Source organism: Mesoplodon mirus, assembly GCF_964341445.2.
Source record: "Mesoplodon mirus genome assembly, contig: SUPER_3_unloc_2, whole genome shotgun sequence".
Lineage (NCBI taxonomy): Eukaryota > Metazoa > Chordata > Mammalia > Artiodactyla > Ziphiidae > Mesoplodon > Mesoplodon mirus.
The window spans coordinates 1,108,721-1,180,134 of record NW_028295808.1 but is presented as its reverse complement, the minus strand read 5'-3'; the positions used below and the strand labels follow the sequence as shown (position 1 = coordinate 1,180,134).

Genomic DNA, 71,414 nt, shown 5'->3' with positions numbered 1-71,414 from the left:
TGATAGGCAGCAGAATATTTTATACCCGTGAGGTTTGCTGACATTATTGATTTGATCCAGAATCTGTATTTTCTCTCTAAAGAAAACAGTATTCTCTCTTTCCTTTCTTTAATTTATAATGTTGATGTCTTAAGATTATTGTCAGAGAGGATGCTTGTAGTTCAAATGATTTGGCTGTATTTCACCAGTATTATTACAAGATAGTCAAACAATGGCTGGGCTCCAGTATAGACCTCGGTCCCTTTGTTCCACTGGGATACGGATGTGAAAGCCACTGTTTCCTTATATTCCAAAGACCAAATAAATAAAACAAATAAATAAACACAAAAAAACAAGTAAATGAAACTACCTTAAAACCAACTCTCTTTTCTTCCTCATCCATGTTAATTCTCTTCTACCTATAATTACTTCCTGGAAGTGATTTTTATGTTTCTTAGAGCCTCTTTATGTACATATCCACACTAATGCATATAAAACTGTTCCTTGTAGATCTTTTACTTTTTCCATTTGAATAATTATTTTCACATGTCATATAGAGTTTATCCATTGTCCTAGATATGCATTTTTCCTGTGTATTTGAGCATCATAGGAAGATAAATTCTACTCTTGAAAATGTTAACTGGTGACTGAGACACAGAAAGCTATTCTTCTTACCATTTTTCAATAGTGAGTAGTAGATTCTGTAGGGGTGGAATTTTAAGATGTAAGTATACTGTTTTTCTACACTCCAATTACGTTCCCCTTATCATAGAAATTGACCAGTGAAGTGTGCTGCTGACTTTTCAGAATCCATGTACATACAGTCCATTAAGTTATTAGATATAACGTTGGTCAGAAAAGCATACTGTGAAATGTTGCTTTTATTTAAACTCCCACTATCTTCACTCCATGGTTTCAAGATTTGACTTCTTTATTGCCCTCTGGTGGTGGGCTCTGTGAACTGCATATTTCCGGGTCTGGAGCACGTATCTTCCCGGAGGTATTCAACTCCTCAGGTACAAGCTAAAGAGTAGATGATAAAGAAGCATTCAGATTTATTAAAACTAATTAAGAATATCAGTAGCCTGACTGTTGTTTCTAAAAATATAAAATATTTATCCTTCTGTTGTCAAACAACCATATTTCATGAAAAGAAGTATAAATCCTTTTTTGCTTGCAATAAAAGAACAATAATTGAAGGTATTCTGCATTTGGACCAAATACCTTCTCTGAAAATATAAGTGAAAATAGGAGTTGAACTTTCCAAAATATTCTTTAGTAAATAAAACTCCACATATAATTTCAAATTATCATTTAATTTTACCTTAAATTTAAATACCTATATTGACTTAAATGCTGTCCTCTGTAATTTCGGATGATTCCCTCCTTTATATCTTCTTCCTCTCTTCAACAAATAAAATACATATGAACACCTAACATGAGGTAGGGTATTCTCTGTGAATTAATGATGTTGGTATACCTGATTTTGACTTAGCAGAGGGGTTGAGCCTCTGTGTTGGTGAATTCTCCCCAGATGGTGCGTGTGGAGAGGGTCAGGCATATCTCTGTGCTCCTGAAGTTTTCTCTGTGAAACTGTCAACCTCCAATATCAGAAATAACTTCCTTCGTGAGAAGGGATTTTCAGACATGAAAAGTTTTCTCTTAAAGTGCAAGTATTTTTAAAATCTATAAAATATAGAGCATTATAAATTTTCTTTAGTTACTACAAGCTGAATTTTAACTGAGAAGACTGGGGACTCCATGTATGTGTACATGCATGCATGCGTGCATGTTTGTGTGCTACACGTGTGTGTGTGTGTGTGTGTGTGTGTAGGTCTACTGAGGATACAGAACATATTCTGGACATGACAGAGCAGTGGTGTATCAGAAGGGAAAAGAGTATAAAGGACCAGCTTCACCTGCTTAATTTGTCCCCTGACCTGGTGTCGTCTTATTTTCCACCATCCTTTGCTGATCTGTATACTGAATACCCAGGGCTCCTGGGTACCTCCAGGTACCTCTGTAAGTTTTACAAGCCTATCAATATCCCATGTACAGTGGATGGAACCTGGACTTTTTGCCCATATAGTTTTCCTTTCCCTCAGAGTTTTCGTCTGAGCTATGTCATGGGGTAGGTACTGTTGTGAAAATTTATGCTCACTTGTTAAATCGAAACTACTCATTGAACTGTTTAAACAAATAAACAGTATCTTGAGTCAATTGCACGGCACCTCCAGTCTCCACAAAGCAGAGTTACTTTGGGACAGGAAGGTCTTTTAGTTTCCCCTTAAATCAAAATACAAAGTTACTGAGCAATTCTAGGACCAACCCTATAGTTGCAAACTTGGGAAGAGATCACAGGATTCTGTAATCGTCTGCTTATCCCCTTACTGGGACAGCAAATAGCTCAATAGTTCTTATACTGAAGTCAAAATGAAGAATAATACCGGAACAAAGTCTGCATTGAAAGTCTGTGTCTTATTTTTATTTTCTCTTGGCACATAGTAGGTAACTGTTAAATGTTCTCTTGATAAATATTAAAAACACACAAGATACTTCATATACTAGGGGTCATAAAATTTCAACTTTTCTTTTGGTGCAGGGGTTGATGATGAAAAGTTTGGAAACTTCTGATCCATGTTAATGTTCCTGCTTTGAGAACTGCAGGGTGCAGCTTTTAGATGGAAAAAGTTGCCAAGAGGACCAGAAGTAGAATAAAGGCATTTATGTAATTCTTCCTTATAATTTCATTTATTGGTTTTCAGCATCTAACTTTGAAAAGTTGCCTGAGGCTGCCTAGGGTCTGCAATAAGGATCACAGCTGTGCTGTCCTACCCCCTCCCCACACGTGGGAACAGAGCCTTCCCAGCAGTGCTAATAGAGGCCCATGGCTTTCCGCCCACCTCGGTACTGCTCAAGGCAGTGGCTTTTTTCTACCAGCCTCAGCCTTCTTCTCCATGTGAATCTTTTTCTTCTTTCCAGTTTTATTGAGATATAATTGACATATAACACTGTATAAGTTTAAGGTGTACAACATCATAATTTGATACATTTGATATATATTGCAAAGTGATTGCCACAATAAGGTTAGTTAACACATCCATGACCTTACACAATTAATTACCTTTTGTGTGTGTGTGTGTGTGCGATGAGAACATGTAAGATCTACTATCTCAGAAACTTTTGAGTATGCAATAGAGTGTTGTTAACTAAAGTCACCATGCTGTACATCAGACTCCCAGGATTTATTCATCTTATAACTGGAAGGTTATACCCTTTGACCAACAACTCCCCATTTCCTCCACTCCCCAGCCCTTGACGGCCACCATTCTACTCGGTTTCTGTGAGAGCAGCGTTTTTAGATTACACGTAAAAGTGAGATTATGCAGTGTTTGTCTTTCTCTCTCTGACGTATTTCACTTAGCATAATGCCCTCAAGGTTCATCCAAGTTGTTGCAAATGGCAAGATTCCCTTATTTTTTAAGGCTGAATAACATTCCATTCTACATATGTGCCATATTTTCTTTATTCATTTGTCTGTCAATGGACACTATAGAAACAGAAACTCAGTTCCTACAAGTGTCCAAGGTAACAATAGACAAAATATGGATGTTGGTGGGTGTAGATCCAGGCAGTAGGTTAGACTACATCCCACAGGCAGGAAGGCCGCTATTTTAGGAGGAGCTGCTTTGAATATGAATCAAATAATAATTGATTTATATATCACCAGTTCAGAACTAACTTATCTGTTTTAGACACCTCACCATAGATATGAAATGAGAATGAGTGGAAAAAGAGGCTTCTGAAGGCACACAGTCATAAAACCCATTATTATTCTGTAAAAAGGAGACTATACAGTCTTACCTTTAGAACCTCAACTCAAACAAAGACATGTAGCAGCCTCAGTAGGATATAATCGCAACAGAAAAAATACAAGCAGAAGGCAGAGGAAAAAGAAGTGCCATTTGGTATGGGAATAAATAGCTCTGTATGTCTCAGAAGCCTCCTATAAACATGTCTGGGTGTCAATATAGTGTAATAATTAATATCCATAAACCCTGAGTCTTAAGAAAAAAGAACTGTATCTTTTGGTTTTTTTTAGAAAGGGACAGAAAGGTAACTATATTTGCTTTAATAAATACAGAGACTTAGTGCACTTAAATATTTGATCAAATAATTTTAAAAATGTTTCTTACAGTATACATCATTTTCTGATGAAACGGGTAAAATAAGTTTCTAGGGAGTGAGGAGGGCATGAGGTATTATACACATTTTCTTTTCCGTCCTTTTGTAGCTGAATATCCTTTTCCAGGCCTAAAGAAGTAGTAAAATTATGCACCTAAGATTGAATAAAAGGTTTCATAGACATATTTTACATATATGCCATTAGATTTCCACAGAGTTATTTCAGGCTGCTGACAGGCTGCTTGCTTGAGCTGAGACCCCTCTAAACAAAGCCCAGGAAGAAACTAACAACTGTGAAAGCCAACTTATTTATTCTGTGAGTAACTTGGCTGCAGAGCAGACTAATTACCCCTTTAACCACACTGTTTGAACTCATTGTACTTATCTGGGAATCATTATTCTGAAAGTAGAGAAGGGGACTAGGGAAGTTAAAAGAGACAAAAGATCTAAATATGGTCTCTTTGCGAATCTCAAAGGTCAGGCAACAGGCTTATTTCTGATGGTTTTAAAAAGAGATGAGCTGTGGTTTAAAGGTCCACTTTGGAATTCAAGTTCTACCTCAGGTGCAGCCTGAATGCTAGTCTCCACCTTGAGTGAATCACTGAAGGATCATTTCTCAGCACATAGTCAGTGTTTGTTAAATTTTCATATTATTTTATCCCAGTGAATAATATTGATGAGGGATTTTGAAACTATTAAATTCCGCCAAAGGACTTGATTTTGTAATGATACCAAACCTTGGAAAATAAAGGAAGTAGAGATTGGTGAATCCTTGACAAATTATTAGAGTTATAACTGATTGTTTCATAAGGAAAGATAGGGAATGGATCATTTAGGAACCTGAATGAATACTTTGAATCTCATCTATTTCTGTTAAAACTACAGGTTAGTTGAGCTCAAAAATTGTAGGTATAAAAATTGTGTTTTTTGGTAATAAAATTTGTTTTAACCCTTCTCTCAATTATGCATTTAAATGTTGACCAATTCACAAGTAACTCTTTACAGTCGATGGATTGGCCAGTGGCTTTGGGATCATTCATTTATAGTCTGGGATTTCCAGTGTGATCTTTATTTTCCCATTTATACTCTATTTCATACATTTTATTAGCAGTAGTAGTAGGAATAGTAGCAGTAGTATCATTATTATTTAGTTAGAGTAGAATTGTTTCTGTAACTTCTTACGGTCAGACATATACTAAGCAACACACATTTTGAAAGCACTGGTGTTGGAGTAAATTGGATGTTGATGAGACTAGTCACTGCCCTTAAAGGAGCTTGTCTTCTAGTTGGAAAGATGTGACATATACAATAATCTGAGGCATTAAGTAAATACATGGGTCTGAGGGCAGAAGATCCTGAAGGAAGCAAGCTACAAAGAACTCATTTTGAATCCTGGCATTAATATTGGCAGATCTCCTCACACCTTTTCAGGACAGTTATAGACAAAGCAAGTAGGACTGGAGAATACACTGCAATGGCCAAAATAAGATTTAAGGTGTCATTTCAGCCTAGGGGATTCTTTCTAGGCTTTGAGTATATGATAATTTAAATGCTACCTAAATAGTAAATTTACTTTAATGCTGACAATGTAGAAAAGATATTTTGCTGCAAAAGTATACACAGTAGTAACAAGTGGATTTTGGAAGAAACTAATATTTTGTCTTATACTGATACTACACTACTGCCCTAGACCTAGCAGCAGCCTTTACTCTTTGTTGTTTTCTTCTAAGACTAAAGAGCCTCTTTATTGTTTGTGCTGATTTTTTTTTCCACCAACAGATCTCAGAGCAATCTGAGTGCACTGGCCAGTTGGGACAAAATTATCATTAGAATTCTTGGCTAGAGAAGAAAGCTCCTAATTTAAGAATGGCTTTTTGCCTTCTGAGAGCTCAGAAGAGCACATTGCAAGCCATCTACATTTATAAAACATGTTTTAGTATGGAAAATTTCAAACATCTACAGAAGTAAAAAGAAAGAAGTAGAAACTTTCCTCAATTGTTCTCATCAAATGTCCATTTCAGGCCAATAGATTTTCTCTACATCCTCTCTTACTACTACCACCATCATCCCCAGCAATTTTAAAGCAAATCCCAGATTTCTTTTTCTCAATGAAAACGTCAGTATACATATTTCTAAAATGCAAGAACTGCCCTTTTTAAGCTCAACTATGTCATTATCACACATCCGCAAATAATAATGATTCCTTAATATCAACAAATAGCCAGTCAGTTCATGTTTCCTTGATTGTCCTATAAATGTATTTTTATTTTAATAACCATTATTTATTTGATTGCTGATCCAAACACAATTTCTTTTAAAGTATAGGTTTAAAAGAACTCAATTTGCTCATTTTTCTTGCAAGTATTTGTCCTTGAATTCAAAGCATTCATCCAGTAGGGTTCCCAACTGTCTGGATTATGCTGATTGCATCCCCTTTCTGCTTATATATTTATCATGCTCCTTTGGCCCATGTATTTACTGTCAGTTGGTAGATAGATCTAGAGCACTGACATAATTCAGGTGTGATTTTTTTGTCAAGTTTACTTCATAGATAATATTGATGAATTCCAAAAGGAACTATAAAGTGTCTGTCTTACTGTGACGTTGCAGCCATTAATGATCAATGTCTAGATCCATTAATTTATTAAGGGTACCAAATGGTGATATTCTACTAACTAGATGATTATTCATTTACTAGCTAGAACATTATTTCATCAACTACTGGTTGCCCTGAGTTACAGTTTAATTAGGAAAGGAAGAATAAATGTTTCTTTTATTTTATTTACCAGTTTTACAAAAAAAGAAAAAACAAGAGAGAGAAAGGTTGACTCTTCCAAAGATGACTAATGAGGTATTTTCTTTCTTTGTTGTTGTTTTCAGTGAGGTTGTTATAAATATCGATGCAGAGATTGTCCCCTCTTAGGTTCACAGATCCTGTTCAAGTTGGCTCCTGAGTCCTTTCCACACAACCACAGTAGTCTTTGAAGTCTTCCCAGCTGTCTTGTATGACAAGATGTAACAAGAACATCTTGTTTGTTTGTTATGCTGGATTTGAAATCAGCTGTTTCTCCAAGGAGACATTATCCACTGTGTTTATTCAAACTTGTGTTCCTTCTAGTTTAACCTTCTCTCAAGACATGATTTTTTTAAACAAATTACTTACTGAATTTTTCACCTTTTCAAATCTTGCTATTCTCCAATCACTTCATTTCTGAATTTTTCTAATTTCTTTTATGTTTTTCTTAAAACCAGTTTCTATTCCTTTGAAAATTTCTTTTACTTTTTCCGCAATATCAGGCAATAAATTTCATTTGTTCTGTGGACGTGTCTTTCTGTCACGTTTTCAGGATTTGCTGGAACTTTCTTTTCACCCTTCTTTTTTCTTTTTTTTCTCACTGATTTTCTGCAGGATGTGAATGGAATACTCTTCTGTCACTCATTTTTAAATGAAATAAGTTTCCACTTTAGGAGGGAAACATAGATCAGAATATAATTTCTAGCTTCAGAACTCCAGGGCTCACTATCTTCTATTATTTTCACAACATAATTTTATTTATTTATTTATTTATTTATTTATTTATTTATTTATTTATTTATTTATTTATTTTTTGCGGTACGCGGGCTTCTCACTGCTGTGACCTCTCCCATTGCGGAGCACAGGCTCCGGATGCGCAGGCTCAGCAGCCATGGCGCAAGGACCCAGCCGCTCCGCGGCATGTGGGATCTTCCCAGACCGGGGCACGAACCCATATCCCCTACATCGGCAGGTGGACTCTCAACCACTGCGCCACCAGGGAAGCCCCACAACATAATTTTAAAAAATGACCTTAAAATTTCTAAAATCTTCCTCCTCGGCCCTCCTATGCCCATTTACCCAGGCCTCCTCTTTCCTGTCCTTGTTGAGTATGGGGATTTGTTCTGGAATGGTGCTTTGGTTTGATAGGTGTCAAGGTTTCACAGACCCCAGAACACTTGGCATCCTCAGAACATTTCAAAGTTCTTGCACTCAGCTGCAAAGTGGAGCCTGCAACATTCACTCCCGGTTTCTGCCGCTGATCTCAGTGAGTTTTTCAATCTCACTGAGTTCTTGAACCATAGTAACCTTTGTCTCTCCTGAAAGAGAGAGAGAGTCCTTCCCTCGTCTTCCTCCCACACACCTTGGGATACACATATGTAGGTCTTTTTCCTGTTGTTGATTTGTTCCTACCTGGCTGTATGTTGCAGTTCATGTGGACACCTTGTTGTAGATGTTGTCTGTGGGTTTTTGATCTTGCTATTCTAGATGCTTTTCTTTCTTCTTTGTGGGGGTGGGGGGTTGTGTATTTAGGGGAGGGGTGGTATATTCAGGGATAAAAATCTTCTCTGTAGCCACCACCATTTCCCCAGAATCCTCTGCCATTAATATTTAAAACAAAATCATAGGAATCATTATCCGGATCCTTAGGATAATAATTACATTGTATCTGTCTTTTTTCCAGGCTTCAAGCTGCCTGTGGCTCGCCACGTTAGTATACTGACATGACTGGGCAATGCCTAATTTGATGGGCTCTTTCTGTACTGCCTTCCTCCTAATCATGACAGTCTTGTACGCTATACATAGTCTTCTTCACTGATAGGGAATTTAGAAAATACAGGAAGCCATGGGTTTAATAGCTGAAAGTGGAATTAATGTGTTCTTTTTCTCAGGTAAAATATCATAAGACTCCTTAGGCCAAAGTTGTAAAATGAAATCGCAACTTTCCTGGAATCATTTTGCAAACGTGAATGCCCACATAAAGTACACTAGGACTTGAATCCAAGGAATAACACATTTTTAGAGCCTCCAAATGTATAAACTTAGTACAATTCTGCATTACTTCTTAAGGCAACTGAAGAAAATAATTTTGTGATCAAATAAATATTGATTTTATTAACCTAGTTATTTTAAGAGTTTACAAAACTTATAAAAAATGTTAAGGCTCTATCAGCCTCATCAGTTGTTATTTCTTTTCTAGAATCTTGGATAAAGGAACAGTCATTTAAGGGGAAACATGGTATAAAATGGGAAGATAATCCAACAGTGAAGATAGTTATATCTCTTCCTGTGTGATGAACTACTCCTAAGCTTGGTGGTTTAAAACAGCAGGCACTTTATCTCCTCACAATTTGTGAATCAGCAGAATGGGCTGGGATCTCCTGGGTGGATCTATCTTGCTTTCACCTGAGGTGACTACTGAGGCTGCCATCATTTGGTTGCTGGACTGGGGCTGGTTGCTTTCACATGTCTGGCCATTGATGCTGGCTGTGGCCTGTGCCTAGTCTCCACTAGGTTAGCCAGGCTTCCTAACATGTCAGGTTTCCATGAGGACAAGCCCTAAAGCACGAGTACTCTCCAAGCTTCAGCTCTTGATATGCCACTGGGCCAAAGCAAGTCACGTGACCAAGCCCAGGTCAAGGTGAACAAAACTACACAGGGTGAGAAAACGGGGGGGAGGGGCATTTGCCCTGGGGGTCAGTAGTCTAACAAACTGCTGCAATAACTATATAAAGAAAAACACCCCGGAGGACAACTGGTAAAAAATAAATGTGTGCGGGGTGGGGTGGGGTTTGGCATGGGGGGGCAAAGGCAGTAAACAGGGGCTACCAAAATCTGAAGATTCTGGAATTTTTGGAAAATCCACTGGGATTAAAGGAGTTACACAAGCATGTTCTGACACCAGAAGAAAGGTGCCAGTTGAGCATCAGGGAAGTCTAGCGCTCTTCCTCCATCGCATCAATTTTCACGTTTCTTTGACTCAGCATATTTATAGAATGAATCATGACTTTCTATAAATTTTTAATTCAGTTTTTCAAAGAAATAGTGACCTCGCTTCTATCTGCTGTGCCACAAAAATGCCGTAGAAAAAAATTCCTTCTGTTAAATCGCTCACTAGGTGAAATTGTATGTGTAACCTAGTACCAAAGAGGTATTAAGAATCGCCACAGCCGAGCCAGCCTTCCGCATCACGCACCCTATAGCAGCCAGTGGGTGAGCCGGGAGTCGAGGAGGTCACCGTGGGAAGGAGGGGCGCGGGCAGCGTGGCAGCCTCCTTCCGTCTCCGTGGAGCCACCTCCAGCCTCCGGTACAGGGAGTCGTCTGCAGCAGCCAGTGGTGGCCAGCCTTGCAGCACTGTGTTCTAGGTCAGTAGCTTCCAAGACTCCAGTTGGATTCATTGGAGTAGGCAACGTGGGGAGTCCAGTGGCAAAAGAGCTCATGAAACGTGGCTAGCCACTCACTGTTGTTGATGTGTTCCCTGATTCATGCAAAGAGCTTCTAGATGCAGATGAACCCGGTAGTGTCTTCTGCAGGGGATGTAGCCAAAAAAGGTGACAGAATTATTACAATGCATCAATGCACTAGAAGCTTATTGTGGAGCAAATGGAATTCGAAAAAAAGTGAAGAAAGACTCACTATTAATGGATTCCAGTACTGTTGATCCTATGGTTTTCAGAGAATTGGCCAAAGAAGTTGAGAAAATGGGAGCGGTTTTCACGGATGCCCCTGTTTCTGGTAGTGTGGGAATGGCTCGATCTGGCCACCTCACACTTAGGATGGGAGGGGTTGAGCTGCTGTGGTGCATGGGCTCCCATGTGGTGCATCGTGGAGCTGTTGGGACTGGCCAGGCTTTGAAGATCTGCAAAAACTTGCTGTTAGCTATTAGTAGGATCGGAACTGCTGAAGCTATGAATCTGGGACTCAGGTTAGGGTTTGACTTAAAACTCTTGGCTAAAATCCTGAATACGAGCTCAGGACAATGTTGGTCAAGTGACACTTATAATCCTGTACCTGGGGTGATGGATGGAGTTCCCTCGGCTAATTACTATCAGGGTGGATTCGGAGCAACACTCATGGCTAAGGATCTGGGATTAGCATGAGACTCTGCTACCAGCACGAAGAGCCCAGTCCTTCTGGGCAGTCAAGCCCATCAGATATGCAGGGATGTTGTGCGTGAAGGGCTACTCAAAATAAAAAAGACTTCTCATCCGTGGTTCAGTTTTTGCAAGAGGAGGAGACATTCTGAGTTTGCCCTCTGGCTGTGAACACTGAAACATTGAAACCAAACTGTGTCTTGGAGCCCCTTATGGCTCACTCCACAGGAAAATGGGCTTAATCAAAGGTCAACTGTCTGCTTTTGAGTGTGTAGGTCAGGGGTTCCCAACCCCTTGGCCTTGGACGGGTACCAGTCCACAGCCTCTTAGGAACCGGGCTGCACAGCAGGAGGTGAGTCGCAAGCAAGCCAACTAAGCTTCATCTGCTGCTCCCTATGGCTCACATTACCGCCTGAACCTCACACACTCCGACCCCCCTCCCTGGAAAAATTTGCTTCCAGGAAACCGGTCCCTGGTTCCAAAAAGGTTAGGGACCTCTGGTCTAGGTCACAATAGATCCTGGGATTTTTCACCCATTCTAAACTGCTTATTCTTTTTATCTATTTAGCAAACATATCATCTGTAATTTTTTTTTCTGCAAGCCACTGATGGTAACTGCTAGCTAGCTAGCTGATTGGCCTTTTTCAAAAGTTTGATTCCTGAGCATCTTCAGCTAAAACGCTGCCTACTTCACTCAGGATATTATTTACTCCACTTTACAAATAAAACTAAAATTGTTTTCAACAGGATAAAATCTATCCTCGAGGAAAGAAAAGAAATTGGTGTGAGAAAAGATATCAGAGAAAGGGGAAGTATAGTGAATTACTACCTGTGTCCCTCAGAAAATTTGTCCTGTTAAATAACCCAGTGGTGATATTCTTGCATTGAGATTACTGGTTTATTTTCTAGGAGTTGTTAAAGCAAGACAACTCCTTGCTGCATGTTATGTAATTTGGACTCTGTTACATTATCTTGTTGTGCCCCTCTTGTAACAACTTCCCATACTCAGCAAACTTGTTTTTTTCATATTTTTGCCTCCTTGTCCATTTTTACTGCATATTTTTTGACTTCAAAAGAATGACATCTTTAGAACTGTTTCAGAGCCAACGATGATATGTGCTTTAGATAATTATTACACTATGCTAAATATAACCATGTTCTTTTGAATTCACATAAATTTCTATGCTGATAAAAAAAGAGAGGCACATTTCATCAATGTTTAAATAGCATCCTTCTTCCTCTAAAACTTAAAATAGGATTCAGTCTGATTCCTAAAGGGTTATTTTCTTCAACAACAAGAGCTGACTTAGGCCATTTCTTGGCAGTGGAATCTGAGCATAGAGGTCCCTGTCTGACTGCCCTTTGTTTCTCACTCACAGTATCCTGGGTGAGTGTAATGGACGGGCGTGCCCTTATGACTTAGCCCACTGCTACTGCTCCTGATGAGGGCTAATGGTGTGGGCCACTTTAAATCTTGCCCAGCAAAGTGCTGACATCTGGGGTTTCCTATCAAGTTTACCAGATATTCCACAGTATTTTCATAATTTACACAACATAAAAACACTGATTTTGAGCTTAGGAAAGCATTTCATTTAAACAGATACAGAACACTACTCTACAAAATGGTTTAAAATTTGTGAGCAATTGCATTAAATAAACTCTAATATAAATTAATCTAATACAAGTAAACTAATAGTTGCAAAGCTACTGGTCGCTTCAGAAGCGGTGGCTACGGATAACTTCAAAGTTGTTTCCTCAATTCATTAAGAGGAGAAACTATTTGCTGTCAGCTTCTTCTTGGGGAAGCTTAGTTTGATGCTGATTCGCGTTATGAATGTATAGGAACCATTACTGGTTCTTCCTTTCCATATTCAGTGCACCATTATACTTCTGTTCTCTTAAGATCTGGATATCTGTTACTGCTACTGTTGGCTGGAGCCTGGGAGGAGGAAAGTTATCAGGAAAAAAGGTCAACAAGTGTTAAAGATTTTTAGCATACCACTGAGACTTTTTATCAACCATAATCATAAGAAATAATATTTGAAATTACTTATAGCCTGGTCAGTGAGACCTTGAGTAACTTGTGGAAGCATCCATGTTTCATACAGTTTCAGGGGATGGATATTTCCTGTTATTAACTCTATATCCTCTTCAACTGGAACAGAGAGACCTTTCTCTGTTGAAGCAGTTTTGTCTTTTTCCTGGGCATTTTCAGTTTTCTCTTAGGAGAGACTTGTAAAGCTTACATATACAAACTTACACATACACGTATAAAGCAAAGAAGGGATAGAGCAGTCTTGAGAGGACACGGTTTTGTAGCAGGCACACAAGACAGAGCTAATACTCCCTGATTGCATTTGCCTCCCTAGCCCCATCTCCTTTGTGGAAAGCATCAGCATTCTGACTGGTCTCTGCACCCCACTAACTGGACAGATCACTGCATTGGCATTCTTAGGGAGCACTGATGGTCCCTGCAGAAACTGTGGTTAGAGCTTGTGCAGCCAAAGTGCACAGGAAAGAATCAAATATACTTCATATGACATGCTTACTCTGTTTTGCTTAATTAGCACTTATTCCCTGTAAGAGGCCGATTTCTGCTTTGACAGGGAGTAATCGAACTCGGTATTCACCCAAACCATAAAATTAAAGTTAACATACCTCAGCTTTTCATCCTACTGGAAGAAATGTATGAAATCTAAAGTTATTTTTTAATTGCTGCTGTTTAGAATGCCTGAAGCCCATTTGCTGAACTTGTTAAAGAGCAGTGTTAATGAGGGTATTTTTTGTTTCTTTCTTTTCCGACCACAGTATGAATTCTCAGCCCAAAGTGTGCCCTGTTTCCCACAATAGAGACAGGGGAAAAAGTGCGAGTCTCTCACCACAAAGCATGAGACAACTACAAATACTTCTCTCCCAGAGTTAACATTGATGAGAGTCTTTGTGGAAAAGAACTTCCTCTTTCTGCGGGAATACAGTAGAAATGCAAGATGTATTCTCCACAATTTCACTACTGGAAAAATAATTTCATAGTCTCTCTCTCTCTCCTCCCTCTCTCTCTCTCTCTCTCTCTCCCTCTCCCTCTCCCTCTCCCTCTCCCTCTCCCTCTCCCTCTCCCTCTCCCTCTCTCTCTCTCTCTCTCTATATATATATATACATTTTTTTTTTTTTTTTGCGGTACACGGGCCTCTCACTACTGTGGCCTCTCCCGTTGTGGAGCACAGGCTCTGCACACGCAGTCTCAGCGGCCCTGGCTCACGGGCCCAGCTGCTCCGTGGCATGTGGGATCTTCCCGGACCGGGGCACGAACCCATATCCCCTGCATCAGCAGGCGGACTCTCAACCACTGCGCCACCAGGGAAGCCCCATAGTCCATATTTTTTATTGGTCTTCTTAAAAACATATACAATGTTTACAATAAGGAGTAAAAGAGAAGATTTTCAATGTGATATTTCAAGGAGCATTTTGTAAAGGCAGGATCCAGTCCCAACTTTGGAAAATTAACACACACCTATGAGATCAAAGAGTCACCTGCAAAAAATTTTATTATGTTTTTCTTTCATACTAGTTTCCTAAAGGTGCATTGTTATTTCTTGGTAATGTAATAGTCAGAAATGACTATATGGTGGCCATTTGAGGAAGAAGTAGCTCTTACATAAGTGTCTAGTGACCTTATCTCTTTTGATACAATACCTCTTGGTTTCAGAGGCTTGCCCAGATTTCCTCTAAATGAATAAACTTAGTAAGATTTTTCTAACTATCAATCTAAAAGTAGATTTAGAAATCTACTTCTGAAGCAGTTTTGTTAAGTAATTATTGGTCAGTTCTCTTTCTGATTGGTACTTCTTTCTGCAAAACAAATCCCTGTACTTAGAACAATTAATACCACCATCCCTGGCTCCTTGATTATTACACAGTGATGTTTCTTGAGAAAAAAGCTTACCCTTTTTTGGGGGAAACTTCAGTCCATGAAGTAAAACTTCATTAAAACTAGATCTGCTTCTAATGCCAGTGTGATGCAAATCAGTATCCCCTTTCTTTTGACTTTCCAGGATGTGTGAAGAGAATGGTATGGTTTGGTTTAGGAAGGGTTGTAGCTTAAGAGGATTGCATTATGTTTCTGTGCCACTTTGGGGGATTTTATTTCAATATTATATCCTGTTCTGTAAAAACACCCTAGTCATTCTCTTACTTATTATTAAATAATTAAACGCTGCCCTTTGTTTACTTTCCCCTTCTGATCAGAAGACTCCTCTCCACTCTAGGCCTTGATCTGAGTTCCAATTCATCAGCTTGTAGTAGCTACACTTCTGGTTTCTGAAGTCAGACAGATATGGGTCCCATTTCTGTCTTCATCAGTTATAATTTGGCCTCTGATATATGCATACCAGAGCTGGCAGTGACAAACATTTTGCTTCTCCTTATTTTCCCAGGGTTCTGTGCATTTTAATAGAGGATCACAATATTTTAAGTAGAGCTGGGATGGGGTGGAACGAAGGAGCAGGAAAACATGCTTTTAGGAAGGTCTGATATACAAATCACATGGAGGTAACTACTTGAGAGAAAACCACCCCTACCTGAGTATTGTCAATAAAGTAGCACAGGGAGGCAAACGAATCAATTGTTCACTAAAAATATTCTTCTTTAGAAGAATAAAATTCACAAGAAAGCCTCATTGCAAATAAAATATATTTGTTTTCCTAAAGGAAGATATTTGGAAAGTCGTAGTAACTACCTCCTTTGACCTTCTGTGTCCCTAGTGTTCTATCTCCACTAAGTTTTATGAACACTACATAGAGGAGGAGGCTGAGTCTCAAAGACCATAAGTAAGAGATGGATTTCAGAGCCTTTGCAAGGTCCATTATGCCCCATGACTTCCCATTGCTTGTGCTTTTCATCCAGATAGGTGCTTAGGATACCAGAATGAATACATCTCTTTCGAGAGGTTTTTAACAGACATTAGATCCTAAACAAGTACAACACCTAACAAATAGAACAGAATGCTTTATTTAAAGCAGAAACAGAATAAATGCTCACCTCGTATCATTTAAATCCCCATTAAATAATTTTTTGAATCAACATGTTTATATTTGAGGGTATTTTCTTATTTTTTCCTAGTTCCCTTTACTTGCACCTCCTTTCTTTTTCACTTTTCCCAACTGAAATGTTTATGGTTTCAAAAGTAATTGCTTCTTGAAGAAAGTTTTCATGTATACTAAGTGCTACCTAATGGAAGCCATAAGCATAGAGTCTGCTAGCATTTAGAGTGGTATAATACATAGCCAGGTTGAATCAAGTGGGAGAGAAGGTTAATCATTCTTTTAAACTGGCAGTGTTGCCAGAGGTGGATTAATATGCTTTTTGAATCTCTTATGTGCTGTAAGTCTCCTTGATCACAATCACTACGTTAATGGTTGAGGTTTTGAATTAGAGGTGTCTCCTGGGCTCAGCTGGGCCAAGTCCCTTCACCTCTCTGGCCATATTAGGTGATAGTTTTCTCATTTCAATACATGATCTATGTTAGAGGGAGTGTTGACTATACCAGACTTTTAACGTGGGCACCCAGAAAGTGGAAGAATCTCTCTACTGGTGATGAATCATAACTCTTTTCACTGTGAATATAGTCCTTCCCTTAGGTAAGGTAGGAAGACCATGAAAAATAGAAAGTTCTCGGGTGTCTGTGGAAGTTGGAGTGCTCTCGACCTGTCAGCTCACTGCCAGAGCAGGCTTCGTCCAGACACTAGAGAACAAAATGTGAAATTGGCACCAGCCAGCCTCTCCATTGCACAGGATATCCCTATTTAAATTTGACAATCGGGATATTTTACAATTTGAAATTCTTGTCATCTGGTTTTCTTTAGTTTTTTCTTTGGGTTGAAAAGACTGAGAAGCTTGTTAAAAAATCTGGAATTCTGATGGTGAGGCTTAACCAGATCTATTGAGTCATCAATCAGCAAACATTGACCAATGCTTACCATTCCCCCAGTTACTATACTAAGGACCCAGACACGTCTCAGATAGTGGCCTTGCTCATTCACTGTATTTACAGTACTTTTTTCTAAATGTAACCAGAGCTCAGGTAAAGACAAGACATTGATTTGAGTCTGAAGTAAACAAAGCTGACTGGTCTGCCGCCTTCAGTTTCCAGAATTCTTTTGTTTCAGGTAGTAATTTTCCCAGACCAATAGAACAAAGTCCTATCGTCTATTTATTTAATATTTTATCACAATAGTCCTTGCCCCTTTGACCTCTAGTGAGGAAACTTGCATAAGAAACTGAAATATGCTTAGGTTCTATGGGTAAGTGAAGATAATGATATGAATGAAATTGAAAATGAAAGCGAAAGGTAGAAAAGCCAGTTCTGAATAGATGAAGTAAGACAGAGGTATTTGAAAAATCAAGTAGAAAAGATACAATAAGGAATGGAGAGCTTCTGGAAGTTTTCCAATACGTGAGGGGTTGGTACATCTTTTTTTTTTAATAACATGTCTGGCTGTTGTATGCCAGAGAAAGTTATAAGGGGGTTGACTATATGCATGAAGTCCAGTGAGAACACTGTTTCTGTAGGCCACTGACAGTGTTCTGAGTGTACATTCTATAGTACTAGAAATTAAGTTAGGAAACAAAGGGTAATCTGATGTCATTTTAAATGACATTTCACAAATGATTAGAGCTACAAGGTGTCTTTTTTCACTCAGCCAACACGTTGAGCACGTACTATGGGGCAAGCACTGTGCTTATGGGTAAGAGATAAAAGAAAAAATAAAGGCCAGAGGAACTCAAAAGAGAGTGTGAGAGATGCATAAACAACTCATTACAATCAAATAGGGAGAGGCTATTAAATAAATAGATCATAAAAATGTAACTTTGTAAAACAGAACTTGGAGTCACTAACCCTGCTAGGGGATATTAAAGAGAATGCCAACAATGAGGGGGTTTGGAATTAGGTTTTGAATGTCAGTAGGAATGTTCCACGTGGAGAGAAGGTCAGGGGCATACCAGGCAGAAGGAACATCCTGGACTTGAGAACCAACACAATATGTTTAAGTGATTGTAAAGGAGATTGTTTTGACTAGAGCATAGGGTATAAGTTGCCAAATGGTAGAAAATAGAGTATAAAAGTTAGGCTGGAATAAAAGTATAAAGTGTCATAATTCTTATGATGAAAGTTAGGTGTTTTCCTACAAAATGGGTTACTTATAAATATTTTAAAAATAGAGACTGCTGTGTAAGGCTTGAAAAAACACTAAATCAGAGTTGTACAGAGCTCAGGCTTAGTGGTGAAAATTTCTGTATTTTGTTTTCCAGGTTGGATACTGTTACAATTCTTTAACATTTCTTTTTCCTAAGTAAAGGCATCTGGTGAAAATATGGGATCCATTTTATCCTGGGGAAGTTTTGTCTTAACCTTTCTTCTATGTATTTTTCCTATTTAAAATGCTTTTGCAGAATCTAATCATACGAAGTTCGGATACTTGAAGTACCTGCTTATGTTCTCTCTTGGACATAATGGGAATAATTGGGAAGTCTTCTCTAATTTTGAGACTACCATGACTACTCTCTTATGTTGGTTATTCCTGTAGATGAACCAATTTTAGGTTCATCTGAGTGATTAGTTAAACTTACTCCTCACAGATTGATTCAGCAGGTCTGAGAAGATATCTCAGAATATGTATATAGAGAGATAAACAATAAGAAATTACAGTAAGCACAAAAACAGATAAAGATCATTCATAATTTTTCATAAGATCTTATTTTCTCTCATTTCTCTCTTTTTCGTAACTTTTCTTTAATCATATGAAAAAGAAGGGAATTTACATGGAATAACAAAAGATATGCAAAACTTAAGGAAACACAATTTTCTTAAATTTCTCAAACTTATTTGTATAGGATTCAGAATGCACTTAAAATGATTAAATGACTTAAGCTAAATCTTTTTTATTGCAAACTGTTTTAACCCAATTAACCAAGCAAGAAACTGAGAGTCATTCTTTACTCTTCTCCCCTCCCTTAAACTCTGGAGCAATCCCTAAGAGTTGTCATAATTATACTATATATATATATATATATATATATATGTATATATATATATATATATATATATATACACATACATATATATGCACACATATATGTGTGTATATATGTATACACACACACACACACACACACACACATATGTCCATTCTTCTCTATGTCCATTGTCATATCTTTTACATTTCTTACTCGGATGTAACATCCCAGTTCACTTTTTCCCTGACTCCAGTATTATTTCTGTCTTGTTTATTCTCTGCATTGCAACCTAAATTTCACTCAACGGCTTAGAGCTCTTTGATAGCTTCTCTTTAATTTTGGGGAAAAGGCTTCAAGCACTGTGCTCTTGCCTACTAGTCCACCCTCATCTGCTTTCTCTATCCTTACTTAGCATCTCCTTCTTCCATAAATTTTCAGCAATACTCAGTAGACTTCAGGGTTAGACTTCTCTTACTGCTGAACTTTCTCCAGGTAATGTCATCAATTTGTATCATACTTTACTCATTCAATCCTTGGTTAATGCACTCTCATCATACAAGTTTCAAAATAAACATTGAATCTCTGGCTTTTCATGACTTCCATTAGAGATTAAATTCCCTTTCTACGTGTTCTTATAAAACTTGGCTGTCCAGTTACCTATGAGAGGTATAGTTCTATTTTATAGTTCATTGCCCCTACTACATTGTAAACTGCATGTGAACAATGTCCTTATTTACCAGTGTTGTAGGTACTCAATGAATATTTATTCTGTTAAAAGATTTATTCTGTTAAAAGTTAAGAGACTGTTTATGATCCATAAATAAGAGAAAATGTAGCTCAGAACCAAGTAGTGGCAAGAGGCTTGAATACAAGTAGACAATATTGAGAGATAGTAGGAATTTAGGTTAGAGAGTACTTGGTTACTGAATTAATTGTGAAGGTGAGGGATGATTATACAGAGTCCAGAGTTTTATTATTCCTTTAAATTAATTTTTATTAGAGTATAGTTACTTTACAATGTTATGGTAGTTTCTGCTGTACAGCAAAGTGAATCAGTTATACCTATACATATATTTCCTCTTTTTAATATTTCTAACCATTTAGGTCACCAGAGAGCATTGAGTAGCGTTCCCTGTGCTGTACCATAGTTTATCATTAGTTATCTATTTTATACATACTGGTGTATATATGTCAATCCAAATCTCCAAATTGATAGCCCCCCTTCCCCCCACCTTGGTATCCATGTGTTTCTTCTCTACATCTGGGTCTCTATTTCTGCTTTGCGAATAAGTTCATCTGTACCATAATTCTAGGTTCCACATATAAGTGATATTATACGGTATTTGTTTTTTTTTTTCATATTGATCTGCTTGAGTTGCTTATATATTTTACAAATTTATTTATGTTTATATTTTTTGGAGATGAATCCCTTGTCAGTTGCTTCGTTTGCAACAATTTTCTCCCATTCTGAGGGTTGTCAGAGTCCAGAGTCTTCAGTGTTCCCCCAGTATCCAACATGGACAAGTGTACAAATAGTGGTGGTATAAATGACGTACAAAGATGAATAGTGGAAATAAGTATTGAAGGTAAAATTAATCGTTCAGTAACATCACATAATTAATTTTAAGTGTCCATGTTATATTTGGGCAGAGTTGTTCAGTTGGCAATTAGTTAAGTTTGTAAGAGATTCAGGAGAGAGAGATGTAAGTTTTAGGTCAAGATCTGTGATATATATGGTGGCTGGAATCACAAGAGTAGATGAGACCATCTATCAAGGGCAGAAGAGAGCTTCTGAGAAATACACATCTCTTGGCAGAGGGCAGAGTGAGTGCCCAATGAAAGAGATAAGGATGTCCAGAGGCAGGAGGAAGAAGTAGCAGGTTAAGATGCTACTGTTTGTTAAGGTGAAAGATTTTTCTGAGATGACAAGTTTGATCAACAAAATCAAATATTGCTGAAAGGTGACAGAATGACCAAACAATATTCACTCAATTTAATCACAAACTAAATGTTGGTGAATGCAATTCCAGTGCAGATAAGTAAGAAGAAAAGAGCAAAATTGTGTGAGTCACGAGGTACATAAAGATAAGAAACTACAGACAATGAGAATAAATACAAGTTTTGATAAACTGCACTGTGAAATTAGGAAGAGAGAAAAGGTAACTAGAGAATTACTTGGCATCAAGCAAGAGTAATTTTTAATGGGAGGGGGGCAGCTTTTTAATGGGAGGGGGCCAAAATAAAATCTCTAAAGAGGAAAAGCTTAACAATACCAATGAGGTGGGAAAATGAATGGAAGATACTGAGGAAGTGAGACTAGGTATTTATAAACTAGGTCGAAAAGCTCTTCTTGGACGTAAAGAGAAGAAGGTAGTTTGGGGTGTTTTTGCTTTATAGTCTGTGTTTTCTCTGTGAAATAAAAGTTTGATGGGAGGTGATGTCACCTCGAGATAGCACTCATCAAATACCCAATGTGCTTATCTACATTTTTCATCCTCCTTTGTAGTTCAACTGTTTTCCTTTGATTCGTTGTGGCCAGTGGCAAAGAAGCAGAATCAAGTGTATCACTTCTGAGCTGAGGTCATTAGGAGCCAGTGTCCCTCTTGTCTGGTCCTCTGCTATTGTGACATGGGAGGTCAAATAGTCCAGATGAGGTGGCTGCAAGATGGATCAGGACCATGTGATCTGTAAGGGCTTTACTCAGTAGAGAAATAACGTACTCGTATTTTCCACTGAGATTCCTGTGTTCAATAGATCTGCCTGTGAGAGCTCAGAGAGCATAGCGAAGGCTGAAATGACAAAGACAGAGGGAGAGATGTTGGTAACAGATGGAAGGCGCCTGGCAGATAATATATTAAATGGTAAACAAAGCTGCTGGAGTAAGAGAGAGAGTATATAAGAGATGAGAAGAAGGCCAACTGTATGTAGTATCTGACGCTAAGGAGTGAGGAGAGAAACAACTGAAAACTAAAAATAAAAAGAATGATCAGAAAGAAGCTAGGTGGTATGCCAACAGAAATCATAAGATTGCTATAAAACATAAAGGAAGGTAGTTTTAAAAGAAGCACCATCTAATGGAGTCAGTTGTTTCCCAAAGGCAAAATGCTATGGGAACTGAAAATAAAGCATCTGATTGGATGGCTAAACTTTTATGAACAAAAGTGGAACCACTTCAGGAAAGTCATGGGAGAAGACGCTGTGTTACAGTGGGGAGAGTAATCAATATATTGTGAGGAAAGGTGCCTTCATTTGCAAGAAATGCCAATTAAGAAGTGAAGACAGCATTTAAAGGGAAGGGATAATGTAAGAAAATTCAAAAAAAATTTAAGGAAACTTGAATAACTCGTAGACAAAGAGGGAGGTATTAGTGAAAGACTGAAAATCAGAGAAAGCTATCTTAAGTTGTTGTTATGGACTGAATTGTGTCCCCTGAAAAATTATATGTTGAAGCCCCTCCTAAGTTGACTGTAGAAGATAGGAGATAGGTCCTTTAGGGAGGTAACTGAAGTTAACTGAAGTCATAAGGGTGAGGTAGTAATCTGACAGGGACTGATGGTGTCCTTATAAGAAGGGGAATAGATTCCAGAGATCTCTCTCCCTCTGCTCGTAGAGGAAAGGCCGTGTGAGGACACTGCAAGAAGACAGCCGTCAGCAAGCCAGGAAGATTGTTCTCACCAGAAACCAATTCTCATGGTATTCAATACCTTAATCTTGGACTTCCACCCTCCAGAACTGTGAGAAAATAAATTTCTGCTGTTGAAGTCGTTCAGTCTATAGTATTTCACTATAACAGCCCAACCAGACTAATACAGACCTTTATGTACACTGCAATGTACAGAAGCTAAACAATGATTGTGAGCCTGAGATTACATCTTGAACAGAAGTGTAATGACGCTTGTGGTACTCACAACTTCACGAATTTTGTCAGAAAGATGTGAAAAAAAGTCAGTCAACCAACGGTTCTGATAGTGGATATTTTCTTTATGTGTTTGACATAAAGCAGTGTCTGACAGCCTCCCTGATACCCATCCGTATCGCAGTTTTGATTCTGTGGCTCCAGTTCCACATGGCACCAAGGTGCTGTGTACTGTCCATTCTTGGGTTTTTGGGTGCTGTACCTATTGCCAATAGGTGGGTCAAACCACTGGGGCTCTTCTGAAGTCCTCCCTAAATTTGGACCCAGCTTCAGCTCCAAATCCGAGTTTTCAGAGAGCCCAGGGTGAGGCTCGCCTGCCACAGTAGACACGTTGGCTAACGGGTTGCACTGCAGCACCCACTCGGACAAGGGCACCGTCACGATGCCACCGTTCTTCCTCTGCAGGGGCGGACCCGTGGCCAGTCAGCTTGGCCCCCAGCACAGCCAGCTGCCTGTTCACTCTCTCGGCCCCTGTGAGGAAGGTGTTCAGCCCTGGCTGTGAGGTCAGAGTCATCTCCTCTCTGGGTTTGTGTGAATGGAGGAGCCGCAGCCCTGGTCTGGGTGGTGTGTTGGCCCTGGGTTTCCGGGTTTGGAGGAGTATCTTACCACCTAGACCCCCACCTAGGGCTGAAGAGTTCAGGGGCTGTGGACCGTGGGTTTGGGGGGCAGAAGATATTTAACCTGGCGTTTGAGGAAATGGAGGGAGAAGAGGCTCAGGTTCAAGGGCTCCTGGTTTGAATCTCTTGCTTTAGGTTTGAGGGCCAGGGCAGTCTCTCACCAGAAGCTGCAGGATATCATCAGGAACATTGCGAGTGTTCTTGCACATACCCCGGGCAGCTGAGTGGGAGAAGATGACAGGTGCCTGTGACACTTGGAGGGCTCGCCGTGCCGCAGCATCCGAGACATGGGCCAAGTCCACCATCATGCCCAGGCGGTTCATTTCTGCCACCACCTTCTGCAGGGACAGGATGGGGAGAGGGCATGAGGGCTGCATTTATCTTGTGTGTATTTATCTGTAGGGAACAGGCGGGGCTGTACATTCATGTGGGGCAGGGTATGGAAGCCGGGTCCTTACCTCGCCAAAGCCGGTGAGCCGACTGACATTGCTGTAGAAGGGGTGGATACCCTTTGCTGAGCTCTGTGCTCTGCAGGATGGCCAGGAGGCAGTCTGACTGGTGGCCATGACTTGGCTACAAGAGCGTAGAAAGAGGTTCTGTCGAACCGTCTACACCTGCAACTCCCTGATGCAAGAGGAGGGACCCAAACTGGGCTGTGCCTGGCAGTAGGAGGGCCCTTCTGGGGATTCAGTCTTGTTCTGCAAACCTCCATTCCCCTCCCAACCCCAGGTTCAGGGCTGGATCCCAGGGGTAAACTTGCTTTGGGCCCCAGCGTGATCTTGGGCAGATCCCTGCCTCACTGGGCCCTTACCATCTGCACTGTGCTCACCAGGGCGTGTTGCAGGTGTGGGTGAGTGTCACGTAGCGCACACCCAGCGCATAGAAGGTACGCAAGATGGAGAGGCTCCTGTCCAGTGAGTGGCCGCCCTCCACACCAATGAGGCTAGCCAACTTCCGGGTATTGTTGAGAGCTGGGGGCAGGTAGGTCAGATGATCATTTTCAGAGGCAGGGGTAGCTAAGTGAAGTCCCTAACACCTACCACCACCAGTCTCTTTACCATTTTGTTTTGTTTTTTTGGCCGTGCCACGCAGCATGAGGGCTCTTAGTTCCCCCACCGGGGATCCAACCCGAGGCCCCTGCAGTGGAAGCGTGGAGTCTTCACCTCTGGACTACCAGGGAAGTCCCCCGTCTACCTTTAACTGAGGTCACAAGCTCCAGCTCAGAATAGGAGGCACACATGGGGCAGATGAGGTGAACTTGCTCCAGGGTGAGGCGCACAGCATTGCGTTCGTGGGTCCGGCATGGGACGTAGGCTCACCAGAACTGAGGGAAGGCAAGGGCTTAGTTTGGGCTTTGGAGCTCCTTGGGCTTCTCATAGCCTCCTCAGCTGGCACAACACTCAGTGTGCCCAGAAGTCCCATGTAATGCGTTGCTTTTTCTGTGGTACTTGGATGCCCGTCAGGTTGGCTCACTGTGACCCCTGTTCCCCCAGCATCCATGGCATGGCACTTTCTAGGTCACTATGGTAACTTAGTTCCAATGTGACTAACCTGTGGTCTCTGAGGCCCCCAAACTGCCCCACATTCCCCAGCAGCCATGGTGGCACCTTGTGTGTCCCTTTGGTACCTGGGCACCCACGAGATCATTTTTCAGCCTGTCCACGCTGGTCTGGCCATGGCTGAAATTGCACAGATTAACATCCTGTAGCCCGTGGTGGTAAAACTGCCTCAGGACCAGGGGCATGTCGTTGTGGCTGGAGGGAGGTCAAGGCAAATAGGTGGGCTCCTTAGGTCTTGGGATGAGGCAGGACACATTGCCTGGCCTGGGCCAGCCTGTGGGTCCCCCACCTCCCACTGTCACACAGACTATACTAGGAGCAGCTGAGGCCTGGGCTGAGGGGTTCCCAGCAGGGAGGGGATGACAGAGAAGGGGAAGGGCATCCATAGATGATGGAGAGGACATCCAGGGGTGGTGGGAGGGAGCCTCCCCACTAGCTCTGCATGCTCCGGACCTCCTGCCCTGCCCGGGGCCAGGCTAGGCCCCCAGCGGCCCCCAGCAGCCGGCACACACTGCAGCCACCCGTCCACAATCAGGAAGTCCCACATCAGGGCCCGCGTGCGCTCCCGCGGACTTGGGGTTCTGGAGGTGCCCGGCGTGGTCTTCACGGGTAACCCGCCGCAGCAGCAGACCCAGCAGGAGCAGCAGACACAGCAGAGGCCGCTGGCTGAGTGCGCGGGGACCATCGAGGCGGGCAGAGGCGGGTCTGAGAGGGGCGGGCAGTGGGGTTCTGCCTGTCGACACAGGGCACCCAGCGGCGCGGCCTCGCGAGGGGGGCGGTTTGAGGGAGGGGATACAGAGTCACAGGACCCTCGCAGAGAGCCATGATCCGGGAAGCCCAGCAGCCACAGGGCAGCAGTGCCCTCCCGCCCCCTGCTCACAGGCAGCTCCTGCGGGCTAAGCTGGCCTCTGCGGAGAGCCCACTCGCCTCCCTTCGCGGGTTCCCTCCACCCCTGCCCCTCTTCCCACTCCCACTGCTCCGAGGGGGCGCCCTAGGTTGCTCTCCCCGGCCTGTAACCTTCCTGTCCAAGCTGGGGTGCTTCTCTCAGAGGGCCACCTTCAGCCCGAGGCCTCCCGGGAGCACACCTCATCCCCATCTGCCTGCAGCCGGCCCTGCCCACCCCGAGGGCTGCGTGCCAGTGCCTCTGTGGCCACAAGTGCTCTGGGCTCCCGGTTTCCCGGGACTGGGCCATGAGGGCTTGTGTGGGGGAAGAGATAGTTTCTGGAAATGGGTGGGTGGGGGGTAACCATGTGAGCTCTGGATTCAGGAAGGGGTCCTCTGCCCCCGACCTTCTCTCTCCACCTACTTGACTCCCCAACCTGCACGACCATTCTCTGGGGACTTCAACTAGCGCCTGGGAACTATCAGGAACCTCCCCCACTTCTGTCAGCCAGCCTCAGGAAAGAGCGCCCTCAGGAATCGCTACACCTCCCCAGGGCCTGAATAGAGGGACTTTGGGGATGTGAACTGAACGACCTTCTGGGGAGAGTCAGCGACCCTTTTACTCAACAGAGCAGGAAGCCAGTCAGCAGGCTATTTGAGTGGAAGGAAATGAAGTGATTTCCATGGCAGCAGAGTCCCCACCGCAGCAATCTTCCTCCCAGAGCTGCTGGCTGACCTTCTGGCCAGGATCCCTCCTACCTCAGCGTGGAAGGCCCGGCCTCGTGGAGAAGTATAGGTTCTGAGGAAAGACCTGGCACCTGGGTTCTGCTGCTACACTTGCCTTATCTCGTGGCCCTTGTGGCTCTAGCTTTCCCAGAAACCTCAAGGGCTTAAGTGCCTGTGCTTACTCAGAGGCTGCACGCCATTCCCCATTGCCAGCCTCAGGCCCTCCCCCTAGCTGCCTCCTCTAGAGACCCCCTCTCCTCAACACACACACACACACACACACACACACACACACACACACACTCACTCTCTCTCTCTCTCTCTCTCTCTCTCTGGGGATGTGCCTTCTCACAGAAGCTCAACCACAGAGATGCTTTAGGGACTGTGCCCAAACTCCTTCATCCCCAGGCTCTCAAGTTTTTGCTGTGATCCCTGGCACCCCCTGGAGCTGTTCCACCTTTGGAACCTTTCCCAGGTGGCAGGAGTGCCTAGCACAGGGGTAGTGACCTAAGTCTGAGCACTGGCGACCCTAGAAATGTGTTACACACAAACATTTTATTGAGCAGTAAGGGACCCCACTGGGGACAGAAAGGGCTGGCAGTAAAGGAGCATGTGAACCTCGGGGCAGGGTGCATGCTGCTTGACTCTCCATCCTGTTCTTGCTTCAGGGAGCAGGTCCACCATGCTCCAATCGCCGGTTTTTGGGTCTGGAGCAGCCCAGCTCTTCGTCCGAACTTTCTGAAGAGTGCTTTCGTTTGGGCGCACGTCTGGGGACTGGCTTCACTGCTTCCACCTTTGCTGGTGGGGCCAAAGGAACATCCCCGTAGGCCCGGTAGCCACCAACCAGGCAGTATGTCTCCCCATGCCAGCCCAACTGCGTTTCTCCACACCCTCGGTAGAGGACATGGTAGTGCCCGGGTGTGGGAGGACAAACGGGAGCCACTGCTGCTGCAAAGAAAAGCAGAACTGATCAGTCACTTGTGCTGTGCACAGTCTCCTGCCACAATTTCCCCCTCTCGTGTCTCTCCCAGTTTCTGGCTGAAGACCTTTAATCTACTTGACATCCAAAACACAGCCTTGGCCCATCACCTCTATGAGTCCCTAGAGAAGGGACACTGGCTGCAAAAGCAATCCCTAGAGCCTACGGCTGCAGCAGATGAGGAAGTCTCTTCACCGTTTCCAGGGAAAACAGTAGAACCCGAAAGAAATTGCACTCATGATCCTCTCCATCTCTCCCTTCCACAACAGAGAAAACATTTCTTGCAGTCTGTCACTTCTGAGGCTTTAATGGAAATGTCTTTCAAGTTTTGGAAAGAAATAATCTAATACAAATTTGTTAAGAACCCCTCTCACCTTGGCAACCCCTCTTGGGCCCCAGTTATACCGCCTGTTTCAACCACACTGAACTCTAGCCCTCTGGTACTTTTATCTAGATTAGAACAAGGCTAAATACTGAGGCGGAGTGATCAGGAGACTCAGAACCGGGGTCTGGGTACCAAGTCTAGGCTCACATCAACGCAGCCTCCTGGGACACCATCTCCTCAGCCCTCCCGTCTCATTAGCACTTCATCACCCCCCCCTTCATTCTTCCGGTCTTCCCATCAATATGGCACCACCCTGTCCCCGAGTACTCAGCAACTCAGTATGGGATGTGTCTGAGAGGACCGAGAGAGATGTCTGCATGACAGCACAGAGGTGCCTGGGTTTGAAGGTGTGCTTCTAATTGTGGCCCTCTTCCTCAAACTGCTCCATTTACCGTTTGCCAACAAAAATGCACTTGTCTTTTGCTAAGAGGCCATTCAGGAAAGGGTCTGAATGGAAGCATCCTGTAGCCCAAAGGGGAAGGCTACATTATAAAGCTTAGAACCGTCCTGCACACTTGTCCAGGGATGACCTTTCACTTGTCCTCAGCAGTGAGCCCTGTGGGTCCCTGAAGGTGTCCCAGGTCACTGGTATTACTTACATGTGGGAGTGTGCTCAGTTGTACATAGTTGGCAGGCCCCACAAAAACATGTGCCAGCCAGGTGAGGTGGATTGTATCCCATACCTCCTGTGGAGGTGGCCGGTCTGGGTGTACCTGCTGCACTGCCCAGCCAGGGAACAGAGCACAGGGTTGAGTATATATAGCCTATGAAGACAGACATTGTCTCTGATAGTCAGAGAAACTTCCCTACCAGTTCTCCACCAGATACGAATCTGTTTGGTTGTCAGTTACCATGGAATCTGTTACCGTGGAATCTGTGAGAAGGCCTGTGAGGGCATCACTTACCCAGTGAGGTCATATATGGAACCTGTGACTTGAGGGGCAGGCTTCAGGAGGAGGGGCAGTTTTTTGGAGGAGAACAGGGTAGAGGCAGAGGTACTCTGCCTGGCCCCTCACAGCTGGGCCTCCCCACCAATGCCGTAGTCTAGTAGACACCCCAGGTGGGGCGTGCTGGTGGTCTGGCACAGCCCCAGGGGCCACAGGAGGGCAAGAGAGACCCACATTCTGTGATTGGCTTGAGAGGCAAGATTAAGGTAAGAGACAGCTAGGTTGTATGGCACTTAGCCTAAGAGGCAGAGATTTGTGTGGACAGGGGAATCAGGGAAGGCTCCTTTGCAGTGGGCCTGAAGGACAAGTGAGATTTGGACCCATGGGGAAGAGAGGGAAGACATTCCAGTTTGGAAGAATAAAAGCAAAGACACACTCTTCTCGACCTTGTCCTGCCCCCAATATAAATTCATCGCACCCTGAAATTTTTACAACTGAGGACTTAAAGAAACCAAGAGGTTAAGGGGCCTTCGCAGTGGTACACAGGTAGTGGAGAGGTGTTCTGCTCAATGGTTAGGTTCATGTCGGGGCTCCGGGTTTACAGCTGATAGGAATATGAGGACAAGCTCCTGCCATTTCAAACATTTCCAAGTGATACTGAGAGAGATGTTAAAGGTGCAAAATGCGGGTGCTGAATGACCTCACAAAGTGGGAATGGTGGGCCCATTTGAACATGAAATTGAAAACAAATTCATGACAAAAGGACATAATACAAAATGACAACATAATCACTCCAGGCCCCTCTCCCCTAGAAGTAAAAGTCATTAGAATCCTCTGTCTCTCCACCATGGAAGGATGAGATAAAGACTCAGCAGCAGCCCCCGTGAGAAACATGGTCAACAGTGTGAAGAGGTGTTACTAAGACGATTTGGTCTGCCTCAGAGAAGGAAAGAGACAACTCTGCCCTTAGCCTGATCAGGCCCACAGGAAGCAAGCACATTTGGGGCAGCCTCTGATAGTGTGGCAATGAGAGAGAACCTTCTTTAGGAGGGGGACTCCCTGTTGCCCGACCCCCACCCTGAAAAAGCAAAGATGGGACATTCGTTTAATGGGGCTGTTGCAGAGGCATTGTTCCCAGGAGGTAGAGACTGCTTCGACTACCATTTTAGAGGTTGGGCCACCGTGGTTGAGAAGCACAGCACCTTCTCTTCCTAAACTGCTTGAATCAGCGGGTACACGTTAGGACAGACGAAGTCAGGCCTCATTGGAGCGGACTGCCTTTGGGAGTGGTAGAATGTAAACTGTGAAAGGGAATGCTCTGGAGGAGGTTTGTCATGGCAGGTGGGCTAGCATGAGACCATTCAGATTCTCCACGGCTCCAGAGATTACTTGACTGGGAGCATCCCTGTGATGTGGCGTGGGGACTCCTACCTTAACAGGACCTGGCTGGGCATCTGGGGAAGGCGGAATAAATGGTTTATTAACTTACGAGAGCGAGAGACTCACAAAAGCACCGAGGAAGACTTGTGCCTGGATTCTTGAGCCAACCCTAAGAAAACTTATCTAGATCTGGAGTAGGGCTCGGGAGGCTGCACTTTTAAGCTTCCTGGGCAGTCCCACCACAGTGGTCCATGGATAGAGTGACCAAATTATTGTGAGTTCTTGGTTGCTTTGGGGAGTCAAAGTGGGCAATATTAAAAACTGCAGCAGGCATACGTATAAACAGGGAATATTCAAGGCAAACAGAGGTGTATAGTTATTCTGTGCATGAATCAGGTTTGGGAAAAGCTAGCCTGGTGGTTAAAGAACACAACCCTTACGACAGACAGACCAGATTCTGTCCTACTTACTTGTGTGATTTTGACCAAGTTCTTTTATCCTTCTGACTGTTTCTTCATATGGAAAAGAGCGATGGCTGTACATTTAGCACAATATTCTCTTTTGGCAAAAGTTGCTCTGGGTCCATTTGTGATCTCCGCAACTGAATCCTTTCCAGTGTGCAAGCATTTTTAAGTTGTTTGGTGAAGTATTACATTTGACTTTCAACTGTTCATTATTTTGGGCAAAGCTTATGTAGTGCTGCAGAGACTAGAACCCAGGCAGAGGTAGTGAGAGGATGTTATAAGCTTATTCTGCCGGTTGATACAAAAGTTTAACCTTTTCTCCTCTTCCTCCACCTGCCAACAAGACAAGAGAAAGAAGGCAGAGGCTGGAAATGCACACCAGGCAATACTTCTGTGTCAGTTTGCCTTTTATTCCTCTGCCAGTACTTCCCAGAGAGATTTCACCAAAAGTGCCTAAGCTTGCCATGGCCATTGTTGTGAAGGAAGTTTCTCTCTATTGCTAGTCACATCCCCTTTTCCTTCTCCTGGGGGCTTAATGGATGTTTGGGGGCAGGAACTAAAATTTAAACTAAAAGGTAAAAAACAAAAGAACACAAAACAAAACAAAAGAAAAAACAAGTGTTCTTTTTTTAACATCTTTATTGAAGTATAATGGCTTTACAATGGTGTGTTAGTTTCTGCTTTATACCAAAGTGAATCAGTTATACATAAGTTCCCATATCTTTCCCTCTTGCATCTCCCTCCCTCCCACCCTCCCTATCCCACCCCTCTAGGTGGTCACAAAGCACCGAGCTGATCTCTCTGTGCTATGCGGCTGCTTCCCACTAGCTATCCATTTTACGTTTGGTAGTGTATATATGTCCATGCCACTCTCTCACTTTGTCACGGCTTACCCTTCGCCCTCCCCATATCCCCAAGTCCATTCTCTAGTAGGTCTGTGTCTTTATTCCTGTCTTACCCCTAGGTTCTTCATGACATTTTTTTTCTTAAATTCCATATATATATATGTGTTAGCATACGGTATTTGTCTTTGTCTTTCTGACTTCCTTCACTCTGTATGACAGACTCTAGGTCCATCCACCTCATTACAAATAGCTCAATTTCGTTTCTTTTTATGGCTGAGTAATATTCCACTGTATATGTGTGCCACATCTTCTTTATCCATTCATCTGACGATGGACACTGAGTTTGTTTCCATCTCCTGGCTATTGTAAATAGAGCTGCAATGAACATTTTGGTACATGACTCCTTTTGAATTATGGTTTTCTCAGGGTATAGGCCCAGTAGTGGGATTGCTGGGTCATATGGTAGTTCTATTTGTAGTTTTTTTAAGGAACCTCCATACTGCTCTCCCTAGTGGCTGTACCAATTTACACTCCCACCAACAGTGTAGGAGCGTTCCGTTTTCTCCACATCCTCTCCAGCATTTATTGTTTGTAGATTTTTTGATGATGGCCATCCTGACCGGTGTGAGGTGATACCTCCTTGTAGTGTTGATTTGCATTTCTCTCATAATTCGTGATGTTGAGCATCTTTTCATGTGTTTGTTGGCCATCTTTGGAGAAATGTCTATTTAGGTCTTCCGTCCATTGTTTCATTGGGTTGTTTTTTTTGATATTGATCTGCATGAGTTGCTTATATAGTTTACAAATTTATTTATGTTTATATTGTTTGGAGATGAATCCCTTGTCAGTTGCTTCGTTTGCGACTATTTTCTCCCATTCTGAGGGTTGTCAGAGTCCAGAGTCTTGAGTGTTCCCCCAGTATCCAACTTGGACAAGTGTACAAATAGTGGTGGTCTAAATGATGTAGAGAGATGAATAGTGGAAGTAAGTATTGAAGGTAAAATTAATTGTTCAGTAACATCACATAATTAATTTTAAGTGTCCATGTTATACTTGGGCAGAGTTGTTCAGTTGGCAATTAGTTAAGTTTGTAAGAGATTCAGGAGAGAGAGATGTAAGTTTTAGGTCAAGATCTGTGATATATATGGTGGCTGGAATCACAAGAGTAGATGAGACCATCTATCAAGGGCAGAAGAGAGCTTCTGAGAAATACACATCTCTTGGCAGAGGGCAGAGTGAGTGCCCAATGAAAGAGATAAGGATGTCCAGAGGCAGGAGGAAGAAGTAGCAGGTTAAGATGCTACTGTTGTTAAGGTGAAAGATTTTTCTGAGATGACAAGTTTGATCAACAAAATCAAATATTGCTGAAAGGTGAGAGAATGACCAAACAATATTCACTCAATTTAATCACAAACTAAATGTTGGTGAATGCAATTCCAGTGCAGATAAGTAAGAAGAAAAGAGCAAAATTGTGTGAGTCACGAGGTACATAAAGATAAGAAACTACAGACAATGAGAATAAATACAAGTTTTGATAAACTGCACTGTGAAATTAGGAAGAGAGAAAAGGTAACTAGAGAATTACTTGGCATCAAGCAAGAGTAATTTTTAATGGGAGGGAGGCAGCTTTTTAATGGGAGGGGGCCAAAATACAATCGCTAAAGAGGAAAAGCTTAACAATACCAATGAGGTGGGAAAATGAATGGAAGATACTGAGGAAGTGAGACTAGGTATTTATAAACTAGGTCGAAAAGCTCTTCTTGGACGTAAAGAGAAGAAGGTAGTTTGGGGTGTTTTTGCTTTATAGTCTGTGTTTTCTCTGTGAAATAAAAGTTTGATGGGAGGTGATGTCAGTCACCTCGAGATAGCACTCATCAAATATCCTATGTGCTTATCTACATTTTTCATCCTCCTTTGTAGTTCAACTGTTTTCCTTTGATTCGTTGTGGCCAGTGGCAAAGAAGCAGAATCCAAGTGTATCACTTCTGAGCTGAGGTCATTAGGAGCCAGTGTCCCTCTTGTCTGGTCCTCTGCTATTGTGACATGGGAGGTCAAATAGTCCAGATGAGGTGGCTGCAAGATGGATCAGGACCATGTGATCTGTAAGGGCTTTACTCAGTAGAGAAATAACGTACTCGTATTTTCCACTGAGATTCCTGTGTTCAATAGATCTGCCTGTGAGAGCTCAGAGAGCATAGCGAAGGCTGAAATGACAAAGACAGAGGGAGAGATGTTGGTAACAGATGGAAGGCGCCTGGCAGATAATATATTAAATGGTAAACAAAGCTGCTGGAGTAAGAGAGAGAGTATATAAGAGATGAGAAGAAGGCCAACTGTATGTAGTATCTGACGCTAAGGAGTGAGGAGAGAAACAACTGAAAACTAAAAATAAAAAGAATGATCAGAAAGAAGCTAGGTGGTATGCCAACAGAAATCATAAGATTGCTATAAAACATAAAGGAAGGTAGTTTTAAAAGAAGCACCATCTAATGGAGTCAGTTGTTTCCCAAAGGCAAAATGCTATGGGAACTGAAAATAAAGCATCTGATTGGATGGCTAAACTTTTATGAACAAAAGTGGAACCATTTCAGGAAAGTCATGGGAGAAGACGCTGTGTTACAGTGGGGAGAGTAATCAATATATTGTGAGGAAAGGTGCCTTCATTTGCAAGAAATGCCAATTAAGAAGTGAAGACAGCATTTAAAGGGAAGGGATAATGTAAGAAAATTCAAAATAAATTTAAGGAAACTTGAATAACTCGTAGACAAAGAGGGAGGTATTAGTGAAAGACTGAAAATCAGAGAAAGCTATCTTAAGTTGTTGTTATGGACTGAATTGTGTCCCCTGAAAAATTATATGTTGAAGCCCCTCCTAAGTTGACTGTAGAAGATAGGAGATAGGTCCTTTAGGGAGGTAACTGAAGTTAACTGAAGTCATAAGGGTGAGGTAGTAATCTGACAGGGACTGATGGTGTCCTTATAAGAAGGGGAATAGATTCCAGAGATCTCTCTCCCTCTGCTCGTAGAGGAAAGGCCGTGTGAGGACACTGCAAGAAGACAGCCGTCAGCAAGCCAGGAAGATTGTTCTCACCAGAAACCAATTCTCATGGTATTCAATACCTTAATCTTGGACTTCCACCCTCCAGAACTGTGAGAAAATAAATTTCTGCTGTTGAAGTCGTTCAGTCTATAGTATTTCACTATAACAGCCCAACCAGACTAATACAGACCTTTATGTACACTGCAATGTACAGAAGCTAAACAATGATTGTGAGCCTGAGATTACATCTTGAACAGAAGTGTAATGACGCTTGTGGTACTCACAACTTCACGAATTTTGTCAGAAAGATGTGAAAAAAAGTCAGTCAACCAACGGTTCTGATAGTGGATATTTTCTTTATGTGTTTGACATAAAGCAGTGTCTGACAGCCTCCCTGATACCCATCCGTATCGCAGTTTTGATTCTGTGGCTCCAGTTCCACATGGCACCAAGGTGCTGTGTACTGTCCATTCTTGGGTTTTTGGGTGCTGTACCTATTGCCAATAGGTGGGTCAAACCACTGGGGCTCTTCTGAAGTCCTCCCTAAATTTGGACCCAGCTTCAGCTCCAAATCCGAGTTTTCAGAGAGCCCAGGGTGAGGCTCGCCTGCCACAGTAGACACGTTGGCTAACGGGTTGCACTGCAGCACCCACTCGGACAAGGGCACCGTCACGATGCCACCGTTCTTCCTCTGCAGGGGCGGACCCGTGGCCAGTCAGCTTGGCCCCCAGCACAGCCAGCTGCCTGTTCACTCTCTCGGCCCCTGTGAGGAAGGTGTTCAGCCCTGGCTGTGAGGTCAGAGTCATCTCCTCTCTGGGTTTGTGTGAATGGAGGAGCCGCAGCCCTGGTCTGGGTGGTGTGTTGGCCCTGGGTTTCCGGGTTTGGAGGAGTATCTTACCACCTAGACCCCCACCTAGGGCTGAAGAGTTCAGGGGCTGTGGACCGTGGGTTTTGGGGGCAGAAGATATTTAACCTGGCGTTTGAGGAAATGGAGGGAGAAGAGGCTCAGGTTCAAGGGCTCCTGGTTTGAATCTCTTGCTTTAGGTTTGAGGGCCAGGGCAGTCTCTCACCAGAAGCTGCAGGATATCATCAGGAACATTGCGAGTGTTCTTGCACATACCCCGGGCAGCTGAGTGGGAGAAGATGACAGGTGCCTGTGACACTTGGAGGGCTCGCCGTGCCGCAGCATCCGAGACATGGGCCAAGTCCACCATCATGCCCAGGCGGTTCATTTCTGCCACCACCTTCTGCAGGGACAGGATGGGGAGAGGGCATGAGGGCTGCATTTATCTTGTGTGTATTTATCTGTAGGGAACAGGCGGGGCTGTACATTCATGTGGGGCAGGGTATGGAAGCCGGGTCCTTACCTCGCCAAAGCCGGTGAGCCGACTGACATTGCTGTAGAAGGGGTGGATACCCTTTGCTGAGCTCTGTGCTCTGCAGGATGGCCAGGAGGCAGTCTGACTGGTGGCCATGACTTGGCTACAAGAGCGTAGAAAGAGGTTCTGTCGAACCGTCTACACCTGCAACTCCCTGATGCAAGAGGAGGGACCCAAACTGGGCTGTGCCTGGCAGTAGGAGGGCCCTTCTGGGGATTCAGTCTTGTTCTGCAAACCTCCATTCCCCTCCCAACCCCAGGTTCAGGGCTGGATCCCAGGGGTAAACTTGCTTTGGGCCCCAGCGTGATCTTGGGCAGATCCCTGCCTCACTGGGCCCTTACCATCTGCACTGTGCTCACCAGGGCGTGTTGCAGGTGTGGGTGAGTGTCACGTAGCGCACACCCAGCGCATAGAAGGTACGCAAGATGGAGAGGCTCCTGTCCAGTGAGTGGCCGCCCTCCACACCAATGAGGCTAGCCAACTTCCGGGTATTGTTGAGAGCTGGGGGCAGGTAGGTCAGATGATCATTTTCAGAGGCAGGGGTAGCTAAGTGAAGTCCCTAACACCTACCACCACCAGTCTCTTTACCATTTTGTTTTGTTTTTTTGGCCGTGCCACGCAGCATGAGGGCTCTTAGTTCCCCCACCGGGGATCCAACCCGAGGCCCCTGCAGTGGAAGCGTGGAGTCTTCACCTCTGGACTACCAGGGAAGTCCCCCGTCTACCTTTAACTGAGGTCACAAGCTCCAGCTCAGAATAGGAGGCACACATGGGGCAGATGAGGTGAACTTGCTCCAGGGTGAGGCGCACAGCATTGCGTTCGTGGGTCCGGCATGGGACGTAGGCTCACCAGAACTGAGGGAAGGCAAGGGCTTAGTTTGGGCTTTGGAGCTCCTTGGGCTTCTCATAGCCTCCTCAGCTGGCACAACACTCAGTGTGCCCAGAAGTCCCATGTAATGCGTTGCTTTTTCTGTGGTACTTGGATGCCCGTCAGGTTGGCTCACTGTGACCCCTGTTCCCCCAGCATCCATGGCATGGCACTTTCTAGGTCACTATGGTAACTTAGTTCCAATGTGACTAACCTGTGGTCTCTGAGGCCCCCAAACTGCCCCACATTCCCCAGCAGCCATGGTGGCACCTTGTGTGTCCCTTTGGTACCTGGGCACCCACGAGATCATTTTTCAGCCTGTCCACGCTGGTCTGGCCATGGCTGAAATTGCACAGATTAACATCCTGTAGCCCGTGGTGGTAAAACTGCCTCAGGACCAGGGGCATGTCGTTGTGGCTGGAGGGAGGTCAAGGCAAATAGGTGGGCTCCTTAGGTCTTGGGATGAGGCAGGACACATTGCCTGGCCTGGGCCAGCCTGTGGGTCCCCCACCTCCCACTGTCACACAGACTATACTAGGAGCAGCTGAGGCCTGGGCTGAGGGGTTCCCAGCAGGGAGGGGATGACAGAGAAGGGGAAGGGCATCCATAGATGATGGAGAGGACATCCAGGGGTGGTGGGAGGGAGCCTCCCCACTAGCTCTGCATGCTCCGGACCTCCTGCCCTGCCCGGGGCCAGGCTAGGCCCCCAGCGGCCCCCAGCAGCCGGCACACACTGCAGCCACCCGTCCACAATCAGGAAGTCCCGCATCAGGGCCCGCGTGCGCTCCCGCGGACTTGGGGTTCTGGAGGTGCCCGGCGTGGTCTTCACGGGTAACCGGCCGCAGCAGCAGACCCAGCAGGAGCAGCAGACACAGCAGAGGCCGCTGGCTGAGTGCGCGGGGACCATCGAGGCGGGCAGAGGCGGGTCTGAGAGGGGCGGGCAGTGGGGTTCTGCCTGTCGACACAGGGCACCCAGCGGCGCGGCCTCGCGAGGGGGGCGGTTTGAGGGAGGGGATACAGAGTCACAGGACCCTCGCAGAGAGCCGCGATCCGGGAAGCCCAGCAGCCACAGGGCAGCAGTGCCCTCCCGCCCCCTGCTCACAGGCAGCTCCTGCGGGCTAAGCTGGCCTCTGCGGAGAGCCCACTCGCCTCCCTTCGCGGGTTCCCTCCACCCCTGCCCCTCTTCCCACTCCCACTGCTCCGAGGGGGCGCCCTAGGTTGCTCTCCCCGGCCTGTAACCTTCCTGTCCAAGCTGGGGTGCTTCTCTCAGAGGGCCACCTTCAGCCCGAGGCCTCCCGGGAGCACACCTCATCCCCATCTGCCTGCAGCCGGCCCTGCCCACCCCGAGGGCTGCGTGCCAGTGCCTCTGTGGCCACAAGTGCTCTGGGCTCCCGGTTTCCCGGGACTGGGCCATGAGGGCTTGTGTGGGGGAAGAGATAGTTTCTGGAAATGGGTGGGTGGGGGGTAACCATGTGAGCTCTGGATTCAGGAAGGGGTCCTCTGCCCCCGACCTTCTCTCTCCACCTACTTGACTCCCCAACCTGCACGACCATTCTCTGGGGACTTCAACTAGCGCCTGGGAACTATCAGGAACCTCCCCCACTTCTGTCAGCCAGCCTCAGGAAAGAGCGCCCTCAGGAATCGCTACACCTCCCCAGGGCCTGAATAGAGGGACTTTGGGGATGTGAACTGAACGACCTTCTGGGGAGAGTCAGCGACCCTTTTACTCAACAGAGCAGGAAGCCAGTCAGCAGGCTATTTGAGTGGAAGGAAATGAAGTGATTTCCATGGCAGCAGAGTCCCCACCGCAGCAATCTTCCTCCCAGAGCTGCTGGCTGACCTTCTGGCCAGGACCCCTCCTACCTCAGCATGGAAGGCCCGGCCTCGTGGAGAAGTATAGGTTCTGAGGAAAGACCTGGCACCTGGGTTCTGCTGCTACACTTGCCTTATCTCGTGGCCCTTGTGGCTCTAGCTTTCCCAGAAACCTCAAGGGCTTAAGTGCCTGTGCTTACTCAGAGGCTGCACGCCATTCCCCATTGCCAGCCTCAGGCCCTCCCCCTAGCTGCCTCCTCTAGAGACCCCCTCTCCTCAACACACACACACACACACACACACACACACACACACACACACACTCACTCTCTCTCTCTCTCTCTCTCTCTCTCTGGGGATGTGCCTTCTCACAGAAGCTCAACCACAGAGATGCTTTAGGGACTGTGCCCAAACTCCTTCATCCCCAGGCTCTCAAGTTTTTGCTGTGATCCCTGGCACCCCCTGGAGCTGTTCCACCTTTGGAACCTTTCCCAGGTGGCAGGAGTGCCTAGCACAGGGGTAGTGACCTAAGTCTGAGCACTGGCGACCCTAGAAATGTGTTACACACAAACATTTTATTGAGCAGTAAGGGACCCCACTGGGGACAGAAAGGGCTGGCAGTAAAGGAGCATGTGAACCTCGGGGCAGGGTGCATGCTGCTTGACTCTCCATCCTGTTCTTGCTTCAGGGAGCAGGTCCACCATGCTCCAATCGCCGGTTTTTGGGTCTGGAGCAGCCCAGCTCTTCGTCCGAACTTTCTGAAGAGTGCTTTCGTTTGGGTGCACGTCTGGGGACTGGCTTCACTGCTTCCACCTTTGCTGGTGGGGCCAAAGGAACATCCCCGTAGGCCCGGTAGCCACCAACCAGGCAGTATGTCTCCCCATGCCAGCCCAACTGCGTTTCTCCACACCCTCGGTAGAGGACATGGTAGTGCCCGGGTGTGGGAGGACAAACGGGAGCCACTGCTGCTGCAAAGAAAAGCAGAACTGATCAGTCACTTGTGCTGTGCACAGTCTCCTGCCACAATTTCCCCCTCTCGTGTCTCTCCCAGTTTCTGGCTGAAGACCTTTAATCTACTTGACATCCAAAACACAGCCTTGGCCCATCACCTCTATGAGTCCCTAGAGAAGGGACACTGGCTGCAAAAGCAATCCCTAGAGCCTACGGCTTCAGCAGATGAGGAAGTCTCTTCACCGTTTCCAGGGAAAACAGTAGAACCCGAAAGAAATTGCACTCATGATCCTCTCCATCTCTCCCTTCCACAACAGAGAAAACATTTCTTGCAGTCTGTCACTTCTGAGGCTTTAATGGAAATGTCTTTCAAGTTTTGGAAAGAAATAATCTAATACAAATTTGTTAAGAACCCCTCTCACCTTGGCAACCCCTCTTGGGCCCCAGTTATACCGCCTGTTTCAACCACACTGAACTCTAGCCCTCTGGTACTTTTATCTAGATTAGAACAAGGCTAAATACTGAGGCGGAGTGATCAGGAGACTCAGAACCGGGGTCTGGGTACCAAGTCTAGGCTCACATCAACGCAGCCTCCTGGGACACCATCTCCTCAGCCCTCCCGTCTCATTAGCACTTCATCACCCCCCCCTTCATTCTTCCGGTCTTCCCATCAATATGGCACCACCCTGTCCCCGAGTACTCAGCAACTCAGTATGGGATGTGTCTGAGAGGACCGAGAGAGATGTCTGCATGACAGCACAGAGGTGCCTGGGTTTGAAGGTGTGCTTCTAATTGTGGCCCTCTTCCTCAAACTGCTCCATTTACCGTTTGCCAACAAAAATGCACTTGTCTTTTGCTAAGAGGCCATTCAGGAAAGGGTCTGAATGGAAGCATCCTGTAGCCCAAAGGGGAAGGCTACATTATAAAGCTTAGAACCGTCCTGCACACTTGTCCAGGGATGACCTTTCACTTGTCCTCAGCAGTGAGCCCTGTGGGTCCCTGAAGGTGTCCCAGGTCACTGGTATTACTTACATGTGGGAGTGTGCTCAGTTGTACATAGTTGGCAGGCCCCACAAAAACATGTGCCAGCCAGGTGAGGTGGATTGTATCCCATACCTCCTGTGGAGGTGGCCGGTCTGGGTGTACCTGCTGCACTGCCCAGCCAGGGAACAGAGCACAGGGTTGAGTATATATAGCCTATGAAGACAGACATTGTCTCTGATAGTCAGAGAAACTTCCCTACCAGTTCTCCACCAGATACGAATCTGTTTGGTTGTCAGTTACCATGGAATCTGTTACCGTGGAATCTGTGAGAAGGCCTGTGAGGGCATCACTTACCCAGTGAGGTCATATATGGAACCTGTGACTTGAGGGGCAGGCTTCAGGAGGAGGGGCAGTTTTTTGGAGGAGAACAGGGTAGAGGCAGAGGTACTCTGCCTGGCCCCTCACAGCTGGGCCTCCCCACCAATGCCGTAGTCTAGTAGACACCCCAGGTGGGGCGTGCTGGTGGTCTGGCACAGCCCCAGGGGCCACAGGAGGGCAAGAGAGACCCACATTCTGTGATTGGCTTGAGAGGCAAGATTAAGGTAAGAGACAGCTAGGTTGTATGGCACTTAGCCTAAGAGGCAGAGATTTGTGTGGACAGGGGAATCAGGGAAGGCTCCTTTGCAGTGGGCCTGAAGGACAAGTGAGATTTGGACCCATGGGGAAGAGAGGGAAGACATTCCAGTTTGGAAGAATAAAAGCAAAGACACACTCTTCTCGACCTTGTCCTGCCCCCAATATAAATTCATCGCACCCTGAAATTTTTACAACTGAGGACTTAAAGAAACCAAGAGGTTAAGGGGCCTTCGCAGTGGTACACAGGTAGTGGAGAGGTGTTCTGCTCAATGGTTAGGTTCATGTCGGGGCTCCGGGTTTACAGCTGATAGGAATATGAGGACAAGCTCCTGCCATTTCAAACATTTCCAAGTGATACTGAGAGAGATGTTAAAGGTGCAAAATGCGGGTGCTGAATGACCTCACAAAGTGGGAATGGTGGGCCCATTTGAACATGAAATTGAAAACAAATTCATGACAAAAGGACATAATACAAAATGACAACATAATCACTCCAGGCCCCTCTCCCCTAGAAGTAAAAGTCATTAGAATCCTCTGTCTCTCCACCATGGAAGGATGAGATAAAGACTCAGCAGCAGCCCCCGTGAGAAACATGGTCAACAGTGTGAAGAGGTGTTACTAAGACGATTTGGTCCGCCTCAGAGAAGGAAAGAGACAACTCTGCCCTTAGCCTGATCAGGCCCACAGGAAGCAAGCACATTTGGGGCAGCCTCTGATAGTGTGGCAATGAGAGAGAACCTTCTTTAGGAGGGGGACTCCCTGTTGCCCGACCCCCACCCTGAAAAAGCAAAGATGGGACATTCGTTTAATGGGGCTGTTGCAGAGGCGTTGTTCCCAGGAGGTAGAGACTGCTTCGACTACCATTTTAGAGGTTGGGCCACTGTGGTTGAGAAGCACAGCACCTTCTCTTCCTAAACTGCTTGAATCAGCGGGTACACGTTAGGACAGACGAAGTCAGGCCTCATTGGAGCGGACTGCCTTTGGGAGTGGTAGAATGTAAACTGTGAAAGGGAATGCTCTGGAGGAGGTTTGTCATGGCAGGTGGGCCAGCATGAGACCATTCAGATTCTCCACGGCTCCAGAGATTACTTGACTGGGAGCATCCCTGTGATGTGGCGGGGGGACTCCTACCTTAACAGGACCTGGCTGGGCATCTGGGGAAGGCGGAATAAATGGTTTATTAACTTACGAGAGCGAGAGACTCACAAAAGCACCGAGGAAGACTTGTGCCTGGATTCTTGAGCCAACCCTAAGAAAACTTATCTAGATCTGGAGTAGGGCTCGGGAGGCTGCACTTTTAAGCTTCCTGGGCAGTCCCACCACAGTGGTCCATGGATAGAGTGACCAAATTATTGTGAGTTCTTGGTTGCTTTGGGGAGTCAAAGTGGGCAATATTAAAAACTGCAGCAGGCATACGTATAAACAGGGAATATTCAAGGCAAACAGAGGTGTATAGTTATTCTGTGCATGAATCAGGTTTGGGAAAAGCTAGCCTGGTGGTTAAAGAACACAACCCTTACGACAGACAGACCAGATTCTGTCCTACTTACTTGTGTGATTTTGACCAAGTTCTTTTATCCTTCTGACTGTTTCTTCATATGGAAAAGAGCGATGGCTGTACATTTAGCACAATATTCTCTTTTGGCAAAAGTTGCCCTGGGTCCATTTGTGATCTCCGCAACTGAATCCTTTCCAGTGTGCAAGCATTTTTAAGTTGTTTGGTGAAGTATTACATTTGACTTTCAACTGTTCATTACTTTGGGCAAAGCTTATGTAGTGCTGCAGAGACTAGAACCCAGGCAGAGGTAGTGAGAGGATGTTATAAGCTTATTCTGCCGGTTGATACAAAAGTTTAACCTTTTCTCCTCTTCCTCCACCTGCCACCAAGACAAGAGAAAGAAGGCAGAGGCTGGAAATGCACACCAGGCAATACTTCTGTGTCAGTTTGCCTTTTATTCCTCTGCCAGTACTTCCCAGAGAGATTTCACCAAAAGTGCCTAAGCTTGCCATGGCCATTGTTGTGAAGGAAGTTTCTCTCTATTGCTAGTCACATCCCCTTTTCCTTCTCCTGGGGGCTTAATGGATGTTTGGGGGCAGGAACTAAAATTTAAACTAAAAGGTAAAAAACAAAAGAACACAAAACAAAACAAAAGAAAAAACAAGTGTTCTTTTTTTTAACATCTTTATTGGAGTATAATGGCTTTACAATGGTGTGTTAGTTTCTGCTTTATACCAAAGTGAATCAGTTATACATAAGTTCCCATATCTTTCCCTCTTGCATCTCCCTCCCTCCCACCCTCCCTATCCCACCCCTCTAGGTGGTCACAAAGCACCGAGCTGATCTCTCTGTGCTATGCGGCTGCTTCCCACTAGCTATCCATTTTACGTTTGGTAGTGTATATATGTCCATGCCACTCTCTCACTTTGTCACGGCTTACCCTTCGCCCTCCCCATATCCCCAAGTCCATTCTCTAGTAGGTCTGTGTCTTTATTCCTGTCTTACCCCTAGGTTCTTCATGACATTTTTTTTCTTAAATTCCATATATATATATGTGTTAGCATACGGTATTTGTCTTTGTCTTTCTGACTTCCTTCACTCTGTATGACAGACTCTAGGTCCATCCACCTCATTACAAATAGCTCAATTTCGTTTCTTTTTATGGCTGAGTAATATTCCACTGTATATGTGTGCCACATCTTCTTTATCCATTCATCTGACGATGGACACTGAGTTTGTTTCCATCTCCTGGCTATTGTAAATAGAGCTGCAATGAACATTTTGGTACATGACTCCTTTTGAATTATGGTTTTCTCAGGGTATAGGCCCAGTAGTGGGATTGCTGGGTCATATGGTAGTTCTATTTGTAGTTTTTCTAAGGAACCTCCATACTGCTCTCCCTAGTGGCTGTACCAATTTACACTCCCACCAACAGTGTAGGAGCATTCCGTTTTCTCCACATCCTCTCCAGCATTTATTGTTTGTAGATTTTTTGATGATGGCCATCCTGACCGGTGTGAGGTGATACCTCCTTGTAGTGTTGATTTGCATTTCTCTCATAATTCGTGATGTTGAGCATCTTTTCATGTGTTTGTTGGCCATCTTTGGAGAAATGTCTATTTAGGTCTTCCGTCCATTGTTTCATTGGGTTGTTTTTTTTGATATTGATCTGCATGAGTTGCTTATATAGTTTACAAATTTATTTATGTTTATATTTTTTGGAGATGAATCCCTTGTCAGTTGCTTCGTTTGCAACTATTTTCTCCCATTCTGAGGGTTGTCAGAGTCCAGAGTCTTGAGTGTTCCCCCAGTATCCAACTTGGACAAGTGTACAAATAGTGGTGGTCTAAATGATGTAGAGAGATGAATAGTGGAAGTAAGTATTGAAGGTAAAATTAATCGTTCAGTAACATCACATAATTAATTTTAAGTGTCCATGTTATACTTGGGCAGAGTTGTTCAGTTGGCAATTAGTTAAGTTTGTAAGAGACTCAGGAGAGAGAGATGTAAGTTTTAGGTCAAGATCTGTGATATATATGGTGGCTGGAATCACAAGAGTAGATGAGACCATCTATCAAGGGCAGAAGAGAGCTTCTGAGAAATACACATCTCTTGGCAGAGGGCAGAGTGAGAGTGCCCAGTGAAAGAGATAAGGATGTCCAGAGGCAGGAGGAAGAAGTAGCAGGTTAAGATGCTACTGTTGTTAAGGTGAAAGATTTTTCTGAGATGACAAGTTTGATCAACAAAATCAAATATTGCTGAAAGGTGACAGAATGACCAAACAATATTCACTCAATTTAATCACAAACTAAATGTTGGTGAATGCAATTCCAGTGCAGATAAGTAAGAAGAAAAGAGCAAAATTGTGTGAGTCACGAGGTACATAAAGATAAGAAACTACAGACAATGAGAATAAATACAAGTTTTGATAAACTGCACTGTGAAATTAGGAAGAGAGAAAAGGTAACTAGAGAATTACTTGGCATCAAGCAAGAGTAATTTTTAATGGGAGGGAGGCAGCTTTTTAATGGGAGGGGGCCAAAATACAATCGCTAAAGAGGAAAACCTTAACAATACCAATGAGGTGGGAAAATGAATGGAAGATACTGAGGAAGTGAGACTAGGTATTTATAAACTAGGTCGAAAAGCTCTTCTTGGACGTAAAGAGAAGAAGGTAGTTTGGGGTGTTTTTGCTTTATAGTCTGTGTTTTCTCTGTGAAATAAAAGTTTGATGGGAGGTGATGTCAGTCACCTCGAGATAGCACTCATCAAATATCCTATGTGCTTATCTACATTTTTCATCCTCCTTTGTAGTTCAACTGTTTTCCTTTGATTCGTTGTGGCCAGTGGCAAAGAAGCAGAATCCAAGTGTATCACTTCTGAGCTGAGGTCATTAGGAGCCAGTGTCCCTCTTGTCTGGTCCTCTGCTATTGTGACATGGGAGGTCAAATAGTCCAGATGAGGTGGCTGCAAGATGGATCAGGACCATGTGATCTGTAAGGGCTTTACTCAGTAGAGAAATAACGTACTCGTATTTTCCACTGAGATTCCTGTGTTCAATAGATCTGCCTGTGAGAGCTCAGAGAGCATAGCGAAGGCTGAAATGACAAAGACAGAGGGAGAGATGTTGGTAACAGATGGAAGGCGCCTGGCAGATAATATATTAAATGGTAAACAAAGCTGCTGGAGTAAGAGAGAGAGTATATAAGAGATGAGAAGAAGGCCAACTGTATGTAGTATCTGACGCTAAGGAGTGAGGAGAGAAACAACTGAAAACTAAAAATAAAAAGAATGATCAGAAAGAAGCTAGGTGGTATGCCAACAGAAATCATAAGATTGCTATAAAACATAAAGGAAGGTAGTTTTAAAAGAAGCACCATCTAATGGAGTCAGTTGTTTCCCAAAGGCAAAATGCTATGGGAACTGAAAATAAAGCATCTGATTGGATGGCTAAACTTTTATGAACAAAAGTGGAACCATTTCAGGAAAGTCATGGGAGAAGACGCTGTGTTACAGTGGGGAGAGTAATCAATATATTGTGAGGAAAGGTGCCTTCATTTGCAAGAAATGCCAATTAAGAAGTGAAGACAGCATTTAAAGGGAAGGGATAATGTAAGAAAATTAAAAAAAAATTTAAGGAAACTTGAATAACTCGTAGACAAAGAGGGAGGTATTAGTGAAAGACTGAAAATCAGAGAAAGCTATCTTAAGTTGTTGTTATGGACTGAATTGTGTCCCCTGAAAAATTATATGTTGAAGCCCCTCCTAAGTTGACTGTAGAAGATAGGAGATAGGTCCTTTAGGGAGGTAACTGAAGTTAACTGAAGTCATAAGGGTGAGGTAGTAATCTGACAGGGACTGATGGTGTCCTTATAAGAAGGGGAATAGATTCCAGAGATCTCTCTCCCTCTGCTCGTAGAGGAAAGGCCGTGTGAGGACACTGCAAGAAGACAGCCGTCAGCAAGCCAGGAAGATTGTTCTCACCAGAAACCAATTCTCATGGTATTCAATACCTTAATCTTGGACTTCCACCCTCCAGAACTGTGAGAAAATAAATTTCTGCTGTTGAAGTCGTTCAGTCTATAGTATTTCACTATAACAGCCCAACCAGACTAATACAGACCTTTATGTACACTGCAATGTACAGAAGCTAAACAATGATTGTGAGCCTGAGATTACATCTTGAACAGAAGTGTAATGACGCTTGTGGTACTCACAACTTCACGAATTTTGTCAGAAAGATGTGAAAAAAAGTCAGTCAACCAACGGTTCTGATAGTGGATATTTTCTTTATGTGTTTGACATAAAGCAGTGTCTGACAGCCTCCCTGATACCCATCCGTATCGCAGTTTTGATTCTGTGGCTCCAGTTCCACATGGCACCAAGGTGCTGTGTACTGTCCATTCTTGGGTTTTTGGGTGCTGTACCTATTGCCAATAGGTGGGTCAAACCACTGGGGCTCTTCTGAAGTCCTCCCTAAATTTGGACCCAGCTTCAGCTCCAAATCCGAGTTTTCAGAGAGCCCAGGGTGAGGCTCGCCTGCCACAGTAGACACGTTGGCTAACGGGTTGCACTGCAGCACCCACTCGGACAAGGGCACCGTCACGATGCCACCGTTCTTCTTCTGCAGGGGCGGACCCGTGGCCAGTCAGCTTGGCCCCCAGCACAGCCAGCTGCCTGTTCACTCTCTCGGCCCCTGTGAGGAAGGTGTTCAGCCCTGGCTGTGAGGTCAGAGTCATCTCCTCTCTGGGTTTGTGTGAATGGAGGAGCCGCAGCCCTGGTCTGGGTGGTGTGTTGGCCCTGGGTTTCCGGGTTTGGAGGAGTATCTTACCACCTAGACCCCCACCTAGGGCTGAAGAGCTCAGGGGCTGTGGACCGTGGGTTTTGGGGGCAGAAGATATTTAACCTGGCGTTTGAGGAAATGGAGGGAGAAGAGGCTCAGGTTCAAGGGCTCCTGGTTTGAATCTCTTGCTTTAGGTTTGAGGGCCAGGGCAGTCTCTCACCAGAAGCTGCAGGATATCATCAGGAACATTGCGAGTGTTCTTGCACATACCCCGGGCAGCTGAGTGGGAGAAGATGACAGGTGCCTGTGACACTTGGAGGGCTCGCCGTGCCGCAGCATCCGAGACATGGGCCAAGTCCACCATCATGCCCAGGCGGTTCATTTCTGCCACCACCTTCTGCAGGGACAGGATGGGGAGAGGGCATGAGGGCTGCATTTATCTTGTGTGTATTTATCTGTAGGGAACAGGCGGGGCTGTACATTCATGTGGGGCAGGGTATGGAAGCCGGGTCCTTACCTCGCCAAAGCCGGTGAGCCGACTGACATTGCTGTAGAAGGGGTGGATACCCTTTGCTGAGCTCTGTGCTCTGCAGGATGGCCAGGAGGCAGTCTGACTGGTGGCCATGACTTGGCTACAAGAGCGTAGAAAGAGGTTCTGTCGAACCGTCTACACCTGCAACTCCCTGATGCAAGAGGAGGGACCCAAACTGGGCTGTGCCTGGCAGTAGGAGGGCCCTTCTGGGGATTCAGTCTTGTTCTGCAAACCTCCATTCCCCTCCCAACCCCAGGTTCAGGGCTGGATCCCAGGGGTAAACTTGCTTTGGGCCCCAGCGTGATCTTGGGCAGATCCCTGCCTCACTGGGCCCTTACCATCTGCACTGTGCTCACCAGGGCGTGTTGCAGGTGTGGGTGAGTGTCACGTAGCGCACACCCAGCGCATAGAAGGTACGCAAGATGGAGAGGCTCCTGTCCAGTGAGTGGCCGCCCTCCACACCAATGAGGCTAGCCAACTTCCGGGTATTGTTGAGAGCTGGGGGCAGGTAGGTCAGATGATCATTTTCAGAGGCAGGGGTAGCTAAGTGAAGTCCCTAACACCTACCACCACCAGTCTCTTTACCATTTTGTTTTGTTTTTTTGGCCGTGCCACGCAGCATGAGGGCTCTTAGTTCCCCCACCGGGGATCCAACCCGAGGCCCCTGCAGTGGAAGCGTGGAGTCTTCACCTCTGGACTACCAGGGAAGTCCCCCGTCTACCTTTAACTGAGGTCACAAGCTCCAGCTCAGAATAGGAGGCACACATGGGGCAGATGAGGTGAACTTGCTCCAGGGTGAGGCGCACAGCATTGCGTTCGTGGGTCCGGCATGGGACGTAGGCTCACCAGAACTGAGGGAAGGCAAGGGCTTAGTTTGGGCTTTGGAGCTCCTTGGGCTTCTCATAGCCTCCTCAGCTGGCACAACACTCAGTGTGCCCAGAAGTCCCATGTAATGCGTTGCTTTTTCTGTGGTACTTGGATGCCCGTCAGGTTGGCTCACTGTGACCCCTGTTCCCCCAGCATCCATGGCATGGCACTTTCTAGGTCACTATGGTAACTTAGTTCCAATGTGACTAACCTGTGGTCTCTGAGGCCCCCAAACTGCCCCACATTCCCCAGCAGCCATGGTGGCACCTTGTGTGTCCCTTTGGTACCTGGGCACCCACGAGATCATTTTTCAGCCTGTCCACGCTGGTCTGGCCATGGCTGAAATTGCACAGATTAACATCCTGTAGCCCGTGGTGGTAAAACTGCCTCAGGACCAGGGGCATGTCGTTGTGGCTGGAGGGAGGTCAAGGCAAATAGGTGGGCTCCTTAGGTCTTGGGATGAGGCAGGACACATTGCCTGGCCTGGGCCAGCCTGTGGGTCCCCCACCTCCCACTGTCACACAGACTATACTAGGAGCAGCTGAGGCCTGGGCTGAGGGGTTCCCAGCAGGGAGGGGATGACAGAGAAGGGGAAGGGCATCCATAGATGATGGAGAGGACATCCAGGGGTGGTGGGAGGGAGCCTCCCCACTAGCTCTGCATGCTCCGGACCTCCTGCCCTGCCCGGGGCCAGGCTAGGCCCCCAGCGGCCCCCAGCAGCCGGCACACACTGCAGCCACCCGTCCACAATCAGGAAGTCCCGCATCAGGGCCCGCGTGCGCTCCCGCGGACTTGGGGTTCTGGAGGTGCCCGGCGTGGTCTTCACGGGTAACCGGCCGCAGCAGCAGACCCAGCAGGAGCAGCAGACACAGCAGAGGCCGCTGGCTGAGTGCGCGGGGACCATCGAGGCGGGCAGAGGCGGGTCTGAGAGGGGCGGGCAGTGGGGTTCTGCCTGTCGACACAGGGCACCCAGCGGCGCGGCCTCGCGAGGGGGGCGGTTTGAGGGAGGGGATACAGAGTCACAGGACCCTCGCAGAGAGCCGCGATCCGGGAAGCCCAGCAGCCACAGGGCAGCAGTGCCCTCCCGCCCCCTGCTCACAGGCAGCTCCTGCGGGCTAAGCTGGCCTCTGCGGAGAGCCCACTCGCCTCCCTTCGCGGGTTCCCTCCACCCCTGCCCCTCTTCCCACTCCCACTGCTCCGAGGGGGCGCCCTAGGTTGCTCTCCCCGGCCTGTAACCTTCCTGTCCAAGCTGGGGTGCTTCTCTCAGAGGGCCACCTTCAGCCCGAGGCCTCCCGGGAGCACACCTCATCCCCATCTGCCTGCAGCCGGCCCTGCCCACCCCGAGGGCTGCGTGCCAGTGCCTCTGTGGCCACAAGTGCTCTGGGCTCCCGGTTTCCCGGGACTGGGCCATGAGGGCTTGTGTGGGGGAAGAGATAGTTTCTGGAAATGGGTGGGTGGGGGGTAACCATGTGAGCTCTGGATTCAGGAAGGGGTCCTCTGCCCCCGACCTTCTCTCTCCACCTACTTGACTCCCCAACCTGCACGACCATTCTCTGGGGACTTCAACTAGCGCCTGGGAACTATCAGGAACCTCCCCCACTTCTGTCAGCCAGCCTCAGGAAAGAGCGCCCTCAGGAATCGCTACACCTCCCCAGGGCCTGAATAGAGGGACTTTGGGGATGTGAACTGAACGACCTTCTGGGGAGAGTCAGCGACCCTTTTACTCAACAGAGCAGGAAGCCAGTCAGCAGGCTATTTGAGTGGAAGGAAATGAAGTGATTTCCATGGCAGCAGAGTCCCCACCGCAGCAATCTTCCTCCCAGAGCTGCTGGCTGACCTTCTGGCCAGGATCCCTCCTACCTCAGCGTGGAAGGCCCGGCCTCGTGGAGAAGTATAGGTTCTGAGGAAAGACCTGGCACCTGGGTTCTGCTGCTACACTTGCCTTATCTCGTGGCCCTTGTGGCTCTAGCTTTCCCAGAAACCTCAAGGGCTTAAGTGCCTGTGCTTACTCAGAGGCTGCACGCCATTCCCCATTGCCAGCCTCAGGCCCTCCCCCTAGCTGCCTCCTCTAGAGACCCCCTCTCCTCAACACACACACACACACACACACACACACACACACACACACACACTCACTCTCTCTCTCTCTCTCTCTCTCTCTCTGGGGATGTGCCTTCTCACAGAAGCTCAACCACAGAGATGCTTTAGGGACTGTGCCCAAACTCCTTCATCCCCAGGCTCTCAAGTTTTTGCTGTGATCCCTGGCACCCCCTGGAGCTGTTCCACCTTTGGAACCTTTCCCAGGTGGCAGGAGTGCCTAGCACAGGGGTAGTGACCTAAGTCTGAGCACTGGCGACCCTAGAAATGTGTTACACACAAACATTTTATTGAGCAGTAAGGGACCCCACTGGGGACAGAAAGGGCTGGCAGTAAAGGAGCATGTGAACCTCGGGGCAGGGTGCATGCTGCTTGACTCTCCATCCTGTTCTTGCTTCAGGGAGCAGGTCCACCATGCTCCAATCGCCGGTTTTTGGGTCTGGAGCAGCCCAGCTCTTCGTCCGAACTTTCTGAAGAGTGCTTTCGTTTGGGTGCACGTCTGGGGACTGGCTTCACTGCTTCCACCTTTGCTGGTGGGGCCAAAGGAACATCCCCGTAGGCCCGGTAGCCACCAACCAGGCAGTATGTCTCCCCATGCCAGCCCAACTGCGTTTCTCCACACCCTCGGTAGAGGACATGGTAGTGCCCGGGTGTGGGAGGACAAACGGGAGCCACTGCTGCTGCAAAGAAAAGCAGAACTGATCAGTCACTTGTGCTGTGCACAGTCTCCTGCCACAATTTCCCCCTCTCGTGTCTCTCCCAGTTTCTGGCTGAAGACCTTTAATCTACTTGACATCCAAAACACAGCCTTGGCCCATCACCTCTATGAGTCCCTAGAGAAGGGACACTGGCTGCAAAAGCAATCCCTAGAGCCTACGGCTTCAGCAGATGAGGAAGTCTCTTCACCGTTTCCAGGGAAAACAGTAGAACCCGAAAGAAATTGCACTCATGATCCTCTCCATCTCTCCCTTCCACAACAGAGAAAACATTTCTTGCAGTCTGTCACTTCTGAGGCTTTAATGGAAATGTCTTTCAAGTTTTGGAAAGAAATAATCTAATACAAATTTGTTAAGAACCCCTCTCACCTTGGCAACCCCTCTTGGGCCCCAGTTATACCGCCTGTTTCAACCACACTGAACTCTAGCCCTCTGGTACTTTTATCTAGATTAGAACAAGGCTAAATACTGAGGCAGAGTGATCAGGAGACTCAGAACCGGGGTCTGGGTACCAAGTCTAGGCTCACATCAACGCAGCCTCCTGGGACACCATCTCCTCAGCCCTCCCGTCTCATTAGCACTTCATCACCCCCCCCTTCATTCTTCCGGTCTTCCCATCAATATGGCACCACCCTGTCCCCGAGTACTCAGCAACTCAGTATGGGATGTGTCTGAGAGGACCGATAGAGATGTCTGCATGACAGCACAGAGGTGCCTGGGTTTGAAGGTGTGCTTCTAATTGTGGCCCTCTTCCTCAAACTGCTCCATTTACCGTTTGCCAACAAAAATGCACTTGTCTTTTGCTAAGAGGCCATTCAGGAAAGGGTCTGAATGGAAGCATCCTGTAGCCCAAAGGGGAAGGCTACATTATAAAGCTTAGAACCGTCCTGCACACTTGTCCAGGGATGACCTTTCACTTGTCCTCAGCAGTGAGCCCTGTGGGTCCCTGAAGGTGTCCCAGGTCACTGGTATTACTTACATGTGGGAGTGTGCTCAGTTGTACATAGTTGGCAGGCCCCACAAAAACATGTGCCAGCCAGGTGAGGTGGATTGTATCCCATACCTCCTGTGGAGGTGGCCGGTCTGGGTGTACCTGCTGCACTGCCCAGCCAGGGAACAGAGCACAGGGTTGAGTATATATAGCCTATGAAGACAGACATTGTCTCTGATAGTCAGAGAAACTTCCCTACCAGTTCTCCACCAGATACGAATCTGTTTGGTTGTCAGTTACCATGGAATCTGTTACCGTGGAATCTGTGAGAAGGCCTGTGAGGGCATCACTTACCCAGTGAGGTCATATATGGAACCTGTGACTTGAGGGGCAGGCTTCAGGAGGAGGGGCAGTTTTTTGGAGGAGAACAGGGTAGAGGCAGAGGTACTCTGCCTGGCCCCTCACAGCTGGGCCTCCCCACCAATGCCGTAGTCTAGTAGACACCCCAGGTGGGGCGTGCTGGTGGTCTGGCACAGCCCCAGGGGCCACAGGAGGGCAAGAGAGACCCACATTCTGTGATTGGCTTGAGAGGCAAGATTAAGGTAAGAGACAGCTAGGTTGTATGGCACTTAGCCTAAGAGGCAGAGATTTGTGTGGACAGGGGAATCAGGGAAGGCTCCTTTGCAGTGGGCCTGAAGGACAAGTGAGATTTGGACCCATGGGGAAGAGAGGGAAGACATTCCAGTTTGGAAGAATAAAAGCAAAGACACACTCTTCTCGACCTTGTCCTGCCCCCAATATAAATTCATCGCACCCTGAAATTTTTACAACTGAGGACTTAAAGAAACCAAGAGGTTAAGGGGCCTTCGCAGTGGTACACAGGTAGTGGAGAGGTGTTCTGCTCAATGGTTAGGTTCATGTCGGGGCTCCGGGTTTACAGCTGATAGGAATATGAGGACAAGCTCCTGCCATTTCAAACATTTCCAAGTGATACTGAGAGAGATGTTAAAGGTGCAAAATGCGGGTGCTGAATGACCTCACAAAGTGGGAATGGTGGGCCCATTTGAACATGAAATTGAAAACAAATTCATGACAAAAGGACATAATACAAAATGACAACATAATCACTCCAGGCCCCTCTCCCCTAGAAGTAAAAGTCATTAGAATCCTCTGTCTCTCCACCATGGAAGGATGAGATAAAGACTCAGCAGCAGCCCCCGTGAGAAACATGGTCAACAGTGTGAAGAGGTGTTACTAAGACGATTTGGTCCGCCTCAGAGAAGGAAAGAGACAACTCTGCCCTTAGCCTGATCAGGCCCACAGGAAGCAAGCACATTTGGGGCAGCCTCTGATAGTGTGGCAATGAGAGAGAACCTTCTTTAGGAGGGGGACTCCCTGTTGCCCGACCCCCACCCTGAAAAAGCAAAGATGGGACATTCGTTTAATGGGGCTGTTGCAGAGGCGTTGTTCCCAGGAGGTAGAGACTGCTTCGACTACCATTTTAGAGGTTGGGCCACCGTGGTTGAGAAGCACAGCACCTTCTCTTCCTAAACTGCTTGAATCAGCGGGTACACGTTAGGACAGACGAAGTCAGGCCTCATTGGAGCGGACTGCCTTTGGGAGTGGTAGAATGTAAACTGTGAAAGGGAATGCTCTGGAGGAGGTTTGTCATGGCAGGTGGGCCAGCATGAGACCATTCAGATTCTCCACGGCTCCAGAGATTACTTGACTGGGAGCATCCCTGTGATGTGGCGGGGGGACTCCTACCTTAACAGGACCTGGCTGGGCATCTGGGGAAGGCGGAATAAATGGTTTATTAACTTACGAGAGCGAGAGACTCACAAAAGCACCGAGGAAGACTTGTGCCTGGATTCTTGAGCCAACCCTAAGAAAACTTATCTAGATCTGGAGTAGGGCTCGGGAGGCTGCACTTTTAAGCTTCCTGGGCAGTCCCACCACAGTGGTCCATGGATAGAGTGACCAAATTATTGTGAGTTCTTGGTTGCTTTGGGGAGTCAAAGTGGGCAATATTAAAAACTGCAGCAGGCATACGTATAAACAGGGAATATTCAAGGCAAACAGAGGTGTATAGTTATTCTGTGCATGAATCAGGTTTGGGAAAAGCTAGCCTGGTGGTTAAAGAACACAACCCTTACGACAGACAGACCAGATTCTGTCCTACTTACTTGTGTGATTTTGACCAAGTTCTTTTATCCTTCTGACTGTTTCTTCATATGGAAAAGAGCGATGGCTGTACATTTAGCACAATATTCTCTTTTGGCAAAAGTTGCCCTGGGTCCATTTGTGATCTCCGCAACTGAATCCTTTCCAGTGTGCAAGCATTTTTAAGTTGTTTGGTGAAGTATTACATTTGACTTTCAACTGTTCATTACTTTGGGCAAAGCTTATGTAGTGCTGCAGAGACTAGAACCCAGGCAGAGGTAGTGAGAGGATGTTATAAGCTTATTCTGCCGGTTGATACAAAAGTTTAACCTTTTCTCCTCTTCCTCCACCTGCCACCAAGACAAGAGAAAGAAGGCAGAGGCTGGAAATGCACACCAGGCAATACTTCTGTGTCAGTTTGCCTTTTATTCCTCTGCCAGTACTTCCCAGAGAGATTTCACCAAAAGTGCCTAAGCTTGCCATGGCCATTGTTGTGAAGGAAGTTTCTCTCTATTGCTAGTCACATCCCCTTTTCCTTCTCCTGGGGGCTTAATGGATGTTTGGGGGCAGGAACTAAAATTTAAACTAAAAGGTAAAAAACAAAAGAACACAAAACAAAACAAAAGAAAAAACAAGTGTTCTTTTTTTTAACATCTTTATTGGAGTATAATGGCTTTACAATGGTGTGTTAGTTTCTGCTTTATACCAAAGTGAATCAGTTATACATAAGTTCCCATATCTTTCCCTCTTGCATCTCCCTCCCTCCCACCCTCCCTATCCCACCCCTCTAGGTGGTCACAAAGCACCGAGCTGATCTCTCTGTGCTATGCGGCTGCTTCCCACTAGCTATCCATTTTACGTTTGGTAGTGTATATATGTCCATGCCACTCTCTCACTTTGTCACGGCTTACCCTTCGCCCTCCCCATATCCCCAAGTCCATTCTCTAGTAGGTCTGTGTCTTTATTCCTGTCTTACCCCTAGGTTCTTCATGACATTTTTTTTCTTAAATTCCATATATATATATGTGTTAGCATACGGTATTTGTCTTTGTCTTTCTGACTTCCTTCACTCTGTATGACAGACTCTAGGTCCATCCACCTCATTACAAATAGCTCAATTTCGTTTCTTTTTATGGCTGAGTAATATTCCACTGTATATGTGTGCCACATCTTCTTTATCCATTCATCTGACGATGGACACTGAGTTTGTTTCCATCTCCTGGCTATTGTAAATAGAGCTGCAATGAACATTTTGGTACATGACTCCTTTTGAATTATGGTTTTCTCAGGGTATAGGCCCAGTAGTGGGATTGCTGGGTCATATGGTAGTTCTATTTGTAGTTTTTCTAAGGAACCTCCATACTGCTCTCCCTAGTGGCTGTACCAATTTACACTCCCACCAACAGTGTAGGAGCGTTCCGTTTTCTCCACATCCTCTCCAGCATTTATTGTTTGTAGATTTTTTGATGATGGCCATCCTGACCGGTGTGAGGTGATACCTCCTTGTAGTGTTGATTTGCATTTCTCTCATAATTCGTGATGTTGAGCATCTTTTCATGTGTTTGTTGGCCATCTTTGGAGAAATGTCTATTTAGGTCTTCCGTCCATTGTTTCATTGGGTTGTCTTTTTTGATATTGATCTGCATGCGTTGCTTATATAGTTTACAAATTTATTTATGTTTATATTTTTTGGAGATGAATCCCTTGTCAGTTGCTTCGTTTGCAACTATTTTCTCCCATTCTGAGGGTTGTCAGAGTCCAGAGTCTTGAGTGTTCCCCCAGTATCCAACTTGGACAAGTGTACAAATAGTGGTGGTCTAAATGATGTAGAGAGATGAATAGTGGAAGTAAGTATTGAAGGTAAAATTAATCGTTCAGTAACATCACATAATTAATTTTAAGTGTCCATGTTATACTTGGGCAGAGTTGTTCAGTTGGCAATTAGTTAAGTTTGTAAGAGACTCAGGAGAGAGAGATGTAAGTTTTAGGTCAAGATCTGTGATATATATGGTGGCTGGAATCACAAGAGTAGATGAGACCATCTATCAAGGGCAGAAGAGAGCTTCTGAGAAATACACATCTCTTGGCAGAGGGCAGAGTGAGTGCCCAATGAAAGAGATAAGGATGTCCAGAGGCAGGAGGAAGAAGTAGCAGGTTAAGATGCTACTGTTGTTAAGGTGAAAGATTTTTCTGAGATGACAAGTTTGATCAACAAAATCAAATATTGCTGAAAGGTGACAGAATGACCAAACAATATTCACTCAATTTAATCACAAACTAAATGTTGGTGAATGCAATTCCAGTGCAGATAAGTAAGAAGAAAAGAGCAAAATTGTGTGAGTCACGAGGTACATAAAGATAAGAAACTACAGACAATGAGAATAAATACAAGTTTTGATAAACTGCACTGTGAAATTAGGAAGAGAGAAAAGGTAACTAGAGAATTACTTGGCATCAAGCAAGAGTAATTTTTAATGGGAGGGAGGCAGCTTTTTAATGGGAGGGGCCAAAATACAATCGCTAAAGAGGAAAACCTTAACAATACCAATGAGGTGGGAAAATGAATGGAAGATACTGAGGAAGTGAGACTAGGTATTTATAAACTAGGTCGAAAAGCTCTTCTTGGACGTAAAGAGAAGAAGGTAGTTTGGGGTGTTTTTGCTTTATAGTCTGTGTTTTCTCTGTGAAATAAAAGTTTGATGGGAGGTGATGTCAGTCACCTCGAGATAGCACTCATCAAATATCCTATGTGCTTATCTACATTTTTCATCCTCCTTTGTAGTTCAACTGTTTTCCTTTGATTCGTTGTGGCCAGTGGCAAAGAAGCAGAATCCAAGTGTATCACTTCTGAGCTGAGGTCATTAGGAGCCAGTGTCCCTCTTGTCTGGTCCTCTGCTATTGTGACATGGGAGGTCAAATAGTCCAGATGAGGTGGCTGCAAGATGGATCAGGACCATGTGATCTGTAAGGGCTTTACTCAGTAGAGAAATAACGTACTCGTATTTTCCACTGAGATTCCTGTGTTCAATAGATCTGCCTGTGAGAGCTCAGAGAGCATAGCGAAGGCTGAAATGACAAAGACAGAGGGAGAGATGTTGGTAACAGATGGAAGGCGCCTGGCAGATAATATATTAAATGGTAAACAAAGCTGCTGGAGTAAGAGAGAGAGTATATAAGAGATGAGAAGAAGGCCAACTGTATGTAGTATCTGACGCTAAGGAGTGAGGAGAGAAACAACTGAAAACTAAAAATAAAAAGAATGATCAGAAAGAAGCTAGGTGGTATGCCAACAGAAATCATAAGATTGCTATAAAACATAAAGGAAGGTAGTTTTAAAAGAAGCACCATCTAATGGAGTCAGTTGTTTCCCAAAGGCAAAATGCTATGGGAACTGAAAATAAAGCATCTGATTGGATGGCTAAACTTTTATGAACAAAAGTGGAACCATTTCAGGAAAGTCATGGGAGAAGACGCTGTGTTACAGTGGGGAGAGTAATCAATATATTGTGAGGAAAGGTGCCTTCATTTGCAAGAAATGCCAATTAAGAAGTGAAGACAGCATTTAAAGGGAAGGGATAATGTAAGAAAATTCAAAATAAATTTAAGGAAACTTGAATAACTCGTAGACAAAGAGGGAGGTATTAGTGAAAGACTGAAAATCAGAGAAAGCTATCTTAAGTTGTTGTTATGGACTGAATTGTGTCCCCTGAAAAATTATATGTTGAAGCCCCTCCTAAGTTGACTGTAGAAGATAGGAGATAGGTCCTTTAGGGAGGTAACTGAAGTTAACTGAAGTCATAAGGGTGAGGTAGTAATCTGACAGGGACTGATGGTGTCCTTATAAGAAGGGGAATAGATTCCAGAGATCTCTCTCCCTCTGCTCGTAGAGGAAAGGCCGTGTGAGGACACTGCAAGAAGACAGCCGTCAGCAAGCCAGGAAGATTGTTCTCACCAGAAACCAATTCTCATGGTATTCAATACCTTAATCTTGGACTTCCACCCTCCAGAACTGTGAGAAAATAAATTTCTGCTGTTGAAGTCGTTCAGTCTATAGTATTTCACTATAACAGCCCAACCAGACTAATACAGACCTTTATGTACACTGCAATGTACAGAAGCTAAACAATGATTGTGAGCCTGAGATTACATCTTGAACAGAAGTGTAATGACGCTTGTGGTACTCACAACTTCACGAATTTTGTCAGAAAGATGTGAAAAAAAGTCAGTCAACCAACGGTTCTGATAGTGGATATTTTCTTTATGTGTTTGACATAAAGCAGTGTCTGACAGCCTCCCTGATACCCATCCGTATCGCAGTTTTGATTCTGTGGCTCCAGTTCCACATGGCACCAAGGTGCTGTGTACTGTCCATTCTTGGGTTTTTGGGTGCTGTACCTATTGCCAATAGGTGGGTCAAACCACTGGGGCTCTTCTGAAGTCCTCCCTAAATTTGGACCCAGCTTCAGCTCCAAATCCGAGTTTTCAGAGAGCCCAGGGTGAGGCTCGCCTGCCACAGTAGACACGTTGGCTAACGGGTTGCACTGCAGCACCCACTCGGACAAGGGCACCGTCACGATGCCACCGTTCTTCTTCTGCAGGGGCGGACCCGTGGCCAGTCAGCTTGGCCCCCAGCACAGCCAGCTGCCTGTTCACTCTCTCGGCCCCTGTGAGGAAGGTGTTCAGCCCTGGCTGTGAGGTCAGAGTCATCTCCTCTCTGGGTTTGTGTGAATGGAGGAGCCGCAGCCCTGGTCTGGGTGGTGTGTTGGCCCTGGGTTTCCGGGTTTGGAGGAGTATCTTACCACCTAGACCCCCACCTAGGGCTGAAGAGTTCAGGGGCTGTGGACCGTGGGTTTTGGGGGCAGAAGATATTTAACCTGGCGTTTGAGGAAATGGAGGGAGAAGAGGCTCAGGTTCAAGGGCTCCTGGTTTGAATCTCTTGCTTTAGGTTTGAGGGCCAGGGCAGTCTCTCACCAGAAGCTGCAGGATATCATCAGGAACATTGCGAGTGTTCTTGCACATACCCCGGGCAGCTGAGTGGGAGAAGATGACAGGTGCCTGTGACACTTGGAGGGCTCGCCGTGCCGCAGCATCCGAGACATGGGCCAAGTCCACCATCATGCCCAGGCGGTTCATTTCTGCCACCACCTTCTGCAGGGACAGGATGGGGAGAGGGCATGAGGGCTGCATTTATCTTGTGTGTATTTATCTGTAGGGAACAGGCGGGGCTGTACATTCATGTGGGGCAGGGTATGGAAGCCGGGTCCTTACCTCGCCAAAGCCGGTGAGCCGACTGACATTGCTGTAGAAGGGGTGGATACCCTTTGCTGAGCTCTGTGCTCTGCAGGATGGCCAGGAGGCAGTCTGACTGGTGGCCATGACTTGGCTACAAGAGCGTAGAAAGAGGTTCTGTCGAACCGTCTACACCTGCAACTCCCTGATGCAAGAGGAGGGACCCAAACTGGGCTGTGCCTGGCAGTAGGAGGGCCCTTCTGGGGATTCAGTCTTGTTCTGCAAACCTCCATTCCCCTCCCAACCCCAGGTTCAGGGCTGGATCCCAGGGGTAAACTTGCTTTGGGCCCCAGCGTGATCTTGGGCAGATCCCTGCCTCACTGGGCCCTTACCATCTGCACTGTGCTCACCAGGGCGTGTTGCAGGTGTGGGTGAGTGTCACGTAGCGCACACCCAGCGCATAGAAGGTACGCAAGATGGAGAGGCTCCTGTCCAGTGAGTGGCCGCCCTCCACACCAATGAGGCTAGCCAACTTCCGGGTATTGTTGAGAGCTGGGGGCAGGTAGGTCAGATGATCATTTTCAGAGGCAGGGGTAGCTAAGTGAAGTCCCTAACACCTACCACCACCAGTCTCTTTACCATTTTGTTTTGTTTTTTTGGCCGTGCCACGCAGCATGAGGGCTCTTAGTTCCCCCACCGGGGATCCAACCCGAGGCCCCTGCAGTGGAAGCGTGGAGTCTTCACCTCTGGACTACCAGGGAAGTCCCCCGTCTACCTTTAACTGAGGTCACAAGCTCCAGCTCAGAATAGGAGGCACACATGGGGCAGATGAGGTGAACTTGCTCCAGGGTGAGGCGCACAGCATTGCGTTCGTGGGTCCGGCATGGGACGTAGGCTCACCAGAACTGAGGGAAGGCAAGGGCTTAGTTTGGGCTTTGGAGCTCCTTGGGCTTCTCATAGCCTCCTCAGCTGGCACAACACTCAGTGTGCCCAGAAGTCCCATGTAATGCGTTGCTTTTTCTGTGGTACTTGGATGCCCGTCAGGTTGGCTCACTGTGACCCCTGTTCCCCCAGCATCCATGGCATGGCACTTTCTAGGTCACTATGGTAACTTAGTTCCAATGTGACTAACCTGTGGTCTCTGAGGCCCCCAAACTGCCCCACATTCCCCAGCAGCCATGGTGGCACCTTGTGTGTCCCTTTGGTACCTGGGCACCCACGAGATCATTTTTCAGCCTGTCCACGCTGGTCTGGCCATGGCTGAAATTGCACAGATTAACATCCTGTAGCCCGTGGTGGTAAAACTGCCTCAGGACCAGGGGCATGTCGTTGTGGCTGGAGGGAGGTCAAGGCAAATAGGTGGGCTCCTTAGGTCTTGGGATGAGGCAGGACACATTGCCTGGCCTGGGCCAGCCTGTGGGTCCCCCACCTCCCACTGTCACACAGACTATACTAGGAGCAGCTGAGGCCTGGGCTGAGGGGTTCCCAGCAGGGAGGGGATGACAGAGAAGGGGAAGGGCATCCATAGATGATGGAGAGGACATCCAGGGGTGGTGGGAGGGAGCCTCCCCACTAGCTCTGCATGCTCCGGACCTCCTGCCCTGCCCGGGGCCAGGCTAGGCCCCCAGCGGCCCCCAGCAGCCGGCACACACTGCAGCCACCCGTCCACAATCAGGAAGTCCCGCATCAGGGCCCGCGTGCGCTCCCGCGGACTTGGGGTTCTGGAGGTGCCCGGCGTGGTCTTCACGGGTAACCGGCCGCAGCAGCAGACCCAGCAGGAGCAGCAGACACAGCAGAGGCCGCTGGCTGAGTGCGCGGGGACCATCGAGGCGGGCAGAGGCGGGTCTGAGAGGGGCGGGCAGTGGGGTTCTGCCTGTCGACACAGGGCACCCAGCGGCGCGGCCTCGCGAGGGGGGCGGTTTGAGGGAGGGGATACAGAGTCACAGGACCCTCGCAGAGAGCCGCGATCCGGGAAGCCCAGCAGCCACAGGGCAGCAGTGCCCTCCCGCCCCCTGCTCACAGGCAGCTCCTGCGGGCTAAGCTGGCCTCTGCGGAGAGCCCACTCGCCTCCCTTCGCGGGTTCCCTCCACCCCTGCCCCTCTTCCCACTCCCACTGCTCCGAGGGGGCGCCCTAGGTTGCTCTCCCCGGCCTGTAACCTTCCTGTCCAAGCTGGGGTGCTTCTCTCAGAGGGCCACCTTCAGCCCGAGGCCTCCCGGGAGCACACCTCATCCCCATCTGCCTGCAGCCGGCCCTGCCCACCCCGAGGGCTGCGTGCCAGTGCCTCTGTGGCCACAAGTGCTCTGGGCTCCCGGTTTCCCGGGACTGGGCCATGAGGGCTTGTGTGGGGGAAGAGATAGTTTCTGGAAATGGGTGGGTGGGGGGTAACCATGTGAGCTCTGGATTCAGGAAGGGGTCCTCTGCCCCCGACCTTCTCTCTCCACCTACTTGACTCCCCAACCTGCACGACCATTCTCTGGGGACTTCAACTAGCGCCTGGGAACTATCAGGATCCTCCCCCACTTCTGTCAGCCAGCCTCAGGAAAGAGCGCCCTCAGGAATCGCTACACCTCCCCAGGGCCTGAATAGAGGGACTTTGGGGATGTGAACTGAACGACCTTCTGGGGAGAGTCAGCGACCCTTTTACTCAACAGAGCAGGAAGCCAGTCAGCAGGCTATTTGAGTGGAAGGAAATGAAGTGATTTCCATGGCAGCAGAGTCCCCACCGCAGCAATCTTCCTCCCAGAGCTGCTGGCTGACCTTCTGGCCAGGATCCCTCCTACCTCAGCGTGGAAGGCCCGGCCTCGTGGAGAAGTATAGGTTCTGAGGAAAGACCTGGCACCTGGGTTCTGCTGCTACACTTGCCTTATCTCGTGGCCCTTGTGGCTCTAGCTTTCCCAGAAACCTCAAGGGCTTAAGTGCCTGTGCTTACTCAGAGGCTGCACGCCATTCCCCATTGCCAGCCTCAGGCCCTCCCCCTAGCTGCCTCCTCTAGAGACCCCCTCTCCTCAACACACACACACACACACACACACACACACACACACACTCACTCTCTCTCTCTCTCTCTCTCTCTCTCTCTCTGGGGATGTGCCTTCTCACAGAAGCTCAACCACAGAGATGCTTTAGGGACTGTGCCCAAACTCCTTCATCCCCAGGCTCTCAAGTTTTTGCTGTGATCCCTGGCACCCCCTGGAGCTGTTCCACCTTTGGAACCTTTCCCAGGTGGCAGGAGTGCCTAGCACAGGGGTAGTGACCTAAGTCTGAGCACTGGCGACCCTAGAAATGTGTTACACACAAACATTTTATTGAGCAGTAAGGGACCCCACTGGGGACAGAAAGGGCTGGCAGTAAAGGAGCATGTGAACCTCGGGGCAGGGTGCATGCTGCTTGACTCTCCATCCTGTTCTTGCTTCAGGGAGCAGGTCCACCATGCTCCAATCGCCGGTTTTTGGGTCTGGAGCAGCCCAGCTCTTCGTCCGAACTTTCTGAAGAGTGCTTTCGTTTGGGTGCACGTCTGGGGACTGGCTTCACTGCTTCCACCTTTGCTGGTGGGGCCAAAGGAACATCCCCGTAGGCCCGGTAGCCACCAACCAGGCAGTATGTCTCCCCATGCCAGCCCAACTGCGTTTCTCCACACCCTCGGTAGAGGACATGGTAGTGCCCGGGTGTGGGAGGACAAACGGGAGCCACTGCTGCTGCAAAGAAAAGCAGAACTGATCAGTCACTTGTGCTGTGCACAGTCTCCTGCCACAATTTCCCCCTCTCGTGTCTCTCCCAGTTTCTGGCTGAAGACCTTTAATCTACTTGACATCCAAAACACAGCCTTGGCCCATCACCTCTATGAGTCCCTAGAGAAGGGACACTGGCTGCAAAAGCAATCCCTAGAGCCTACGGCTTCAGCAGATGAGGAAGTCTCTTCACCGTTTCCAGGGAAAACAGTAGAACCCGAAAGAAATTGCACTCATGATCCTCTCCATCTCTCCCTTCCACAACAGAGAAAACATTTCTTGCAGTCTGTCACTTCTGAGGCTTTAATGGAAATGTCTTTCAAGTTTTGGAAAGAAATAATCTAATACAAATTTGTTAAGAACCCCTCTCACCTTGGCAACCCCTCTTGGGCCCCAGTTATACCGCCTGTTTCAACCACACTGAACTCTAGCCCTCTGGTACTTTTATCTAGATTAGAACAAGGCTAAATACTGAGGCGGAGTGATCAGGAGACTCAGAACCGGGGTCTGGGTACCAAGTCTAGGCTCACATCAACGCAGCCTCCTGGGACACCATCTCCTCAGCCCTCCCGTCTCATTAGCACTTCATCACCCCCCCCTTCATTCTTCCGGTCTTCCCATCAATATGGCACCACCCTGTCCCCGAGTACTCAGCAACTCAGTATGGGATGTGTCTGAGAGGACCGAGAGAGATGTCTGCATGACAGCACAGAGGTGCCTGGGTTTGAAGGTGTGCTTCTAATTGTGGCCCTCTTCCTCAAACTGCTCCATTTACCGTTTGCCAACAAAAATGCACTTGTCTTTTGCTAAGAGGCCATTCAGGAAAGGGTCTGAATGGAAGCATCCTGTAGCCCAAAGGGGAAGGCTACATTATAAAGCTTAGAACCGTCCTGCACACTTGTCCAGGGATGACCTTTCACTTGTCCTCAGCAGTGAGCCCTGTGGGTCCCTGAAGGTGTCCCAGGTCACTGGTATTACTTACATGTGGGAGTGTGCTCAGTTGTACATAGTTGGCAGGCCCCACAAAAACATGTGCCAGCCAGGTGAGGTGGATTGTATCCCATACCTCCTGTGGAGGTGGCCGGTCTGGGTGTACCTGCTGCACTGCCCAGCCAGGGAACAGAGCACAGGGTTGAGTATATATAGCCTATGAAGACAGACATTGTCTCTGATAGTCAGAGAAACTTCCCTACCAGTTCTCCACCAGATACGAATCTGTTTGGTTGTCAGTTACCATGGAATCTGTTACCGTGGAATCTGTGAGAAGGCCTGTGAGGGCATCACTTACCCAGTGAGGTCATATATGGAACCTGTGACTTGAGGGGCAGGCTTCAGGAGGAGGGGCAGTTTTTTGGAGGAGAACAGGGTAGAGGCAGAGGTACTCTGCCTGGCCCCTCACAGCTGGGCCTCCCCACCAATGCCGTAGTCTAGTAGACACCCCAGGTGGGGCGTGCTGGTGGTCTGGCACAGCCCCAGGGGCCACAGGAGGGCAAGAGAGACCCACATTCTGTGATTGGCTTGAGAGGCAAGATTAAGGTAAGAGACAGCTAGGTTGTATGGCACTTACCCTAAGAGGCAGAGATTTGTGTGGACAGGGGAATCAGGGAAGGCTCCTTTGCAGTGGGCCTGAAGGACAAGTGAGATTTGGACCCATGGGGAAGAGAGGGAAGACATTCCAGTTTGGAAGAATAAAAGCAAAGACACACTCTTCTCGACCTTGTCCTGCCCCCAATATAAATTCATCGCACCCTGAAATTTTTACAACTGAGGACTTAAAGAAACCAAGAGGTTAAGGGGCCTTCGCAGTGGTACACAGGTAGTGGAGAGGTGTTCTGCTCAATGGTTAGGTTCATGTCGGGGCTCCGGGTTTACAGCTGATAGGAATATGAGGACAAGCTCCTGCCATTTCAAACATTTCCAAGTGATACTGAGAGAGATGTTAAAGGTGCAAAATGCGGGTGCTGAATGACCTCACAAAGTGGGAATGGTGGGCCCATTTGAACATGAAATTGAAAACAAATTCATGACAAAAGGACATAATACAAAATGACAACATAATCACTCCAGGCCCCTCTCCCCTAGAAGTAAAAGTCATTAGAATCCTCTGTCTCTCCACCATGGAAGGATGAGATAAAGACTCAGCAGCAGCCCCCGTGAGAAACATGGTCAACAGTGTGAAGAGGTGTTACTAAGACGATTTGGTCCGCCTCAGAGAAGGAAAGAGACAACTCTGCCCTTAGCCTGATCAGGCCCACAGGAAGCAAGCACATTTGGGGCAGCCTCTGATAGTGTGGCAATGAGAGAGAACCTTCTTTAGGAGGGGGACTCCCTGTTGCCCGACCCCCACCCTGAAAAAGCAAAGATGGGACATTGGTTTAATGGGGCTGTTGCAGAGGCGTTGTTCCCAGGAGGTAGAGACTGCTTCGACTACCATTTTAGAGGTTGGGCCACCGTGGTTGAGAAGCACAGCACCTTCTCTTCCTAAACTGCTTGAATCAGCGGGTACACGTTAGGACAGACGAAGTCAGGCCTCATTGGAGCGGACTGCCTTTGGGAGTGGTAGAATGTAAACTGTGAAAGGGAATGCTCTGGAGGAGGTTTGTCATGGCAGGTGGGCCAGCATGAGACCATTCAGATTCTCCACGGCTCCAGAGATTACTTGACTGGGAGCATCCCTGTGATGTGGCGGGGGGACTCCTACCTTAACAGGACCTGGCTGGGCATCTGGGGAAGGCGGAATAAATGGTTTATTAACTTACGAGAGCGAGAGACTCACAAAAGCACCGAGGAAGACTTGTGCCTGGATTCTTGAGCCAACCCTAAGAAAACTTATCTAGATCTGGAGTAGGGCTCGGGAGGCTGCACTTTTAAGCTTCCTGGGCAGTCCCACCACAGTGGTCCATGGATAGAGTGACCAAATTATTGTGAGTTCTTGGTTGCTTTGGGGAGTCAAAGTGGGCAATATTAAAAACTGCAGCAGGCATACGTATAAACAGGGAATATTCAAGGCAAACAGAGGTGTATAGTTATTCTGTGCATGAATCAGGTTTGGGAAAAGCTAGCCTGGTGGTTAAAGAACACAACCCTTACGACAGACAGACCAGATTCTGTCCTACTTACTTGTGTGATTTTGACCAAGTTCTTTTATCCTTCTGACTGTTTCTTCATATGGAAAAGAGCGATGGCTGTACATTTAGCACAATATTCTCTTTTGGCAAAAGTTGCCCTGGGTCCATTTGTGATCTCCGCAACTGAATCCTTTCCAGTGTGCAAGCATTTTTAAGTTGTTTGGTGAAGTATTACATTTGACTTTCAACTGTTCATTACTTTGGGCAAAGCTTATGTAGTGCTGCAGAGACTAGAACCCAGGCAGAGGTAGTGAGAGGATGTTATAAGCTTATTCTGCCGGTTGATACAAAAGTTTAACCTTTTCTCCTCTTCCTCCACCTGCCACCAAGACAAGAGAAAGAAGGCAGAGGCTGGAAATGCACACCAGGCAATACTTCTGTGTCAGTTTGCCTTTTATTCCTCTGCCAGTACTTCCCAGAGAGATTTCACCAAAAGTGCCTAAGCTTGCCATGGCCATTGTTGTGAAGGAAGTTTCTCTCTATTGCTAGTCACATCCCCTTTTCCTTCTCCTGGGGGCTTAATGGATGTTTGGGGGCAGGAACTAAAATTTAAACTAAAAGGTAAAAAACAAAAGAACACAAAACAAAACAAAAGAAAAAACAAGTGTTCTTTTTTTTAACATCTTTATTGGAGTATAATGGCTTTACAATGGTGTGTTAGTTTCTGCTTTATACCAAAGTGAATCAGTTATACATAAGTTCCCATATCTTTCCCTCTTGCATCTCCCTCCCTCCCACCCTCCCTATCCCACCCCTCTAGGTGGTCACAAAGCACCGAGCTGATCTCTCTGTGCTATGCGGCTGCTTCCCACTAGCTATCCATTTTACGTTTGGTAGTGTATATATGTCCATGCCACTCTCTCACTTTGTCACGGCTTACCCTTCGCCCTCCCCATATCCCCAAGTCCATTCTCTAGTAGGTCTGTGTCTTTATTCCTGTCTTACCCCTAGGTTCTTCATGACATTTTTTTTCTTAAATTCCATATATATATATGTGTTAGCATACGGTATTTGTCTTTGTCTTTCTGACTTCGTTCACTCTGTATGACAGACTCTAGGTCCATCCACCTCATTACAAATAGCTCAATTTCGTTTCTTTTTATGGCTGAGTAATATTCCACTGTATATGTGTGCCACATCTTCTTTATCCATTCATCTGACGATGGACACTGAGTTTGTTTCCATCTCCTGGCTATTGTAAATAGAGCTGCAATGAACATTTTGGTACATGACTCCTTTTGAATTATGGTTTTCTCAGGGTATAGGCCCAGTAGTGGGATTGCTGGGTCATATGGTAGTTCTATTTGTAGTTTTTCTAAGGAACCTCCATACTGCTCTCCCTAGTGGCTGTACCAATTTACACTCCCACCAACAGTGTAGGAGCGTTCCGTTTTCTCCACATCCTCTCCAGCATTTATTGTTTGTAGATTTTTTGATGATGGCCATCCTGACCGGTGTGAGGTGATACCTCCTTGTAGTGTTGATTTGCATTTCTCTCATAATTCGTGATGTTGAGCATCTTTTCATGTGTTTGTTGGCCATCTTTGGAGAAATGTCTATTTAGGTCTTCCGTCCATTGTTTCATTGGGTTGTTTTTTTGATATTGATCTGCATGAGTTGCTTATATAGTTTACAAATTTATTTATGTTTATATTTTTTGGAGATGAATCCCTTGTCAGTTGCTTCGTTTGCAACTATTTTCTCCCATTCTGAGGGTTGTCAGAGTCCAGAGTCTTGAGTGTTCCCCCAGTATCCAACTTGGACAAGTGTACAAATAGTGGTGGTCTAAATGATGTAGAGAGATGAATAGTGGAAGTAAGTATTGAAGGTAAAATTAATCGTTCAGTAACATCACATAATTAATTTTAAGTGTCCATGTTATACTTGGGCAGAGTTGTTCAGTTGGCAATTAGTTAAGTTTGTAAGAGACTCAGGAGAGAGAGATGTAAGTTTTAGGTCAAGATCTGTGATATATATGGTGGCTGGAATCACAAGAGTAGATGAGACCATCTATCAAGGGCAGAAGAGAGCTTCTGAGAAATACACATCTCTTGGCAGAGGGCAGAGTGAGAGTGCCCAGTGAAAGAGATAAGGATGTCCAGAGGCAGGAGGAAGAAGTAGCAGGTTAAGATGCTACTGTTGTTAAGGTGAAAGATTTTTCTGAGATGACAAGTTTGATCAACAAAATCAAATATTGCTGAAAGGTGACAGAATGACCAAACAATATTCACTCAATTTAATCACAAACTAAATGTTGGTGAATGCAATTCCAGTGCAGATAAGTAAGAAGAAAAGAGCAAAATTGTGTGAGTCACGAGGTACATAAAGATAAGAAACTACAGACAATGAGAATAAATACAAGTTTTGATAAACTGCACTGTGAAATTAGGAAGAGAGAAAAGGTAACTAGAGAATTACTTGGCATCAAGCAAGAGTAATTTTTAATGGGAGGGAGGCAGCTTTTTAATGGGAGGGGGCCAAAATACAATCGCTAAAGAGGAAAAGCTTAACAATACCAATGAGGTGGGAAAATGAATGGAAGATACTGAGGAAGTGAGACTAGGTATTTATAAACTAGGTCGAAAAGCTCTTCTTGGACGTAAAGAGAAGAAGGTAGTTTGGGGTGTTTTTGCTTTATAGTCTGTGTTTTCTCTGTGAAATAAAAGTTTGATGGGAGGTGATGTCAGTCACCTCGAGATAGCACTCATCAAATATCCTATGTGCTTATCTACATTTTTCATCCTCCTTTGTAGTTCAACTGTTTTCCTTTGATTCGTTGTGGCCAGTGGCAAAGAAGCAGAATCCAAGTGTATCACTTCTGAGCTGAGGTCATTAGGAGCCAGTGTCCCTCTTGTCTGGTCCTCTGCTATTGTGACATGGGAGGTCAAATAGTCCAGATGAGGTGGCTGCAAGATGGATCAGGACCATGTGATCTGTAAGGGCTTTACTCAGTAGAGAAATAACGTACTCGTATTTTCCACTGAGATTCCTGTGTTCAATAGATCTGCCTGTGAGAGCTCAGAGAGCATAGCGAAGGCTGAAATGACAAAGACAGAGGGAGAGATGTTGGTAACAGATGGAAGGCGCCTGGCAGATAATATATTAAATGGTAAACAAAGCTGCTGGAGTAAGAGAGAGAGTATATAAGAGATGAGAAGAAGGCCAACTGTATGTAGTATCTGACGCTAAGGAGTGAGGAGAGAAACAACTGAAAACTAAAAATAAAAAGAATGATCAGAAAGAAGCTAGGTGGTATGCCAACAGAAATCATAAGATTGCTATAAAACATAAAGGAAGGTAGTTTTAAAAGAAGCACCATCTAATGGAGTCAGTTGTTTTCCAAAGGCAAAATGCTATGGGAACTGAAAATAAAGCATCTGATTGGATGGCTAAACTTTTATGAACAAAAGTGGAACCATTTCAGGAAAGTCATGGGAGAAGACGCTGTGTTACAGTGGGGAGAGTAATCAATATATTGTGAGGAAAGGTGCCTTCATTTGCAAGAAATGCCAATTAAGAAGTGAAGACAGCATTTAAAGGGAAGGGATAATGTAAGAAAATTAAAAAAAAATTTAAGGAAACTTGAATAACTCGTAGACAAAGAGGGAGGTATTAGTGAAAGACTGAAAATCAGAGAAAGCTATCTTAAGTTGTTGTTATGGACTGAATTGTGTCCCCTGAAAAATTATATGTTGAAGCCCCTCCTAAGTTGACTGTAGAAGATAGGAGATAGGTCCTTTAGGGAGGTAACTGAAGTTAACTGAAGTCATAAGGGTGAGGTAGTAATCTGACAGGGACTGATGGTGTCCTTATAAGAAGGGGAATAGATTCCAGAGATCTCTCTCCCTCTGCTCGTAGAGGAAAGGCCGTGTGAGGACACTGCAAGAAGACAGCCGTCAGCAAGCCAGGAAGATTGTTCTCACCAGAAACCAATTCTCATGGTATTCAATACCTTAATCTTGGACTTCCACCCTCCAGAACTGTGAGAAAATAAATTTCTGCTGTTGAAGTCGTTCAGTCTATAGTATTTCACTATAACAGCCCAACCAGACTAATACAGACCTTTATGTACACTGCAATGTACAGAAGCTAAACAATGATTGTGAGCCTGAGATTACATCTTGAACAGAAGTGTAATGACGCTTGTGGTACTCACAACTTCACGAATTTTGTCAGAAAGATGTGAAAAAAAGTCAGTCAACCAACGGTTCTGATAGTGGATATTTTCTTTATGTGTTTGACATAAAGCAGTGTCTGACAGCCTCCCTGATACCCATCCGTATCGCAGTTTTGATTCTGTGGCTCCAGTTCCACATGGCACCAAGGTGCTGTGTACTGTCCATTCTTGGGTTTTTGGGTGCTGTACCTATT

At 46.0% G+C, this 71,414-nt stretch overlaps 4 pseudogenes across 4 annotated transcripts; 1 reads left to right on the top strand and 3 right to left on the bottom strand.

The window, feature by feature from the left end:
• The first annotated feature begins 9,554 nt into the window (after nt 1-9,554).
• LOC309801714 (3-hydroxyisobutyrate dehydrogenase, mitochondrial-like) lies at nt 9,555-11,204 on the top strand (annotated as a pseudogene). The gene is made up of 2 exons: nt 9,555-9,599; nt 10,100-11,204. The product of its transcript is annotated as a 3-hydroxyisobutyrate dehydrogenase, mitochondrial-like (transcript).
• A 1,770-nt stretch (nt 11,205-12,974) lies between these two features.
• On the bottom strand, nt 12,975-37,894 carry LOC309801713 (dipeptidase 2-like; annotated as a pseudogene). The gene is made up of 8 exons: nt 37,731-37,894; nt 25,223-25,349; nt 24,790-24,919; nt 24,425-24,566; nt 24,054-24,123; nt 23,757-23,933; nt 23,293-23,377; nt 12,975-12,991 (listed from the first exon to the last, which is right to left on the bottom strand). The product of its transcript is annotated as a dipeptidase 2-like (transcript).
• A 1,589-nt stretch (nt 37,895-39,483) lies between these two features.
• Nucleotides 39,484-49,954, bottom strand: LOC309801712 (dipeptidase 2-like; annotated as a pseudogene). Its single transcript has 8 exons — nt 49,791-49,954; nt 49,338-49,464; nt 48,905-49,034; nt 48,540-48,681; nt 48,169-48,238; nt 47,872-48,048; nt 47,408-47,492; nt 39,484-39,767 (listed from the first exon to the last, which is right to left on the bottom strand). The product of its transcript is annotated as a dipeptidase 2-like (transcript).
• A 1,589-nt stretch (nt 49,955-51,543) lies between these two features.
• LOC309801711 (dipeptidase 2-like) lies at nt 51,544-62,011 on the bottom strand (annotated as a pseudogene). Its single transcript has 8 exons — nt 61,848-62,011; nt 61,395-61,521; nt 60,962-61,091; nt 60,597-60,738; nt 60,226-60,295; nt 59,929-60,105; nt 59,465-59,549; nt 51,544-51,827 (listed from the first exon to the last, which is right to left on the bottom strand). The product of its transcript is annotated as a dipeptidase 2-like (transcript).
• Nucleotides 62,012-71,414: the final 9,403 nt, after the last annotated feature.